Below are 72089 nucleotides of genomic sequence, written 5' to 3'. Positions count from 1 at the left end.
CTGGACAGGTTGAAGCCACCACCACCGCCGGATCCATAGCCGCCACCGCCGGATCCATAGCCGCCACCGCCGGATCCATAGCCACCACCGAAGCCGGCCCCGCCGCCGTACCCAGAGGAGACTGAGCGGACGGAGGAAGAGGAGATGCGAGTGCCACCGCCAGAACCACCTCCGTACACGCTGAAGGCCTTGGGGGCGCTGGACACGTAGCCCACCCGGCTTGACATGATGTTGGAGCCCCCGGAGAAGTTCATGGGGCCGCCGCCGCCGCTGGAGCTCTTGAATGAGTAGTAAGACATGCTGACTTGCTGGCTGCTGTAGGTCAGTGGAGTGGCGAAGAGAAGAGAGAGGACTGTTGTAGAGCTGGAGCCTCCAGGAGTGTGGAGTTGGACAGAGGAAGGCTGGATCCTGATATAGTCTGAGCCCTGGGGCGGGCCTCGTGGAGGTGGGAGAGGAGAGGAGGAGAGAACAGGGAATGGACAGGGGGAGGAGAGGGCGACTTTACAACACTCTCCAACAGCCTTGGCACCACCACAATCTGTTTGAATTTAAGGACCAGGGTTCAGTTTCCACCCCTGTGAGGAAACTGTAATGGAATGCCTGTGTGTGTGGTGTGTGTGGTGTGTGTGTGTGTGTGGGGGGGGGGGCGGGGTGAGTGTGTGTGTGTGTGTGTGAGTTTGTCGTGAAGCTTGCCAGAGAAGGAAACACAGACTGTTTAATTACTAGGACTTTGTGCCAGTCTATCAAACTATATCATGCTCTGTTATTTGCCTGTAGTTAGGTGTACATTGTTGAAACACTGATGTATCCCTTTTTTCCAAGCTAACTTAAAGTGTTACCTGCCACACCTAAAGTAAACATCTTACTACAGGATAAGTGCTAAGCATACTGTATCTATCATTAAAACTGTGGGTGTCTTTCGTTAAAGAAATGAAACATAGTGAAACAATTAAATGCTTATTCCAAGGTACCTATTGGTACATAGGTAATCAGTGACCATTTTGTTTATTCCTCGAGTAATGAAATGCATCTCAGACACGTGAACACACTGTATATCAAAAATATGGATTTTATAAAGAAGCAATGAATCTACCCAGAAAGTGTTGGCATGCAGTCAATTACTATTGAGCACTTTATTGATTGAAACATCATTTATATGGTAGAAAACATGACTGTATGAAGACACCCAGACCTCTGTTGTTTTCCACACTCTCAGCCTGGTCCTTTTAGGGGCCCATTGTTCTCCTTCTACTCCAAACATTCCCTTCAGCCCCATGGACCGTGTCCTGTGTCTCTGTGTTAGTGTATACTGTGCTAGTGTGTATATGTGTGTGTGTGTGTTAGTGTGTAGTTTGCTAGTGTGTATGTGTGTGTCTTCTGTGTTAGTGAACTGAGACTCCCAGTGCGGATAAAGTATGTTGTTTTTGGTCGGGGTTGAGGTACAGTGTATAAGGGATGAAGGAGGATGAGGGAGAGAGAGCCTCAGAGGGGGTTGTGACTGTGTGTGAGATCAGTCTTGGACACTGGCCCGCTCCCACCCCACATCTGGTATCAGCTGCTGAGAAACAGGGAGAGCAAGGAGGAGAATGGGGCCTCATACCTCATACAATCTCTAATAGGGTTGTAGGGGGAGGGGAATGGGGCCTCATACCTCATACAATCTCTAATAGGGTTGTGCCTGAGTTGGAGGGGGAGGGGAATGCATTCACTTTTTCTTCATACATGTGAGAGATGTTAGTCAATTCGAGGGGAAACCACTCACTGAATGCAAACGAAGAAGAATTGCATGCAAAACTTTGTTACAGAATAATCCAACAATCCATACAGCAGCATACCCAACACAAAGTCGCTGACTTTGGACATTGTGCTGTGAAGTGTAAGATTAGTTTTAATCTATAGTAGAAATTGAAACATCTCCAACGTAATTTTGCATTAATTAATTCATTGAATTGTAGAAAATGTCCTGTATTCATTGAATTGTAGTAAATGTCCTGTATTCATTGAATTGTAGTAAATGTCCTGTAGTCATTGAATTGTAGTAAATAGACTGTATTCATTGAATTGTAGTAAATGTCCTGTATTCATTGGATTAAAAACAAATACAGAATATAGAATCTTCCTGGTTCTAGAAGTCTCTCTCGTTCATGAAAGTTTTCTACTCTTGCTCAACCCGGCGGCTGCCAGTACCTGGCCTTGGCACAGGTGGTGAGAAGTGGGCATAGCGGGCAGATACCGGGCCGGTGAATCGTCTGGAGGATGCGGTCACTGACTCACACAGACACTTAAACAACCAACCCATTGTACCATGTCACGTCGGAGCTTGCAACCTGTAAGAATCAACAAAGTGACTTAGGCTCACGTCTGGGTGCCTGTTTTCACTTGCACTGAATGAATCATTCACATTTACAGAGGTGACCGGAAATGTTTGTCTGTGTAGAATGTCTGTTTCCTGCCATAAAGATACTGTAGAGATTGTTATGAATATATATCGAGTCTCAATCCCAAATTGATAAGACAATAAGGTGATATTTGCTGATGAAAAGCAGGTGATATAGCAGTCACAAAAGGTGTGGCTGAGCTATCTGAACTACAATACTACTCTCTGTTTGAAGAATATGGCAGCAGCTGTAGCTATGGTGCTACTACGAATGGAATAACAACCCCAAAGAAATCCTTAGGTGTCGCGCATAAAACTGAATGAGGGTCCATTTATTTCACAATGCATTGAAACCCTGTGCCGTTTCTGTGTGTTTCAGTGCAGCTAAAAACTGGAAATATCCTATCCTTACACGTATTGATACGAAGCTGTAGGGTGAGCAATAATTTCACTGTAGTTTTCAAAGAATGCCCCCAACTCTCATATCTTCACGTCCACAAGAAGTAACACGGTCTGTAACTGTGTATAACTCAGCTATCACTACACTCTTGAAAAAAAAAATCTGGGTCTGAGCCTTTTGAGTTCCATGTAGAACCCTTTACACACTGGGTTCTACCTGGAACCAAAAAAGGTTTTACCTGGAACCAAAAAAGGTTTTACCAGGAACCAAAAAGAGTTATCCTAAGGGGAAAGCCGAAGAAACATTTTAGAATTTTTTTTTCTATGAGTGTATGTGTAATGATGTACGCTGAGTCGGGAAGCAAGTTCAGGAAGTGAATACAAGTTCAGGAAATGAATACATTGAACAATGAATACAAGTTCAGGAAGTGAATACATTGAACAGTGAATACAAGTTCAGGAAGTGAATACATTGAACAGTGAATACAAGTTCAGGAAGTGAATACATAAACAAAACAAGAAACACAAACAGCACACTGACAAGAAACAGAAACAATGACGACTGGGGAAGAATCAAAAGGGAGTGACATTAAGGGCGGGTAATCAAGGAGGTGATGGAGTCCAGGTGAGTGTCATTATGCGCGTAGCGCTGGTGACAGGTGTGCGCCATAAACGAGCAGCCTGGTGACCTAGAGACCGGAGAGGAGCACAGAGTGCTGATGCTTTATGCAAAAGACTCAGGGCTCTATTCAATCTGTGTTGCTGAAGCTTTACAGATTCTGCAATAGAAATGTGAAGGTAATATCAGATTGAGCCGACATATGCAGCGTTTACCGTGAATGCAGTCTCTGCTAAAGAGGGAACATTGACTTTAAATTTGAATCATGCTGTAAAGCTGAACTTCTGTGATGCAGATTGAATTGAGCCCTCAATCTAGACTGAATTGACTCAACTTGCCTAGGCTAGAACTAAGCTCTCGACGTTTGTCTAAGGTGCGCTCAAGTCTGGCTGTCTGAAAGGGGTTTAAATCAAATTAGTTTAAGCCGTAGCTAAGAATGAGTCATAGTAGAAACCCTACTCCACCCATGCACTCTCTTTCATTCCCCCATCCCCCTCTCTCTTCCCAGCCCTACAGCTTAGTTAAACACAGGGGGATACAAAGGGAAGATAAGAACCCTTGAGAAATGGACAGCCTTTGGAATGGGTGTTTTTGCCTGGGACTGAGGGAGTGCTTTAGGACCGTGTATGAGCCTTACTGACTGTCACTGTTATGAACTATGAAGAGAGTGGATTTGGGGAAAGAAACTTACTGTTGGCATGACAACAAATACAAGACAGATTGTCTTGTGCTTTTTTCATGGTTTACACTCGTTAGTAGTGTTACGGTCTAAAGATCAAGGTTTTACTACTTGGTAAAAAATACATATAACAACTGATTCAAATTACCTCCGTTTAGTGGGTCCACGGAATCTCAGTTGTGCATTTATAGTAAATGTAAATGTTGGTATGAGACATGTTCCTTGTACTTCAATATCCATTATCAAGGATACCTCACTGTTTTATAAATATCCTAAATCAGATTATAGAAGAGGCAATGGTTGAAAATGATGGAGAGATGGAAGGGGAATGGGCGTTGGTCCATACAGAAACTGAACAAGATCAGGTGGTTGCATGTCCTCCACCAGCTCTCATCCCTTTTTTGTAAGTAGGGATGTGGTTACTGTTGAATACCTCATCTATGATGTGACATTTTGCCTTCGCTAGCGTAAACAGAAAATGGTGGTCAGAGTTAGTTCCACTCCGAAACTGCCCATAATTACCTTTACACAAAAAACAGGCTTCTGGCTAACAGTTGTGGCAAATATTTTGGCCAATTTGCCGCAAATCTTCCATATTCTGTCATATTTTGTCATCTGTCATATTTTCACATGCAAATTAGTTTTTGGGCAAACTGTTGCAGCATATTTGTGGTGACTTGGGAACTTCTGGCAAATAATTCTGGGAAATTCCACTGTTTGCCGCAAACTCATTATGAATATGCAAAGAATAACAACATCGAAATGTCGTAATATGGTCCACGCACCCACACAGTCATGAAGAGGGCACAGCAGCGCCTCTTCACCCTCACTTGGCTGAAAAGTTTTGGCATGGGCCCTCGGATTCTCAAAGATTTCTACAGCTGCACCATCGAGAGCATCTTCACTGGCTGCATCACCTCTTGGTATAGCAAATGCACCACCCTTGACCGCAAAGCGCAGCGCTCCCTGCCAACCAGGACCTCTACATCAAGCGGTGTCAGAGGAAGGCCCAAAGAATTGCCAAAAACTCCAGCCACCCAAAACAATAGACTGTTCACTCTGCTACCGTCCAGCAAATGGTACCTGAGCATTGGCTCTCTGACCATCAGGCTCCGAGACAGCTTCTACCCCCAGGCCATTAGACTGCTAAATAGCCAGACTGTTAAATAGTCCAGTAATGGTACCCAAACTATCTTGCACTGACCCTACGCACACTCACTAGATTATATATGCAAACCATATACACTAACACACTACAAACCCCACACACATTTGCAAACACCCACACACACTAACACTTTTACACTCATCATTTTCTGCTCCTTCTCTGTTCTTTATTTCACTCTTATTATTATCTATCCTGATGCCTAGTCACTTTACCCTGCCTTTATGTACATATCTACGGCAGGTAGCCTAGTGGTTAGAGCGTTGGGCCAGTAACCGAAAGATTTAGAGGGGTTGGGTTAGATGTGGAAGACAAATTTCAGTTGAATGCATTCAGTTGTACAACTGACTAGGTATCCCTACCTCAAATACTTTGTACCTCTGCACATTAATCTTGTACTCCCTGTGCATTTTATTTTATTCCTCGTGTTACTATTTTATTTTTAAACTCTGCATTGTTGGGAATGGCTTGTAAGCAAGTATTTCACGATAAAGTCTATACTAGTTGTACAATTTTATTTGTCACCTACGCCGAATACAACAGGTGAAATGCTTACTTACAAGCCCTTAACCAACAACAAAAAAGTGTAAAGAAAGTATTTACTAAAATACCCGAGGTCCGGCGCGCTATCGACTGCATGCTCGTGCGGCAGAGTCGATTTCCTCGCTTATAAACCCAGGGTCGTTACACTAATAAGGAATTCCCCTAGACCACGCCCACAAATTGGGGGATACAAAGATTATTTCCCAATGATCCCCAGTGTAAAAGAGCCAACTTCGCCGTTGATTTTTTGTTATGCAGGAATAACAAAACATTCCCGAAAAAGTAACCAGGTCAAAAATGTAACCATGTCAAAAATCCCAACCTATGGTTCGCAATGCTCCCTCGTATGGAAATAGAGCCTGCGAGAAGAGCCCTGTGGCTTCGTGCTATTTGACGTCGGAGAGTCGGAAATGTGGGGACCTGGTGTCCAAGTATGCTACACATAGCTATGTGTGTAGAAAACTTTGAATCACAGGTAAGACATTTCACTTGTTTAGTATAGTTTGTTTGTAACTCCACTCACCACTTCCCAGCTAGCAATGAGGAATCGGCCCAGAAGCGACCTGATTGAATAGGGCCGGAATCGGGTGTCGGACTCGGCCCGGAATCAAAATTAATGACTGCAAGTAATACATTTGGGCCAGATAACTCACACTGGAATTGGCCCGCGCCCCTAGTAATACATTTGGGACAGATAACTCTCATCAGAATCAGTCCGAGGCCCAAGTAATACATTTGGGCTAGATGATTCCCACCGGAATTGGCCCGAGCTCAATCCCCGCATCCTAGCCATAAGTAATACTGCCTAAGGCGGCACGACTTGGGCCACATGACGTTGACCGAGTCTGACTCTCAGCCGAGTGCCCCGACTCTCAGCCGGAATCGGCCCAGATCCACTGTGCTAGCTGAGTTGTAGCTATATAGTCTGTGTTTTTGGTCTAGCTTGATGTTCTGGTCGGTAGCTAGCTAGCACTCACTCACGTGGCTTCTAGCAACATCATGAAAAGGGCCATGATGGAAGCCCTACAAAAGTACTGTAACGACCCTGGGTTTATAAGCGCGGAAATTGACTCTGCCGTTCGAGCATGCTTTTGCGGCACAGTCGATAGCGCGCCAGACCTCGGGCTAGAAGGTTGAGGGTTCGAGACCTGCTCCCTGCTGTTTCATTACAGTACGTTTTTCTAAGTAGTGAGAATGCCCGGGAGAAGGCAATGTAGAAAAGTAATCTTAAGACATGCTGTACTTTTCTTAAATGTTGTTTTGTAATTGACTAAAACAAACAGACAAGAAAATTGTGTTTGAAAAAGGTGAAGTTTTTTCTGTGATCAGAGACAACAATCAGAGACAACGATAAACAGCTACCTCTGATTGGGAACCATATCAGGCCACCATAGAAATACAAAACACCTAGATGACCCACCCAAGTCACTATCACGCCCCAACCAACACAGAGAAATAACAGCTTACTATGGTCAGGGCGTGACACTCTGGTTACTATTTATTTACAACATGGCTGCCATGGCGATTGCACCTGATCACATAGTACCAGATGGTGAATATCTCATCATAGGGTGTGAGTGTTTTCCTTACTCATTCTTGAACATCTCTTTGTCTATTGTTGAAATCTGGGTCGTCTGGATTCCTATCATGAGTACAGACGGATACAGTGTCACAGTGTTGTTGTCATCAACAACAATAACCAATGACACAGTGAGAGCTGATGGCCGGTACACCGTTCCCATGCCTGTCACAAGCCTATAATTGCCTGTTCCACATCTCTGAGTGACAGGTGAAGTTGTGAAATATGTTTGTGCTGCAGCATTGAAACCCAATGGTGCATCTGCTGTCACATACATAAACGTTCACGTAGCTTGTGATTGGACTGTAACATAAAACATAAAAACAACTGAGAAGCATAAAGATAACAAAGTAGTTGTTTATGTCTTTAATGCAGCTGTTTATCACCTGTGAATATGGTAAATAACAAAGGTTGAAGAGTACAATGGTGTTGATATGGCAATCATATGTGTTGGGAACTAGCAGAAATACAGTATACAGTATACTTTATGTGAGACTTAGTGCACTGTATGAGTGTATAATTGAAATATTTGAATTGCTCCTCTTTGAGGTTCTTGTCATTAATAGTTATGAATGCTAAGCATGAATTCAATGTGCATTCATTAATAATATTGTGTCTTTTATGAACTTAATTTTAAGTCACATACCATAATCTTTAGATACCCAACATCCGCCATTGTATTGTGCCTCCTGTGAGTAAAACCCTGCAATGTAAACAAGGTTATTGTAAGCCGATTTCACTGGTATATAGGCCTACACTACATCATTGTAGTTTTGGATGTACAGTGCCTCGCAAAAGTATTCACCCCCCTTGCCGTTTTTCCTATTTTATTGCATTACAACCTGTAATTTCAATGGATTTTTATTTGGATTTCATGTAACGGACATACACAAAATAGTCCAAATTGGTGAAGAGAAATAAAAAATAACAGGTTTAAAAAAAATAAAAAAAATAATAAATTAAAACAGAAAAGAAGTGCGTGCATATGTATTCACCCCCTTTGCTATGAAGCACCTAAATAATTGGTGTAACCAATTACCTTCAGAAATCATATAATTAGTTAAATAAAATTAATCTGTTTGCAATCTAAGTGTCACATGATCTGTCACATGATCTCAGTATATATACACCTGTTCTGAAAGGCCCCAGAGTCTGCAACATCGCTAAACAAGAGGCACCACCAAGCAAGCAGTTATATGAAGACCAAGGAGCTCTCCAAACAGGTCAGGGACAAGGTTGTGGAGAAGTACATATCAGGGTTGGGTTATAAAAAAAATTGCAAAAACTTTGAACATCCCATGGCGCACCATTAAATCCATTATTCAAAAATGGAAAGAATATGGCACCACAACAAATCTGCCAAGAGAGGGCTGCCCACCAAAACTCACGGACCAGGCAAGGAGGGAACTAATCAGAGAGACAACAAAGAGACCAAACATAACCCTGAAGGAGATGCAAAGCTCCACAGCGGAGATTGGAGTATCTGTCCATAGGACCACTTTAAGCCGTACACTCCACAGAGCTGTGCTTTACTGAAGAGTGGCTAGAATAAAGCCATTGCTTAAAGAAAAAATAAGCAAAAAAAGTTTGGTATACTCTGGTCAGATGAGACTAAAATTGAGCTTTTTGGCCATCAAGGAAAATGCCATGTCTGGTGCAAACCCAACACCTCTCATCACCCGGAGAACACCATCTTTTCATCGGCAGGGACTGGGAAACTGGTCAGAATTGAAGGAATGATGGATGGTGGTAAATACAGGGAAATTCTTGAGGGAAACCTATTTTCAGTCTTCCAGAGATTTGAGACTGGGACGGAGGTTCACCTTACAGCAGGTCAATGACACTAAGCATACTGCTAAAGCAACACTCGAGTGGTTTAAGGGGAAACACTTAAATGTCTTGGAATGGCCTAGTCAAGCCCAGACCTCAATCCAATTGAGAATCTGTGGTATGACTTAAGAGTTGTTGTACACCAGCGAACCCATCCAATGTGAAGGAGCTGGAGCAGTTCTTCTTGAAGAATGGGCAAAAATCCCAGTGGCTAGATGTGATAAGCTTATAGAGACATACCCCAAGAGACTTGCAGCTGTAATTGCTGCAAAAGATGGCTCTACAAAGTATTGACTTTGGGGGGGTGAATAGTTATGCATGCTCAAGTTTTTAGTTTTTTTGTCTTCTTGTTTGTTTCACACAAAAAATGTTTTTTATCTTCAAAGTGATAGGCATGTTGTGTAAATCAAATGATATAAACCCCCCAGAAAATCACATTTAATTCCAGGTTGTAAGGCAACAAAATAGGAAAAATGCCAAGGAGGGGTGAATACTTTCGCAAGCCACTGTAAAAAGGCATCCAACATGATGTTGAAAAGTCTGGTCCTCATTTTTTATCAAACTTAAGTTTGGAAATATTTTAATGTCAGTTAGACATTATGATAAAATATTTTTGTATGATTATGAGCAAGCTTACAAAATATAGCGCTGGGTGAAACAGCCAATGTTTTTCACTGCAGAACATATGCTACTCTGTGAAATTGGTATAATAATATCGGTATACATACAATTGAAGTCGGAAGTTTACGTACATTTAGGTTGGAGTCATTAAAACTTGTTTTTAACAATTTTCTTGTTAGCAAATTATAGTTTTGGTAAGTTGGTTAGGACATCTACTTTGTGGATGACACAAGTAATTTTCCAACAATTGTTTACAGATAGATTATTTCACTTATAATTCACTGCATCACAATTCCAGAAGGTCAGAAGTTTACATACACTAAGTTGACTGTGCCTTCAAACAGCTTGGAAAATTCCAGAAAATTCTGTGGCTTTAGAAGCTTCTGATAGGCTAATTGACATCATTTGAGTCAACTGTAGGTGTACATCTGGATGTATTTCAAGGCCTACCATCAAACTCAGTGCCTCTTTGCTTGACATCATGGGAAAATCAAAGGAAGTCAGCCAAGACCTCAGAAAAACAATTGTAGACATCCACAAGTCTGGTTCATCCTTGGAAGCAATTTCCAAATGTCTGAAGGTACCACGTTCATCTGTACAAACAATAGTAAGCAAGTATAAACACCATGGGACCACGTAGTCGTAACACCACTCAGGAAGGAGACGAGTTCTGTCTCCTAGAGATGAACGTACTTAGGTGCGATAAGTGCAAATCAATCCCAGAACAACAGCAAAGGACCTTGTGAAGATTTTGGAGGAAACAGGTACACAAGGATCTATATCCACAGTAAAATGAGGACTATATCGACATAACCTGAAAGGCCGCTCAGCAAGGATGAAGCCACTACTCCAAAACCGCCATAAAAAAGCCAGAATACGGTTTGCAACCTCACGTGGGGACAAAGATCGTACTTTTTGGAGAAATGTCTCTGGTCTGATGAAACAAAAATAGAACTGTTTGGCCATAATGACCATTGTTATGTTTGGAGGGAAAAGGGGGATGCTTGCAAGCCGAAGAACACCATCCCAACCGTGAAGCACGTGGGTGGCAGCATCATGTTGTGGGGGTGCTTTGCTACAGGAGGGACTGGTGCAGTTCACAAAATAGATGGCTTCATTAGGAAGGAAAATTATGTGGATATATTGAAGCAACATCTCAAGACATCAGTCAGCAAGTTAAAGCTGGGTCGCAAATGGGTCTTCCAAATGAACAATGACCCCAAGCATACTTCCAAAGTTGTGGCAAAATGGCTTAAGGACAACAAAGTCAAGGTATTGGAGTGGCCATCACAAAGCCCTGACCTCAATCATATAAAACATTTGTGGGCAGAACTGAAAAATCGTGTGCGAGCAAGGAGGCCTACAAACCTGACTCAGTTACACCAGCTCTGTCAGGAGGAATGGGCCAAAATTCACCAAACTTATTGTGGGAAGCTTGTGTAAGGTTACCCGAAAAGTTTGACATAAGTTAAATCATTTAAAGGCAATGCTACCAAATACTAATTGAGTGTATGTAAACTTCTGATCCACTGGAAATGTGATGAAAGAAATAAAAGCTGAAGTAAATCATTCTCTCCCCATTAAATGTCAGGAATTGTGAAAAACTGAGTTTAAATGTATTTGGCTAAGGTGTATGTAAACTTCCGACTTCAACTGTATGTCTAAAATGTTATCCCAGGGCTATAGACAGTACAGACAGTACATTGGCATAAAGCATAAAGAATTGTTTAATAAAAATTGAACCTGTTCTTTTCATTGCACTGTGTCAACAGAGACAGAGTGCCTGTGTTGTCTGGCCCTCCATCCTTCATCACCTATCCACACCCAAACAATACATCTCTATGGACACACCCTACTGCAAGTCAACCTGATTGGTGGACATAATACCTGTGGTAATAGTGCACACTCTAGTGGTAGCAGAGAGAGACATCAAAGCCACTGAACCTTCCAGATCATATCACAACTGTTGCATGATCAGTGACGGAAGTAAAGTCTATAATCCAAAGCACATCCTTTTTTTATTTTGCCAAGTGGGACATGATCTTTGACAATACAATACCAACAGGGTATAAACCAGGTAGTTTGGCTCCTGGATGCTAAATGTCTGAAAGCTGTGGTATATGAGACAATATATTATGGGTATGAGGCAAAACTACTTGTTTCCTGGTCTAATTACGTTGGGAACATGTTTATAATAGCAATATGTCACCTCAGGGGTTTGTGGCATACAGTGGTGACCTGTCATTCAGAGTCCCACTTGTTTTGAGACCCATTTGTTTTGAGCCCCACCTGTTTAGCAAAAAAATATATACATTACCAGTCAAAAGTTTTGACACACCTACTCATTCAAGGGTTTTTCTTTATTTTTACTATTTTCTACGTTGTGGAATAATAGTGAAGACATCAAAACTATGGAATAACACATATGGAATCATGTAGTAAACAAAAAAGTGTGAAACAAATCAAAATATATTTGATATTTGATATTCTTCAAAGTAGCCACCTTTTGCCTTGATTACAGTTTTGCACACTCTTGGCATTCTCTCAACCAACTTCAGTAGGTAGTCACCTGGAAGGCATTTCAATTAACAGGTGTGCCTTGTTAAAAGTTAATTTGTGGAATCTCTTTCCTTCTAAATGCATTTGAGCCAATCAGTTGTGTTGTGACAAGGTAGGGTTGGTATACAGAAGATAGCCCTATTTGGTAAAATACCAAGTCCATATTTTAGCAAGAACAGGTCAAATAAGCAAAGAGAAATGACAGTCCAACATTACTTTAAGACATAAAAGTCAGTCAATGCGGAACATTTCAAGAACTTTGAAAGTTTCTTCAAGTGCAGTCGCAAAAACCATCAAGCGCTATGATGAAACTGGCTCCTATGAGGACCGCCACGGGAAAGGAAGACCCAGGGTTACCTCTGCTGCAGAGGATAAGTTCATTAGAGTTACCAGCCTCAGAAATTGCAGCCCAAATAAATGCTTCACAGAGTTCAAGTAACAGACACATCTCAACATCAACTGTTCAGAGGAGACTGTGTGAATCAGGCCTTCATGGTCAAATTAATGCAAAGAAACCACTACTAAAGGACACCAATAATAAGAACAGACTTGCTTGGGCCAAGAAACACAAGCAATGGACATTAGACCGGTGGAAATCTGTCCTTTGGTCTGATGTTTGAGATTTATGGTTCCAGACGCTGTGTCTTTGTGAGACACAGAGTGGGTGAACGGATGATCTCCGCATGTGTGGTTTCTACCGTGAAGCATGGAGGAGGAGGTGCGAAGTCTGAAAAAAATGAGCACCGACTTTTAAAATACGTTTTGAATGGTCATCCAACTCGGAATTTCAAGTCGGGAACTTGGGCCTCTTTCGAGAGCTCCGACCTGAAGATCACTGACGTCATGATTCAACCTTTTTTTTCAGAGTTCCCAGTTGTCTTGAAAGCACCATATATTCAGAGAATGCCAGACTTTGATGACATAGTTTGATGGCAAAATATGCCCACAAGAAGAACCGATGCACTTCCTTCTTGTTCAAGTGAGCACAACACAACAAGGTGAGTCAACAAATGTATTGTACGCTGCTGCATAAATGATGTATTAGGATATTATGCCAGGGAGATATGTATACTGTAGTTAAGAAAGTAATACTAATGTATTTTTTATTTTACCTTTATCCGTCAGTTAAGAACAGCCCATGGTCTGAATTCTGTCGCTGTACATTTCAAAACTGCTGAACAAATAGTTCTATTGACTATGTCCGTCTTAGCTCGCTCATTAATGTCCTAATGAAAATTACGGATTGCCTCTTATCCGCTCGTTGTCACCTTACGCCATAGTTTGTACATATCAATTGTCAGTAGAAACCACATTTGTATGAGCAAGTCAGCCATATCAGCTATGTTTTTTAAAAAGGCAGTAAATGAGGCTGAATGAACTGTTTCGCTGCTCAACTGATAGTAGGGGTGTAGCGGTGGTAAGGATTCACTCTATGGTGCTGAAAAGAAAGCTCGGCTGTTGGGACAGCTTTATGTAGGTTTGTGGGCATCATTATAGTGCAATCCATGTATTGTTTAGTGTTGTGTCTGTTGTGTAGTGGCTTTGCCTGTCATGCATCTAAAACATTTGTTTTGAGTTTGCCCCACCAAGATTGACATACTGAAATCGGCACTGGTGGTATATGACCAGCATACTGTACCACGGCTAAGGGCTGTATCCAGGCATTCCAGTTTGCGTCACGCATAAGAACAGCCCTTAGCCGAGGCATATTGGCCATATACCAAATCCCCTCTGGCCTTATTGCTTAAGTATAGTTCAACCTGTTTAGAAATAGGATATTGTAATAGTACTTAAGGCAATACGTTTTACATCTAAATTAAAGTGGTGGTTGAATAAAAGACTAATTAGGCTTCCTGATAATTACATGACGCAATTACATCATTACATCATTATATCATTACAAACAGGTTGTTTTGTGATTCATTAAAAAAAAGCACCACCTGCAAGACAGTTTTTTTTCTGGTTAAAAACCTCTACAGGATCGGTTGAGTTGACGTAGGCTAATGCGATTAGCATGAGGCTGTAAGTAACAAGAACACTTCCCAGGACATAGACATATCTGATATTGGCAGAAAGCTTCAATTCTTGTTAATTAATCTAACTGCACTGTCCAATTTACAGTAGCTATTACAGTGAAATACCATGCTATTGTTTGAGGAGAGTGCACAGTTTTGAATTTGAAAAGTTATTAATAAACCAATTAGGCACATTTGGGCAGTCTTGACACAAAAGTTTGAACAGAAATGCAACGGTTCATTCGACCAGTCTAAAACTTTTCACATACACTGCTGCCATCTAGTGGCTAAAATCTAAATTGCGCCTGGGCTGGAATAATACATTATGGACTTTTTCTTGCATTTTAAAAATGATGGTCCAAAGAAACGCATGTTTTTTTCTTTGTATGATCTTTTACCAGATCTGTAACGGCAGTCTAGCTCTTCCTCCTCCTCGGACGAGGAGAGGCGAGAAGGATCGGAGGACCAATGTGCAGCGTGGTAAGTTTCCATGATTTAATATACACGAAACTATACACAATACAAAATAACAAACAAACCTAACCGTCACAGTCCCGTGTGGCACAAACACTGACACAGGAAACCACCACCCACAAAATCCCAACACAAAACAAGCCACCTATATATGATTCTCAATCAGGGACAACGATTGACAGCTGCCTCTGATTGAGAACCATATTAGGCTGAACACAGAAACAGACAAACTGGACACACAACATAGAATGCCCACCTAGCTCACGTCCTGACCAACACTGAAACAAGCAAAACACATAAGCACTATGGTCACTATGGTCAGGACGAGAGCCTCTTAAAGAAGAAGTTACAGGTCTGTGAGAGCCAGAAATCTTGCTTGTTTGTAGGTGACCAAATACTTATTTTCCACCATAATTTGCAAATAAATTCATTAAAAATCCTACAATGTGATTTTCTGGATTTTTTTTCTTCTCATTTTGTCTGTCATAGTTGAAGTGTACCTATGATGAAAATTACAGGCCTCTCTCATCTTTTTATGTGGGAGAACTTGCACAATTGGTGGCTGACTAAATACTTTTTTGCCCCACTGTATGTCACAAAATATACTGTATACATGTATGTCACAGAACATACTGTATACATGTATGTCACAGAACATACTGTATACATGTAAGAATTTGGGTTTGGACAATAACACAAATCACAATATAATTTAACTTACATAAAAATGTTTGATACGTTTCAAGTCTACAGCCCTTATTAATGTCTCAGCCCAAACTACATTCCCTTATCTTGGCAAGCTGGAAACAGGTGCACATAGATTTCCTGTGTGATGGATTGAACAGATCAGAGCTGCTGGCAATAGATCAAAAGGACTAGTAACACAATGATGCTTTGATGTAGAACACATTAATCAAATCATATCAACTTTTTGTCTGCAAGCTGCCTTTCTTTGGCAGGTAAATGCACCAAACGGCTTTGGAATCACTAAGCTACCCCTTAGCTCTAACTTTCACATCACATTTGGTAACATTTATCAACTTCATAATCACAGCCTTTTGTTATCCACTCACTACTCTGTGTTAGATATTGGGGGGTATTAAATCTGGTGGGGGGTCTGGGGGCCCTCCCCCGATTTTATAGAAATGTTTAAATGCATTTCACTTACTTATACCTTTCTGCTAACCATCCATGACATGCATCTAGAACGCAATTATTAACATACCGGTAGTCCATTGACAAATCAAAATGTTCTGTATTTTTAATGTTTTTAATGCATGAATGCCAGTAGAAGCAGTAGAAGAATCCAGGGCAAGACGTGCATTCTCACAAATCCTTTTCATCTGCACTAATAGCTTCTTCCAATCACTTAGTGGAACACGTCTTGTTGAGTAAAGAGAAAAGAGAGCTTGCAGAACTACATTCTCTTGTAGTCCAACCATCAACGGCCTATCAATGTGTATTGTTTCTGTCTCCATCCTTCTTCTTATCTGCAATGTTGACGACAGAGTAGAGTAGATCTAAAGTGATTGGATGGGGGACCTTATTCTGCAACCTGCAGTTCCTTTATACAAGGAGATGGTTATCTATACATGTGCTCTATTTCTACTGTTTTGAGGTTGACATGATGAGATGCACCTGGAGTAGGTGGTTCAAAATGTGGCATGTGTCACTAATTACTTTATTGGTTTAAAAAAACATTTTGAACAACATTTTGAATCACCCACATAGTGACAGAGCTTGACATTTTTTTTAAAGAATAATGGGCAAATGTTGCAGTCTGGTGACAGTCTGGTGACAGTTTCAATATCAATAACAGAGTAAAACACTAGCAAACCCTGCGTCAGAAACTGGATTAACTCCAAATGAATGCATGTTACTAACTGCATTTTAAGGAACATGAACCGTACAGTATGTACAATAACTGAATGTTTGTTCTCTATATTGTAATAACCCTGGCCTCCATGCTTCTCCCTCTCGTTTCATTACAATATTGACTCAAACCTATGTTGATCACAAGCTGTATCCTACAATCAACCCTTTTGGGTCGTTTTAAAGAACAGAATGTCTCAGAAAGAAAACCCATCCAACTGGATGTATAAACATCCCCTTTAAATCTTATCTTTCTGAGAGGTTGGCAGCCATGCTGGTGAACTCCCTCCACCCACATTGTCTACTGAAACGTAAATCCTCCAGATAGTCTTACAAATAATGATATGCTTTGTTTCAAAAAAAATTTTTTTTTAAAGGAACATGAAATAGATGCAAAATAGGGACCTGTGAAGTGGTTGGTTGACTGAGTATCAGGTTAGTTGGACAGACAAATGTGCACCAAAATGTCAACAGTTGAATTCATTGTCAATGCAAAAAAAAACATTCATGTGTCTTGTGTCTTATTTCAATGTGTATCATTTACAGTAGACTTAAAGATTAAAATTCATCTAGTGTACAATTTGAGTGTTCCCTACATTTACATCATTTCACACAGACATCATTTGTTACCATGAACAGAGAACATATCCAATTGTTAATATACTATACATCCAATTGCATTGTTTTTCACCTACTAAAATCATTTTGGAATTGTAAATCTGTGATTGCAACTTCAATCACAGGAGGCTAGTGTCACCTTAATTGGGGAGGACAGATTTGTGGTATTGGCTGGAGTAGACTCAGTGAAATAGTATCAAATACATTCCTTTTACACATGGTTTCCATGTGTTTGATACCATTCCATTCAATCCATACCAGCCCTTATTATGAGCCGTCCTCCCCTCATCAACCTCCACTGACTTCAATACGTCCCCTTGACCATTGCAATGTACACACGCAATATGTTATCAGTATAAAAGTGTATTTTTTCTATGAAATAATTGATGATAATATACTTTGAAACACCTCTGTTTCTCCTGCTACACATACACATTAATACCACAGCATGAACTTTTCTCACTGATTTAGATTTTCTGGTAAGAATGTCAAACAACACCACGCACAATATCAAGCTTTAGCTTTTACCATTAGCCTAAGTCATTTTACTGGCCAACTTTAATTATTGATAAGTGTGTTAGTGGGCATGAGTAAAAGTGTCACCTGTTAGACTGTACTCAGTACTTCCCCCCCAACCCCTCCCTTAACTCCATTGTGAAACGCAGAGGGACTCCAGGTAACTGAGCCTAACAAGAGCTTTTCCAGGAATGCTCGTTAAGGAACAAGAAAAAGTTGAAGTGCGAGTTCCACCAGAAAATGGGGCTGACCCACACCACCCTGAAGAAAGTGTAATGGAAGGAGGTGGGAGAGAATGAGCAGGTTCTTCACATTCTTGGGATGTCCACTGTCATCAACAAACTCCTGGCCAAGCCCCTTTTCCTCAGGTATATAACCATGCCACCAGAGTGATGCTTGTCACTGCAGATCCTTTGTCCAAGTCTGATCCAGCCAGCATCTGCTAATGTACCTGTGCCAGCCAGAATCCTCCATCCACCATCCACCATCCACCACTATGTCGTTCACCTCCAGATCCTACACCTCTTCCAGGGCCCTCAGCGTGTATGGGGGTGCCAGTGGCCACGGTTCCCGCATCTCCACCTGCCAAGCTGGGGGATTCTGTGGCACATCTTCCTCCAGGGCTGGCTTAGACCTGGCTGACGGCCTGGACCTCCACGTGTCAGCCAACAAGAAGTCCACCATGCAGAACCTGAACGACCGCCTGGCCTCCTACCTGGAGAAGGTGAGATGTCTGGAGAAGGAGAACGTCGAGCTGGAGAAGAAAATTAAGGAATGGTATGCGTCACGCACGGTTATCTGCCATGACCACAGCGCCTACTTTGCCACCATCGCTGGCCTGAAGGACAAGGTGAGAGGGATTGGGGGAAGGGTGTGTGTTAGAATTAGGGGTGTTTGACACCTGACAATGTTAACTTATTCCCAAAAGCACTAACTCCATCATCACTGTTGATTTATTTGCTGGCTACTCTGTGTACAGGCAGTTAGTTGTTGCAGCTGTTCCTATCTATGGGGGTGAGGAGGGAAATGTGTGTGAGATGGGATGGGGGTGTTTCAGCCAAAAGGAATTCTGTCAGAGAACATTTTTTGTTCTGTTCCTTGAAGGCCAATGCAGGTTACGTACTAAAAGAATGTCATTAACTACAACTTCAAGCGTCCATATTCATATTTCATCTTATCTTTCTATAGCTACATACCAAATGGAGTCCCAAATGGCATGCTATTACCTAAAATGTGCACTACTTTTGACCAGAGCCCTATGGGTCCTGGTCAAAAGTAGTGCATTATATAGGGAATAGGGTGCCAATTGGGACACAGACCAAGTCTAATTTATGGCATTCCTGCTGCAGGTCAGTCACTTGAGAATGTGTGTATAATGATGTGAGTGACAATTAACACAGCGCCAATGTGATTTCTGTTACACAGATCCATTTGGCATCCAGGTCCAATGCGAAGACTTTGCTGGACATTGACAATGCCAAGCTTGCTGCTGAGGACTTCAAGATGAAGTAAGGGGCTACTAACTACGATGAATCATGACACACTATTCATATAAAACATTTGTCTGTCACTCAAGGCTCTACACAACACACTCTGAGTAGAATCCGCCTACCCAAGCTAAATCCTATCCATAACTATTAGTGAGGAAAAGGCAAAACTGATCAATGGCCGTGTCCGAATACCCATACTAGCGTATTACATACTTAAACTGCATACTAATTTTGGTGTTTGATCTAGTAGAATTCGTGTGTCTTTTCCGACTCATGTGTTTGACAACAGATTAATTGACACGCTGTACCAAAATGAACGAGTGGTGGGAGTCGATGCATTCGCACATTAGATGATGCATTTCGATTACTATTTTCACATTTCACACACTGTAAAACGTTCTTTTTCGCACACTATTTAGTACGCTAGTGTGGGTATTCAGACACGGCCAGTGTCTAGCTATCCCTACTCCATAGACAAAGCAAAAGACTACAATCTGAAAACATATTGGTAGCCTGTGTGACCTTCGCATGACCTTTGACCTTTGCCCTGCTCAGGTATGAGAACGAGCAGGCCATGAGGATGGCAGTGGAGGCAGACATCAGTGGTCTGAGGAGGGTCCTGGGTGACATGAACCTGGGCCGCTCTGACCTGGAGATGCATTACGAGGGTCTGAAGGACGAGCTCATCATGCTCAAGAGGAACCACCAGGAGGTAACAGATTGTTCCGGGCAACAGTTATTTACAGTACAACCACACTGTATAGCACAGGGGAGCTGTTCTTCACTGTACACCCATTCAAAACCACAAAGCGTTAGCAACACAAATCTAACAAAATGCCATACCTTCATATCTTTGATGTCCACCAACGCCTACACGTTTTCACCTCCCTCCTCACAGCCACACCTACAGTACAACAGATATGTTTGTGCTACTGAATCTGAATAGGAATGACATGCATATGTTTACTTGTTAGTACTGACCTAATAGTGCAAACAGTACTAGAAAAATATATTGATTATTTGCTTAGTGTTCAGTGACGATATACATTGGACCCTACATGTAATTCATTCCACTTGCAGCAGCAGAAAACTCACTTCAGTAGGCATCCACGACAGTTGCTAGGCGGAAGGATATCATTGGCCACTAAGGAGTACTTAGCCCGGTTTTGTATGGGGTGTTATTGGAGCGGTTAATGTTAAGTACACAAATATGACATCTACCTAACCTCTGCTGATATCACACCAGGATTTCCCATACACAGATGGATGGGTGTTTTTTTTACAGCACAGTTCCTCTCCCCCTCCTCACACTTCCTAGTATTCTTTATTTCTTCCATTAACTCACTATTACCCTTTGTGGGACTCTTACATCCATAAACACACACATTACAGTTCATGTATGGTGCATAATGGGTAGTATATTGACCAGTAGGAGACATTAGATTAGTTGACAATAACTTAGTCCCTCAGGTTTAAAATCCTCTGGTTGAAAAACATGTAATCACAAGTGTGGTGCTGCACTGTAATATCAAATACTCAGATATATCCAAAGCGTTGAGACCTGTTTAATCGCAGTCGAGCTACTGTTGGTTGTTATGGTTACTAACTGAGGTTACGCCCTCTGACCTTTGACCTATAGGAGATTGCCCTGGTGAAGTCCCACGTGGGCAGCCAGGTGAATGTATCGGTGGATGCTGCCCCATCCCAGGACCTGAACGCAGCGATGACCGAGATTAGGAAGCACTACGAGTCTGTGGCCGTCAAGAACCGCAAAGAGCTGGAAGCCTGGTACCAGGGCAAGGTGAGCTGAATGACCAAGATACTTACTGTATGTAGTCATTTATCCAAAAGAGTTACTCTCCAAAGTTTCTTTTCCCCTCATAAGAATTATGCAATTCAGCTTAAGACAATGTAAAAAAAATAAAAAATAAATCATTAAAATTAAGTGTTACATTTGAAGTGTTAATTAAAAAACATGTTTAAAGCATGAAGAGTATATATTATCGTGTATAGGATGAAGTCAATGATCTATTGAAGCACGGAAATCAATTTAGAGACTGAATGAGTAGGCTCTGAGGTAAACTGTGTTGACTACTGTTTTTTTTACCTGTATAGCTGGCCACAGTGGAGATTGAAGTCGTGACAAACAATGAGCAACTGGTGAGCTGCCTCACAGAGTCGAAGGAGTCCAAGAAAACTCTCCAGAGGCTTCAGATTGAACTGCAGTCCCATCTGAGCATGGTACAAGACCACACACACACACACACACACACACACACACACACACACACACACACACACACACACACACACACACACACACACACACACACACACACACACACACACACACACACACACACACACACACACACACACACACACACACACACACACACACACACACACACACACACACAAGACACAAGACATAATGGAATTGGAAGTGAAAACTCAGGCATGGATTATAGCCAGGTCTCTGCATGTCATTGTTCTGACACCCATAAATACCTTACTGACATTTTGAACTTGGCAACATGCCCACCTCATGTCTGGACTTGACCAAACATTTTTATGAGTGTGTAGTTTATTGGAGCACCAGATTCACAACCTCTCACACACTTTTGTGCAACAGAGTTATACAATAATATAATATTATCCATATGTGTAGTGCAATAGAGAGGGCACCCACTCTATCCCCCTTGAACAGAAGAAAAACTTGTGCAACAGTGTCACATACAGTGGCAGTATATCATTGGACAAGGCACCAGTATACCCACTAGTTCGCTCCAGGGGGAAGTTTTGCCTAGGTAAAGATCTAGGATCAGCTTCCCTTCCCCCAATCCTAAACTTAACCATTAGTGGGGAGAAATGCAAAACTAACCCAAGATCAGCGTCTAGGTGCTACTTCACCCTTCACCCTTCACCCACTCCCTCCTCCTCTGATAGAAATCCTCCCTAGAGGGCACCCTGACAGACACCCAGAAGCGCTACTCTGCTCAGCTGGCAGGGCTCCAGAGCAAGGTGACTAGCCTGGAGCTCCAGCTCTCCCAGCTCCACGCCAATATCGCCCACAACAAGCAGGAGTACGACATGTTGCTGGACCTCAAGGCCCGGCTGGAGCTGGAGATTGCAGAGTACAGGAGGCTGCTGGATGGAGAGGACGACAGCTCCACCCATTGTGAGCCATTGTATACAGCTGGCAATAGGCCTTTGTAAACTTCTTGCCAAACGCATCATCATGAGACTGATGATACTTGGTCTTGCTTGATTTTAAGCTGAAAGCAATAATATACTGTATCTTCAACAGTTGAAAGTTGACAATTATTTTGAACTGTATCAAACGTGGACTAATGAAGAAGATATGAAGAAACAAAAATGATTCTAAAATGATGCTTTAAAGTGCTCAGTATGAGTATTGCAAAGAGATTTACTCCTTGTCCATTTTTGACTCCCCAGTGGTTACTAAGACGATCACCGTGACCCAGACCACTGTGGATGGAAAGGTGATGGAAACCACTGAGTCTTTTAAATAAGTTATTAACAGAACCATCAATAAAGATTATGTGGTTGAATGAGAATGGACTGTGTGGTTTAACTTGTTTCAGAGATATTCATGCTTTATCATAGACTGACTATATGAATCTGTGAGTATGGATGTCATAGCAGATACATTTTGTGTTCTCATTTCAAATGAATTGTTTTCAATTTTACATCTTTCAACCAAAACATGGTGTACAGCTCTACAGTTGATCTCAGAAACAGTCTCCATACAGTATATAACTCCGAATCTAATACTTGAAAAACTGAGAGTTTGATTAATGAATTAGAATTGTGTAATTCTGCTGACAACTAGTGTGACGACCCTCCCACTCTCTCTGCCAAATTCTTTCTCTTTGCTTTTGTTTTCCTTGGTGGGATGTCGGGGGGCGGAGCCGGGAGGGTTGTCAGCGATGTGGGACGCACCTGGGATCGGGTGTGTCCCGTAGATATATGCACCTTTTCCACATTCATTGAGGGAACTCTCTCCACGTAGACACACTATTATTTTTGGTTCTGGAATTTTGTGGTTTCTTTGTTTTGGCACCTCTCAACACCCCTCATTATCACCAACTATGCATGCAACCGCTCACTTACACTACTGACGACAAACACCATTGATAATTGTATATAGTTTACTTTAGGGAATAACAAAAGTATATATATTACCTATCTCCACGTTGTCACCCTCTTTGTTATGGGCTACAAGCCGGTGTGTGACACTAGCAATCAGACTTCTTCTATCCGCAATTCAATATTGCAAAGAATTAAACACATTTTTTTTTTCCAGGGGCATACATTTACAAACGAAGCATGTGTGTTTAGTGAGTCCGCCAGATCAGAGGCAGTAGGGAATTACCAGGAATGTTCTCTTGATAAGTGAATGAATTGGACCAATTTCCTGTCCTGCTAACCATTCAAAATGTAACAAGTACTTTTGGGTGTCAGATAAAGTGTATGGAGTACATTATTTTATTTAGGAATGTAGTAAAAGTTGTCAAAAATATAAACAGTAAAGCACAGATACCCCCAAACTACTTAAGTAGTACTTTAAAGTACTTTTACTTAAGAACATTACACCACTATAAGTCACCGATCCTCACAGGAACAAACCAACTCATGATAGAATGTGACAACGTTACCAACTAGAAGTAAAGGAACATCTACACCATGAACATAGTTTAGAGGTTCTAGAGGTTCTACCTTGGTCTGGAACCAGGCCTCCAGGTAGCGCTGGTTCTTGGCACTAACGGACTCGTACTGCTCACGGATCTCAGCCATGACTCTGGACAGGTCCTCCTGTGGTGCTGCGTCCACCTCCACGTTGATCTGTCCAGTCATCTGCGCCCTCATGGCCAGCAGCTCCTAGGGAGAAACACATAGTGGTGAGTGACTAACCTCTGCTGATGGTAACAATTGACCTGCCCTCTGTCCTCATTATACATTTGAACACAATTGCTTGATACAGATGTGCTTGAAAGCCAGCAGTGGTGTTCTAGTGAAGACCCATAGCAGGTTGACATGGTCAATAGATGTAATACTTTCAGGGACTGTATGAATTTGTTCCAGCCCACACCCACCTCCTCATGGTTCTTCTTGAGATAGATGAGCTCCTCCTTCAGCCCCTAGATCTGCATCTCCAGGTCAGATCTGGCCATGGTCATCTCGTCCAGCATCCTCTTCATCCCAGCGATGTCCGCCTCCACCGACTGACGCATGGCCAGCTCGTTCTCATACCTGAGAGATAGAGATTGCTTCGGTCAAAGAACTGCCTGAATGTGTTCCTCTGTGAGAATAGGAAGGGTAGATTCTAGCATACCATTAAGTTCTGGGAAAATAACAGAAAGTACATTTACATTTACATTTAAGTCATTTAGCAGACGCTCTTATCCAGAGCGACTTACAAATTGGTGCATTCACCTTATGACATCCAGTGGAACAGCCACTTTACAATAGTGCATCTAAATCTTTTAAGGGGGGGGGGGGCAGAAGGATTGCTTTATCCTAGGTATTCCTTGAAGAGGTGGGGTTTCAGGTGTCTCCGGAAGGTGGTGATTGACTCCGCTGTCCTGGCGTCGTGAGGGAGTTTGTTCCACCATTGGGGTGCCAGAGCAGCGAACAGTTTTGACTGGGCTGAGCGGGAACTGTACTTCCTCAGTGGTAGGGAGGCGAGCAGGCCAGAGGTGGATGAACGCAGTGCCCTTGTTTGGGTGTAGGGCCTGATCAGAGCCTGAAGGTACTGAGGTGCCGTTCCCCTCACAGCTCCGTAGGCAAGCACCATGGTCTTGTAGCGGATGCGAGCTTCAACTGGAAGCCAGTGGAGAGAGCGGTGGAGCGGGGTGACGTGAGAGAACTTGGGAAGGTTGAACACCAGACGGGCTGCGGCGTTCTGGATGAGTTGTAGGGGTTTGATGGCACAGGCAGGGAGCCCAGCCAACAGCGAGTTGCAGTAATCCAGACGGGAGATGACAAGTGCCTGGATTAGGACCTGCGCCGCTTCCTGTGTGAGGCAGGGTCGTACTCTGCGGATGTTGTAGAGCATGAACCTACAGGAACGGGCCACCGCCTTGATGTTAGTTGAGAACGACAGGGTGTTGTCCAGGATCACGCCAAGGTTCTTAGCGCTCTGGGAGGAGGACACAATGGAGTTGTCAACCGTGATGGCGAGATCATGGAACGGGCAGTCCTTCCCCGGGAGGAAGAGCAGCTCCGTCTTGCCGAGGTTCAGCTTGAGGTGGTGATCCGTCATCCACACTGATATGTCTGTTGGGAGGGTGTGGTTAGGGTGTCGTTTGATTTCCTTTTTAATAGATTCTATGCAAAATGAAATAAAAACATTATGAGGGTTTTTACAGATTTGGGTTATTCCATTTGGTTAATGGAATGCACCAGCAGTGTTCTGTATCTGTGGATGGTGTTGGATATACTTACTTGGTTCTGAAGTCGTCTGCAGCGAGTTTTGCGTTGACGATGTTCAGATAGATACCTCTGTTTACGCGAGTAGCAGCCTGGATCTGAGAGGTGGAGGATGGAAAAAGAATTCAGGATGGGGCATGCATGGAATTTCACACAAATGCAGTACGCACAAACTGTGATACCACATTGTAATCATTGAGATCTGAGTTTCAGCAGCACTGTATATGATAGCTCATAGAAGCATTACAGGGAACCTGTTGTCTTTGTGAACATTGTAAAGCATGACACAAAGAAACAAATTGCACCTTTCGCAATCGCCTAGGGGCTCTTACGAGACAGGAAGGATTGGCTTCAATTATCTGCTATATTTTCGATGCTTCAGCTGCAAATATGCAAAAATGTCTTTGCATCTATCTTTGGTGAAATATCTTGGTTGAATCAATTATAACAAATGCATATAATTTTGCATTTTCCAATAGTCATGTATAACTCTCAGTAACTGACATGTGTACACCATGTACATGTACTCTCTAAAGAAGCATAACATTGTCACTCTGCAGACATTACCATGTTTTGACATGATGTCATTATTGAGAGCTCTTGCTATCAAGGACACATGTCACGTACCTTGTCCTGCAGGTCGGCAATAGTAGCGTAGAAGGCAGAGTAGTCGCGAGCGCTAGGAGACGTCTTGCTCTCCATGAACTGACGGATCTTCAGCTCCAGCTCGCTGTTGGCCGCCTCTAGCTTGCGGACCTTCTCCAAGTAGTTGGACAGGCGGTCGTTCAGGTTCTGCATTGTGGCCTTCTCGTTGGCCGACACATGGAGGTCAGCTCCACCGCCGCCACCACCACCCCCTCCCATTCCGAAACCATAACCGCCACCTCCGCCACCACCCCCTCCCATTCCGAAACCATAACCTCCACCACCACCCCTCCCATTCCGAAACCATAACCTCCACCACCACCTCCGCCGCCGGAACCAAACGAGGAGCTAGAGACCCCAGAACCTCCTGCACCTCCATACACACTGCCGGCCCTCATGGCAGTGACACGGCCTCCTCCACCACCACCACCACCCATCGAGGAGAAGCGGGAGGAGCCCATACCCATTCCACCTCCACCTCCAGACCTCATGGACATGGTGCCACCTCCACCACCGCTGCTGCTGTAGGACATGCTAGATCTGGAGAAGGACATGGCTGCTGAGAGGGAGTCTGCCTGCCTGGGATGAAGAGGAGAGAGAATGTGGTGCATGGCCCAGCCACTGTTCCCTTTTATGCTGCACAGGGCTTAAGGTGGGAGGGAGGTTGGGAGGAGGACATGGGTGGGAGATGAAGAAGGGAGGAATAGGGAAGGGAGGAATAGAGGGAGGTATTACGTCATGTAGCGCAAGGCTCCTCCCCCACTTTGACACGTTAGGATGCAGAAGACGGAAGAGGAAAGAAAGATATGTACTGTATGTGTGGTTATGCAAATTTTGAAAATATACTATTGTTGTGCAACTCCACTCTCCCCATCTCACTCTATAGGTGGTGTCAGCCGACAGGGTGCTTGCAGGCACTCACACAAACATATAGAAGTGCACACTCCCATAAAGAGATGGAATTCTTCTCCTTTAAAAGCATCTGGCTTAAAGCATAGACAAGCCTGCTTCTATTAGTCATTTAATCAGTCAACACACACTGTATAACTTTGATATGCTGTGACAGGTGAGCTTTGCCATGTTTTCTGAGCATATTTTTTTAAACACTGAATGGCTATTTACCTGTACCTGTTATGTTACCAAGACAACAAGTTGCAAAGAAATTTCCCGGTACAATATGATCTTTCGCTTGACACCCAAACAACATTCTCCCCGAACAGACCTGTCTTTTTCCTTTAACACAACAGTCGATTGTTCCTTGATATATTTTCAGATTTTATGCATAGACTCAGGTTCCATTTTCCTAAGTTTCACTCAACTTTATGCGTGTTCCATCTACTGTAGGAGTCTGCAGGATCGACAAAAGTAGTTTTTCATTACTTTTACCACTTTATTTACCACTTTTTTCATTACTCGGGTCATCGTACCCAAGAAGAACTCACCCCAGATGGGATTAAAGTACTGTTCTTTTCCCTTAACACCTTGGCAGGGAACTTGGCATCTGCATATTCCCATATAACCACAGCATTTCTTGCTGACTTTTTATGTCACGCTCCAGAGTTTACCATTTTCCTCTAACATTTTACCATTGTCTATTTTGATTCTGAAAACACAACACAACACAGGGGAAACTATTTTCAAGCATTAGGATGTCAGCATCATGTTATGGGTATGCTTGTCACCGGCAGGAACTGGGGAATTTGTCAGGATCAAAATAAATATGAAAGGAGCGAGAATTACACATATTTTAATGCCAAAGACATGACAGAATGACTTTCCAAGTGGCTTTGAGTATTTCTGAGTGCTCCAGCCTCAGTCCAAAAACAATAGATAAATGTTGCCCTAAGACTTGTCTAAAGTTTGTAAAAACTAAAATATACCTCCTCACCTTAGCCTCATCCTTTAATTATTCCTAACATATTTCCTGGTTGTTTGTGGCTGAATAAAACCCAGTCACAGAGAGCCGAGCCAAGCACAACAGCACATAGAGCCACTGACAGTCACTAGATTCACCCAGAACTCAACCCCTGTCCATTGGCATTCTATAACTGGTTCTTCTAGACACAAAATGCCCCCAACGTAGGAACAAACAGACCCCCTTCGCATGAACAAATATGTCTAAAAGAAGACATCCTAAGCAGTAATTTCTAGACCACATACTAGTTGAAATGGATTCAAATCCCAAGTGCTATCACGTGTCTTATTACATTTGTGAAATTATGGGCTTTTCTGAGAAATGCTAAATCAGAAGGGTGCAGTCAGTCAGTGAGTTTGCATTGGCGTGTTCACACAAACAAGGTGCCAGGCCAATGCAATCAAATTAGATATAATAAGTTCATCTGAATGCATGAATCACTATATCATCTATCATACACTACATGGCCAAAAGTATGTGGACACTCCTTCAAATTAGTGGATTTGGCTATTTCAGCCACACCCGTTGCTGACACATGTATAAAATCAAGCACACAGCTGTGCAATCTCCATAAACAAACATTGCAGTAGATTGGCCTTACTGAAGAGCTCAGTGACTTTCAACGGGGCACCGCCATAGGATGCCACCTTTCCAGCAAATCAGTTCGTCAAATGTATGCACTGCTGGTGCTGCTCCAGACAACTGTAAGTGCTGTTATTATGAAGTGGAAACATCTAGGAGCAACAACGGCTCAGCCACAAAGTGGTAGGCCACACAAGCTCACCGCCAAGTGCTGAAGCGCATAAAAATTGTCTCTCCTCGGTTGCAACACTCACTACCGAGTTCCAAACTGCCTCTGGAAGCAAGGTCAGCACATAAACTGTTAGCCGGGAGCTTTATGAAATATGTTTCCATGGCTGAGCAGCCGGACAAAAGCCTACGACCACCATGAGCAATGCCAAGTTTCTGATAGAGTGGTGTAAAGTTCGATCCATTGGACTCTGAAGCAGTGGAAACGTGTTCTCTGGAGTGAAGAATCGCGCTTCACCAACACTGGGATGAATCTGGGTTTGGCAGATGCCAGAAAAATGCTACTGGCCCGAATGCATAGTGCCAACTGTAAAGCTTGGTGGAGGAGGAATAATGGTCTGAGGCTGGTTTTCATGGTTCCGGATAGGCCCGTTAGTTCCAGTGAGGAGAAATCTTAACGCTACAGCATACTATGACATTCTATCAACAACTTTGGGATGAAATGGAACACCAACTGCGAGCCAGGCCTAATCACCAAATATCAGTGCCCGACCTCACTAATGCTCTTGAGGCTGAATAGAACCAAGTACCCGCAGCAATGTTCCTACATCTAGTGGAAAGCCTTCCCAGAAGATTGTAGGCTGTTATAGTAGCAAAGGGGGGACCAACTCCATATTAATGCGCATGATTTTGGAATTAGGTGTTTGACGAGCAAGTGTCCACATACTTTTGGCAATGTAGTGTATATGTGGTCTGCATCTTGATTTATGGATGTGCACCACTGTGAGTAGAGCACTCTACTTTTCGGGCCTTGTATGAGTTTCCCAATTCTTCTAAGTCTCCCACAGTCATATCTGTCAACGCGAACTGACCATCCTCTAACTCCAATGCCTACTGATGTTGTGTAACAGTGGAGGCTCCTCAGAGAAGATACTCATTGATTTTCAGAAAAATAATAAATAATTCTAAATTTAAAAAATATGCTTTTTAAATACAACTATACTACATATACTCACATCACCAAATACCTGATGACCTAAAACACACTTTCGCAATGAAGATCTACAGTAGTCTCAACAGGACACTCTAGTGTAGCACCCTGGTGTAGCTGGAGGACAGCTATTTTCCGTCCTCCTCTGGCTACATTGACTTCAGTATAAAAAATAGGAGGCTCATGCACCTCAGCTACCTCCATAGACCTACTGTCACGACTTCCGCCGAAGTCGGTCCCTCTCCTTGTTCGGGCGGCGTTCGGCGGTCGACGTCACCGGCCTTCTAGCCATCGCCAATCCACTTTTCATTTTTCATTTGTTTTGTCCTTGTCTTACACACCTGGTTTCATTCCCCCAAGTACTCGTTCATTATTTAACCCTCTGTTCCCCCATGGTTGTTTGGGAGTGATTGTTTGTTTTGTAATAGGGTCCGTTATTGTGGGCTCGCATATTTGCGTTGTATTTGTGAATATTTGAGTAAATTACGTTTATTACTCACATCTGCTGTCCTGCGCCTGCCTCCTCTACACCAGTTACACACAGACACTATTACACCTACATGGTTGGTATGATGGAGAACACCCAGACCCACGATGTGGATGTGGATGAGATCAAGTAATAATTTGTCAACAGAACCATCAATAAAGATTATGTGGTTGAATGAGAATGGACAGTATGGTTTCACTTGTTTCAGAGATATTCATGCTTTATCATAGACAGACTATATGAATACGTGAGTACGGATGTCATAGCAGATACATTTTGGCATCTAATTTAATGTGTATTGTTTTCAAATCTAAATATTTCCACGTAACATGGTGTACAGCCCTACAGTTGACTCCACAAACACACACAGTATAAAACTCTGAATAGAGATAGAAATATATAATTTTGCTGACATTTTTCTACTATCAATATTTCAATTTGTTTTGCCTAGTATTAAACTCAGTACAAGTGAATGTCATAAATTACACTATTCAAGATCATAATGACACATATACTTTCTCAAGACCATAGAATTGGCCTCATGTGCAAAAGACAACAACCTATATGATAGTCAGATGTATGGGAGCACGCCAGATCAGATAAATCAAGTTGAAAGACACAGAAGACAGAATGATGGTGTCAGCAAGTCAGAGCATCTTTATTACATTCACAATGGTGTCTGTTGTTGGTGTTCCACCCAGATGTAGTAGAATGTGTTGTTCTGGAGGTGTTAACCATAGAAATAGAATTACCAGAAAATAAATCCCCATTCAAGTCACCGATCCATGATGAATGTCTGAGGGGATTTAGCCATTCTAGAAAGAACAGGAGGATGGTATGCACATCTTAAACTAGAGTTAACCAGAGCTTGTCTAAACAAATTACACAGATAACGAAGACAGGAATTTTTCAACTGATGAGAACTTTGTATAAGTTGAAACGTTGATTTTAGGTTGCATGAATAAAGCACTGGGGAGCAGTAATATTCCATGTGCTGGCCTCTCCTTTCCTATACCCATTCTAGTCATTTCTATGGGGTTAACCTGTCGCTTGCTGCAGTGCTCGCTGTGTGTGGGGGACCTTATGTGGTGTGTTTGGTTCCACTTGAGGAAACAACCTTGCCGTCCACTATTTCCTCTGTGATGATCACCACCTTGCCTTTGGTGGAGGAGCTGATGTGGGAGCTGGAGGAGCTGTGGACAGATTTCGAGGAGCTGAGGCCGAGGCTGTTAGGAAGGGAAACCCATGGTTAGCATAGTTAGCATCTATGATCTATGATCATAATAAGTATCTATTAAAGGTCAAATACCAGTAGATTCATGTCAAAAGTAACAATGTCTCATATTAAGGTCAACTTCAAAAGAACATTTTTTAATAAAGTCAAATGTTGAAGGAAACATGAATTCATTTTCACTTGTTTCAAGGACCCTTGTCACCCCACTTCCCATCCTGCCTTACCCGCTAGCCTCTCCGTCCAGCAGCCTCCTGTACTCAGCGATCTCCATCTCCAGGCGTGTCTTGATGTCCAGCAGCATCTTGTACTCCTGGCCCTGGCGTTCCATGTCGCTGCGGAGAGACACTAGCTGCTCCTCCAGACTGGTCACTTGGTTCTGGAGGCGTCCCAGCTGCATGGAGTAACGGCCCTCCGTCTCCGCCAGCGTGTTTTCTAGGGAGCCTTTCTATTTGCCGGGAGAGATAGAGATGGTTTGTCAAAAACTGTGGGAGTAGGTTTGGAATTTGGAATGTTTACAGTCATACTGAAAAAGTTAGCTCTAGTAATTGAATGTGCAGGCAGGTAGAGGTTAGCTATAGTAATGGAGTGGTGCCTGGCTATAAAAACTTGAGGGATAGTGTTAGAGTCCAGGTGAAAGTGAGATACTTGAGGGATGGTAGAGAATGATGAGAGTCAATTGTTGATTATTGAAGAAAGTTGTAGAAAATTGTGTAAGTAATGTCCCCTAAACTTTGGTCATTGGTCAGATGTTTGAAATCATGGCTCACCATGCTGAGCTGTGACTGGAGTTCGATTTCCAGGCCCTGCAGTGTGCGACGGATCTCTGAGATCTCTGACTTTGATGTCTGGAGAACCTCTGTGCTGGATGCCACCTCCTTGTTCAACGTCTCCGTCTGTAAAACAATGGTCAATCATCACATGAACAAACCAACATACAGCTCATGATAGAATGTGACAACGTTACCAACTAGAAGTAAAGCAACATCTACACCATGAACATAGTTTAGAGGTTCTAGGGGTCCTACCTTGGTCTGGAACCAGGACTCCAGGTCGCGCTGGTTCTTGGCACTAACGGACTCGTACTGCTCACGGATCTCAGCCATGACTCTGGACAGGTCCTCCTGTGGTGCTGCGTCCACCTCCACGTTGATCTGTCCAGTCATCTGCGCCCTCATGGCCAGCAGCTCCTAGGGAGAAACACATAGAGGTGAGTGACTAACCTCTGCTGATGGTAACAACTTGACCTGCCCTCTGTCTTCATTATACATTTGAAAACCATTGCTTGATACAGATGTGCTTGAAAGCCAGCAGTGGTGTTCTAGTGAAGACCCATAGCAGGTTGACATGGTCAATAGATGTAATACTTTAAGGGACTGTATGGATATGTTCCAGCCCACACCCACCTCCTCATGGTTCTTCTTGAGATAGATGAGCTCCTCCTTCAGCCCCTCGATCTGCATCTCCAGGTCAGATCTGGCCATGGTCATCTCGTCCAGCATCCTCTTCAGCCCGGCAATGTCCGCCTCCACCGACTGACGCATGGCCAGCTCGTTCTCATACCTGAGAGATAGAGATTGCTTAGGTCAAAGAACTGCCGGAATGTGTTCCTCTGTGGGAATAACAGGGGGTTATAGATTCTAGTATTCCATTAGGTTTTGGGAAATAACAGAAAGTAACACCAGGTTTCTGATATGTCTGTTGGGAGGGTGTGGTTATGGTGTCGTTTGATTTTCTTTTTTGTAGTTTCAACACAGAATTCTGTAATAAGCAGTATGAGGGTTTTTACAGATTTGGGTTACTCCATTTGGTATATGGAATGCACCAACAGTGTTCTGTATCTGTGGATGGTGTTCGATATGCTTACTTGGTTCTGAAGTCATCTGCAGCGAGCTTTGCGTTGTCGATGTTCAGATAGATGCCTCCATTCAAGCAAGTGGCAGCCTGGATCTGAGAGGTGGAGGATGGCAAAACATTTCAGGGTGGGGCATGCATGGAATTTCATACTAACGCAGTAGGCACAAACTGTGATACCACACAGTAATAATTGAGATCTGAGTTTCAGCTGCACTGTAAATGATAGCTCATAGAAGCATTAAAGGAAATTTATTGTCATTATGATCATTGTAAAGCATGACACAAAGAAACAAATTGCACCTTTAGCAATCGCCTGGGGGCTCTTAACAGACAGGAAGAATTGATTTCAATGATCTGCTTTATTTTCAAAACTTCAGCTGCAAATATGCGTACTGTCTTTGCATCAATCTTTGGTGAAATATCTTGGTTGAATCAATTATAACAAATGTGTATCATTTAGCATTTAGCAAATCATATTCATATCACTCTTAGTAACTTGTTGGAAAACAAGCTGATGACATGTGTACCGTGTATCTGTACTCTCTAACAAAGCATAACATTGTCACTCTGCAGACATTACCATGTTTTGACATGCTGAGGTGTCATTATTTAGTGCTTTTGCCATCTAGGACACATGTCACGTACCTTGTCCTGCAGGTCGGCGATAGTAGCGTGGAAGCGAGAGTAGTCGCGAGCGCTGGGAGACGACTTACTCTCCATGAACTGACGGATCTTCAGCTCCAGCTCAGCGTTGGCCGCCTCCAGAGAGCGCACCTTCTCCAAGTAGTTGGACAGGCGGTCGTTCAGGTTCTGCATTGTGGCCTTCTCGTTGGCTGACACATGGAGGTCGGCTCCACCGCCGCCACCACCACCCCCTCCCATTCCGAAACCATAACCACCACCTCCGCCGCCACCCCCTCCCATTCCGAAACCATAACCGCCACCACCACCTCCGCCGCCGGAACCAAACGAGGAGCTAGAGATGCGTACCCCAGAGCCTCCTGCACCTCCATACACACTACCAGCCCTCATGGCAGTGACGCGGCCTCCTCCACCACCACCACCACCCATCGAGGAGAAGCGTGAGGAGCCCATACCCATTCCACCTCCACCTCCAGACCTCATGGACATGGTGCCACCTCCACCACCGCTGCTGCTGTAGGACATGCTAGATCTGGAGAAGGACATGGCTGCTGAGAGGGAGTCTGCCTGCCTGGGATGAAGAGGAGAGAGAATGTGGTGCACGGCCCAGCCACTGTTCCCTTTTATGCTGCACAGGGCTTAAGGTGGGAGGGAGGTTGGGAGGAGGACAACGGTTGGGAGGCAGAAGGGAGTAATAGAGAAGGGTGTTATACAGGGAGGTATTACGTCATGTAGGGCAGGGCTGCTCCACCCACTTTGACACCCTGCGGGCAGATGCTATCATGCAGAAGGAGATGGAAGAGGATATGTACTTTGTGTGAATATTGAAAATATACCATTGTCGTGCAACTCCACCCTCCCCCATCTCACTCTATATATGGTGTCTGCCTGCACAAACATATAAAACTGCACACATCCATAAACAGATGGATTTCCTCTCTGGTAATAGCGTCTGGTTGAAAGCATAGACAAACCTGCTTCTATTCTCCCCAGGTAGGTCAGTCAGTCAGTCAACACACACAGTTTAACTTTGACAGGTGAGCTTTGCCATGACACACAGAATGGCTATTTACCTGAACCTGTTATGTCACTAAGACAACAAGTTGCAACGAAACTTCACGGTACAATATGATCTTTCACTTGACACCCAGACAACCTTCTCCCCGAACAGACCTGTCTTTGTCTCACACACTGATATTTTGCAAGACCATTTCCTGTCCAAGTCCATTGTTCCATCATAGTATTTATGATTTTATGCACAGACTCAGGTACCATTGTGTTAACTTTCACTCAACTTTATGCATGTTCAATCTATTGTAGGAATCTGTAGACAAAAGTACCACTTTCTTGCCCCCATGGGATGAGTCATTACTCCGGGCATCGTACCCCAGGAAAAGTAACCTCAGATGGGATTAAAGTACTGTTCTTTTCCCTTAACACCTTGGCAGGGAACTTGGCATCTGCAGCGTGCTAGAACAAGCTGTCGCTTGTTTGTATATTTCCATATAACCAGAGCTTTTCCTGCAGATTTTACCTGCTTTTCCTGCAGGTAAAGTGGATTATAGTGGCATTGGTGGAATATGTAACAGAAAAGTAACATTTAACCTTTGTAGGTAAATTGTCACCATAGCTGACATATTATTAACATGTATGTTGCAGTGACATCACACTGGGCACACGACGTCATTTCAACATGGACAATTGGGGGATATTTGGTTGAGATGTTGATCAATGAGAATTGAACCTACATTCACCCATTCAAAAAGACAGCCAAAAGTTTGTTGAATTCCCAATGTGTTATCACTATGCTTTCAACCATCCAAAAACACAACCAAATTCCAATGGAATTCCAATGGAATTTGGTTGTCACATAAATGCGTTATAACTGCACTTTCAACCATTTAGTACAAAGTTCAAATGAGAAAACAATGACAGATATTTTGTTGATCTGTACAACGGAATGTGTTATCATTGTGCTTCATCTAATGAATAGTACAACCAAATGAGCTGAATTGCAGTTGAGATTTCATTAAAAGTACATTGTGCAAGCAGGGAAGGACTAGGACCAGAAATTTGGCCCTGACATTTGCAAAAAGTGATACTGAATTATGCTTGGTCAGTGCAACCAAATATCAACATTTGAAGGAGAGCTGTTCCAATTGGCTTAGTCTTAATATTTTGGTTGAGACGGAGATGTGAATCCAACATATTCATTATTAAGTTGTCCACAAACAGAAATTAAAAGCTTGAAACCCTACGCCTATATGTATTATCAATTTTTATCCTGGGTTAAATTTAAATAATAGCTGAAATGAAATATGATTACATTAACTTTTTTGGGATCGGTCTCCCTTCCGCAGGTTGACTTGCAGTAGGGTGTGCACTATTACCACAGGTATTATGTCCACCAATCAGGTTGACTTGCAGTAGGGTGTGCACTATTACCACAGGTATTATATCCACCAATCAGGTTGACTTAGAGATGTATTGTTTTGGTGTGGATAGGTGATGAAGGATGGAGGGCCAGACAACACAGGCACTCTGTCTCTGTTGATACAGTGCAATGAAAAGAACAGGTTCAATTTTTATTAAACAACACTTTATGCTTTATGCCAATGTACTGTCTGTACTGTCTATAGTCCTGGGATAACATTTTAGGCATAGATATGTACACCCACATGATCATATTATTCTACTATTATCACAGAGTAGCATTTGTTCTGCATTCTAAAACATTGGCTGCTTCACTTAGCACTATATTATGTAAGCTTGGTCATGATCATACAAAAACATTTTAGTGTAATGTCTAATTAGTGTTAAACTTCTTCGGGATCGGTTGAGCTAACATAGGCTAATGCGATTAGCATGACGTTGTAAGTAACAAGAACATTTCCCAGGACATAGACATATCTTATATTGGCAGAAAGCTTAAATTCTTGTTCATCTAACTGCACTGTTCAATTTCCAGTAGCTATTAAATTGAAAGAATACCATGCTATTGTTTGAGGACAGTGCACAGTTATGAACTTGAAAAGTTATTAATAAACCAATTAGGCACATTTGGGCAGTCTTGATAACACACTTTGAACAGAAATGTATTGGTTCATTTGATCAATATGTGTAGGGTGCCGTCTTTCGGATGGGACGTTAAACGGGTGTCCTGACTCTCTGAGGTCATTAAAGATCCCACGGCACTTATCGTAAGAGTAGGGGTGTTAACCCCGGTGTCCTGGCTAAATTCCCAATCTGGCCCTCTTACCATCATGGTCACCTAATAACCCCCAGTTTACAATTGGCTCATTCATCCCCCTCCTCTCCCCTGTAACTATTCCCCAGGTCGTTGCTGCAAATGAGAATGTGTTCTCAGTCAACTTACCTGGTAAAATAACGGTAAAATAAAATAAAATAAATAAAAATATAAAACTTTGCACATACACTGCTTCAATCTAGTGGCCAAAAGCAAAATTGTGCCTGGGCTGGAATAATACTTTATGGACTTTCTATTACATTTTAAAGATAATGGTACATATAAAATACAAAAAAATGCATGTTTTTTCTTTGTGTTATCTTTTACCAGATCTATTGTGTTATATTCTCCTACATTCCATTCACATTTCCACAAATTTCAAAGTGTTTCCTTTCAAATATCAATATTTTCAAGAATCAAGAATATGCATATCCTTGCTTCAGGTCCTGAGCTACAGGCAGTTAGATTTGGGTATGTCATTTTCGGCGAAAATTGAAAAAAAGGGTTGGATCCTTATTAAGAAGTTAAGAAAAATAAGTGTAAAGTAAAAAAATTTAAATAAAAACTAAAATGAACAAATAATTAAACAGCAGCAGTAAAATCGCAATAGCAATATGTACAAGTAGGTAGTTATTAAAGTGACAATGCAAAGATTATAAACAGAGAGTAGCTGCAGCATAAAAGAGAGGTCTGGGTATCCCTTTCATTAGCTGTTCAGGAGTGTTATGGCTTGCAGGTAGAAGCTGTTAAGATGCCTTTTGGACCTAGAATTGGCACTCTGGTACCGCTTGCCGTGCTATAGCAGAGAGAACAGTCTATGACTAGGGTGGCTGGAGTCTGACAATTTTTAGGGCCTTCCTCTGACACCACCTGACATAGAGGTCCTGGATGACAGGAAGCTTGGCCCCAGTGATGTACTGGGCCGTATGCATTACCCTCTGTAGTGCCTTGAGGTTGGAGGCCAAGCAGTTGCCATACCAGGCAGTAATGCAACCAGTTAGGATGCGCTCGATGGTGCAGCTGTAGAACCTTTTGAGGATCTGAGGACCCATGCCGAATCTTTTCAGTCTCCTGAGGAGGAATAGGTTTTGTCTTGCCCTCTTCACGACTGTCTTAGTGTGTTTGGACCATGATAGTTTGTTGGTGATGTGGACACCAAGGAACTTGAAGCTCTCAACCTGCTCCACTACAGCTCCATCGATGAGAATGGGGGTGTGCTCGGTCTTCCTTTTCCAGGAGTCCACAATCATCTCCTTTGTCTTGATCACGTTGAGGGAGAGGTTGTTGTCCTGGCACCACCCGGCCAGGTCTCTGACCTCCCTATAGGCTGTCTCATCATTGTCAGGGATCAGGCTTACCACTGTTGTGTCATTGGCAAACTTGATGATAGTGTTGGAGTTGTGCCTGGCCATGCAGTCATGAGTGAAAGGGAATACAGGAGGGGACTGTGCACGCACCCCTGAGGGGCCCCTGTGTTGAGGATCAGTGTGGCGGATGTGTTGTTACCTACCCTTATGACCTGGGGCAGCCCGTCAGGAAGTCCAGGATCCAGTTGCAGAGGGAGGTGTTTAGTCTCAGGGTCCTTAGCTTAGTGATGAGCTTTGAGGGTACTATGGTGTTGAACGCTGAGCTGTAGTCAATTAATAGAGTTCTCACATAGGTGTTTCTTTTGTCCAGGTGGGAAAGGGCAGTATGGAGTGCAATTAAGATTGCATCATATGTGTATCTGTTGGGGCGGTATGCAATTTGGAATGGGTCTAGGGTTTCTGGGATAATGGTGCTGATGTGAGCCACGACCAGCCTTTCAAATCACTTCATGGCTACAGACATGAGTGCTACGGGTCGGTAGTCATTTAGGCAGGTTACCTTAGTGTTCTTAGGCACAGGGACTATGGTGGTCTGCTTGAAACATGTTGGTATTACAGACTCAGACAGGGAGAGGTTAAAAATGTCAGTGAAGAGACTTGCCAGTTGGTCAGCGCATGCTCGGAGAACACGTCCTGGTAATAGTTCCCAGCTTGGGAACCTGGGACTGAACACCTCCCTCTGTAACTGGATCCTGGATTTCTTGATAAGCCGACCAAAGTTGGTGAGGGTAGGCAGCATAGCCTCCACCACACTGATCCTCAACACGGGGGCCCCACAGGGGTGTGTGCTTAGTCTCCTCTAGTCCTCCCTGTTCACCCACGACTGCGAGGCCACGTAAGACTTGCGTTCCTAGGCAACTATGCAGTATTTTGTTTTTTTATGTGTTACTTCTTACATTGTTACCTCAGGAAATCTTACGTTTTATTACATACAGCCGGGAGGTACTATTGGATATAAGAGCAACGTCAACTCACCAACATTACGACCAGGAATACGACTTTCCCGAAGCGGATGCTCTGTTTGGTCCACCACCCAGGACAATGGATCGGATCCCAGCCTGCGACCCAAAACAACGGCGCCGCAAAAGGGGCAGACGAAGCGGTCTTCTGGTCAGGCTCCGTAGACGGGCACATCGCACACCGCTCCCGAGCATACTATTCGCCAATGTCCAGTCTCTTGACTGGACAAAATCCGAGCAAGGGTTGCCTCCCAGAGAGACATCAGAGATTGTAATATTCTTTGTTTCACGGAAACATGGCTCACTCGGGTACGTCATCAGAGTCAGTACATCCACCTGGTTTCTTCACGCATCGCGTCGACAGAAACAAACATCTCTCTGGTAAGAAGAGGGGCGGGGGTGTATGCCTTATGATTAACGAGATGTGGTGTGATCATAACAACATACAGGGACTCAGGTCCTTTTGTTCACCTGACCTAGAATTCCTTACTATTCCTTACATCTACCAAGAGAATTCTCTTCGATCATAATCACAGTCGTGTATATCCCCCCCAAGCAGACACATTGACGGCCCTGAAAGAACTTCATTGGACTCTATGTAAACTGGAAACCACATATCCTGAGGCTGCATTTATTGTAGATGGGGATTTTAACAAGGCTAATCTGAAAACAAGGCTCCCTAAATTTTATCAGCATATCGAATGTGAGATCCGGGCTGGCAAACCCTGGATCATTGTTATTCTAACGCATACAAAGCCCTCCCCCGCACTCCTTTTGGAAAAGCTGACCACGACTCCATTTCGTTGCTCCCAGCTTATAGACAGAAACTAAAACAGGAAACGCCTGTGCTCAGGTCTGTTCAACGCTGGTCCGACCAATCGGATTCCACACTTCAAGATTGCTTCGATCACGTGGACTGGGATATGTTCCGCATAGCGTCGGACAATAACATTGATGAATACGCTGATTCGGTGAGCGAGTTTATGAGCAAGTGCATCGGTGATGTTGTACCCACAGCGTCTATTAAAACCTTCCCCAACCAGAAACCGTGGATTGATGGCAGCATTCGCGCAAAACTGAAAGCACAAACCACTGCTTTTAATCAGGGGAAGGTGACCGGAAACATGACCGAATACAAACAGTGTAACTATTCCCTCCACAAGGCAATCAAACAAGCTAAGCATCAGTATAGAAACAAAGTAGAGTCGCAATTCAACGGCTCAGACACGAGAGGTATGTGGCAGGGTCTACAGTCAGGCACGGACTACAAAAAGAAAACCAACACCATCGCAGACCACGATGTCTTGATCCCAGACAAACTAAACAACTTCTTTGCTTGCTTTGAGGACAATACAGTGCCACCGACACGGCCCGTTACCAAAACCTGCGGGCTCTCCTTCACAGCAGCCAACGTGAGTAAAACATTTAAACGTGTTAACCCTCGCAAGGCTGTCGGCCCAGACGGCATCCCTAGCCGCGTCCTCAGAGCATGCGCAGACCAGCTGGCTGGTGTGTTTATGGACATATTCAATCAATCCCCTGGGTCTCGACCCCGCCCTGTGCAACTGGGTCCTGGACTTCCTGAAGGGCCGCCCCCAGGTGGTGAGGGTAGGAAACAACATCTCCACCCTGCTGATCCTCAAAACTGGGGCCCCACAAGGGTGCTTTCTCAGCCCTCTCATGTACTCCCTGTTCACCCATGACTGCGTGGCCATGCACGCCTCCAACTCAATATTCAAGTTTGCAGACGACACTACAGGGGTAGGCTTGATTACCAACAACGACGAGACAGCCTACAGGGAGGAGGTGAGGGCCCTCGGAGTGTCGTGTCAGGAAAACAACCTCACACTCAATGTCAACAAAACAAAGGAGAGGATCGTGGACTTCAGGAAACAGCAGAGGGAGCAGCCCCCCATCCATATCGAGTAGTGGAGAAGGTGGAAAGTAGTGGAGAAGTTGGAAAGTTTGAAGTTACTCGGCGTACACATCACAGACAAACTGAAATGGTCCACCCACACAGACAGCATGGTGAAGAAGGCGCAGCAACGCCTCTTCAACCTCAAGAGGCTGAAGAAATTTGGCTTGTCACCACAAACACTCACAAACTTTTACAGATGCACAATCGAGAGCATCCTGTCGGACTGTATCACCGCCTGGTACGGCAACTGCTCCGCCCACAACCGCAAGGCTCTCCAGAGGGTAGTGAGGTCTGCACAACGCATCACCGGGGGAAAAGTACCTGCCCTCCAGGACACCTACACCACCCGATGTCACAGGAAGACCAAAAAGATCATCAAGGACAACAACCACCCGAGCCACTGCCTGTTCACCCCGCTATCATCCAGAAGGCGAGGTCAGTACAGGTGCATCAAAACGGGGTCCGAGAGACTGAAAAACAGCTTCTATCTCAAGGTCATCAGACTGTTAAACAGCCATCACTAACATTGAGTGGCTGCTGCCAACATACTGACTCATCTCTAGCCACTTTAATAATAAAAAATTGGATGTAATAAAGGCATCACTAGCCACTTAAACAATGCTACTTTATATTATGTTTACATACTACATTACTACATTACCCTAGATACTCATCTCATATGTATATACTGTACTCTATCCCATCTACTGCATCCTATGCAGTTCGGCCATTGCTCATCCATACATTTTTATGTACATATTCTTATTCATTCCTTTACACTTGTGTGTAAAAGGTAGTTGTTGTGAAATTGTTAGATTACTTGTTAGATATTACTGCATGGTCGTAACTAGAAACACAAGCATTTCGCTACACTCCCATTAACATCTGCTAACCATGTGTATGTGACAAATACGTTTTTATTTTATCTTCTTGTCAATATAGGGGGTGCTGTTTCGCATTAGCATAATTTGCTCTACAGATTAAACTGCCTAGTACTCAATTCTTGCTCGTACAATATGCATATTATTATTATTATTGGATAGAAAACACTCTCTAGTTTCTATAGCCGTTGGAATTTTGTCTCTGAGTGAAACAGAACTCCTTCTACAGCACTTTTCATGACAGGGAGTCAGATTTCAGACATCTTGGCCCCTGATCTGGGGTCGGTTTAAAGGTCCCTGTAAATGCTATGGAGAAACAGACACTGCCCACGTCTTCCTTTGGATGTCAGTACGTGGTGACGCTTTGAATGGAGTCGATTGCGCAATCAGGGCCTGTATAAAAGACCAAATACCGGAAGTAGCTTCCTTTTGCTGCCTGCGCCTGACGCACGAAGGACGTCGGACTCGCCTCCTTCCAACCTGTTGTTTAGCCAGTAATATTTCTCCGGTCATGTTTTTACTCGTTATAGGTGTTAAAAACATCATAAGGTAGTTAATTTAAACCGTTTTATAGCAATTTATATCCGTTTAGTGCGATTTTGAGGCATTTCTTTCTGAGACACTTTGAACCGCTGGGCACGTTTCCAATTCATGCCGAACGTTAGTGGTCATTTCCACATGGCAAGAGGACAGCTTTCGACCAAAAGACGATTAGACCCAAGAAAGGATTCATTGCCCAAGATTCTGATGGAAGAACAGCTCATAGTAAGAACAATTTATGATGATAAATCGTGTTTCTGTCTAAAAATGTTAAACGCTTATGCCGCCATTTTGTTTGGTATAGCTTCGCTTGGCGCAACCTGTATTGAAAAGTAAGGATAATTAAAAAAATGTAATTCAGCGATTGCATTAAGAATTAAATTGTCTATCAATCGCTGTCCACCCTGTATTTTTTAGTCAAGTTTATGAGTATTTATGTATAAGACTAGATCACTGTCTAATATGGCGCACGACATTTTCTGACCAGCTGGGCTACTTTTCTCATTGTCTAACCATGATTTTGGTGGCTAAATATGCACATTTTCGAACAAACTCTATATGTATGTTGTAATATGATGTTACAGGAGTGTCATCTGAAGAATTCTGAGAAGGTTAGTGAAAAAATTAATACATTTTGGTGGTGATAATGCTGTCGCTCTTTTTGCCGTGAATCAATGCTGGGGTAATGTTTGCACATGTGCTATGGTAATATAACAATTTATTGTGTTTTCGCTGTAAGACACTTAGAAAATCTGAAATATTGTCTGGATTCACAGGATCTGTGTCTTTCAATTAGTGTATGCTGTGTATTTTTATGAAATGTTTTATGATTAGTAATTAGGTAATACACGTTGCTCCCTGTATTTTTTCTAGTCGAGTTGTGATGGTGGGTGCAATTGTAAACTATGATTTATACCTGAAATATGCACATTTTTCTAACAAAACCTATCCTATGCCATAAATATGTTATCAGACTGTCATCTGATGAGGTTTTTTCTTGGTTAGTGGCTATCAATATCTTAATATAATATAATGTCTTTTGCTAACGTGGTTAGCTAATAGATTTACATATTTTGTCTTCCTTGTAAAACATTTTAAAAATCTGAAATGGTGGCTTTATTCACAAGATCTGTATCTTTCTTTAGGTGTCTTGGACTTGTGATTTAATGATATTTAGATGCTACTATTTAATTGTGACGCTATGCTAGCGATGCTAATCAGTGTGTGGGGGGGGGGGGGGGGGGGGGTGCTCCCGGATCCGGGGTTGAGAGGCGTGAAAAGTTATTTTATTTGAATGTGTTCTCTTCTCAGTCAAATCACCTGGTAGAATAAGAGTTCAATAAACCAATGGTGTACACCCACCTCTCAGTTTGGATTGCAGGATGGTGTGGGTGGCAGGTAGCGTAGTGGTTAGAGATGCGAGCCAGCATACGGGTTGCACGTTTGAATCCCGGGTCCGACGAGAAGTGAACTGGCAACCGGAGGGTTACTGGTATCAAATCTTAGATGCCACCTGACAGATGTGCCCAATGTAAACTGCCTGTTACTCAGGCCCAGAAGCCAGGATATGCATATAATTGGTAGCATTGGATAGAAAATACTCATGGTTCTTTTTGAGATAGATGAGCTCCTTCTTCATCCCCTCGATCTGCATCTCCAGGTCAGATCTGGCCATGGTCATCTCGTCCAGCATCCTTTTCAGCCCGGGGATGTCCGCCTCCACCGACTGACGCATGGCCAGCTCGTTCCCATTCCTGAGAGATGGAGAGAGCTTAGGTTAAAGAACTGCCTGGATGTCTTCCTCTGTGAGAATAGCAGGGGGTTTATAGATTATATTATAAACTGGGTGGTATGAGCCCTGAATGCTGATTGGCTGACAGCCATGGTATATCAGACCGTATACAACGGGTATTTGTTTATTTATGTTATTTAACCTTGATTTAACTAGGTAAGTCAGTTAAGAACACATTTTTATTTACAGTGACGGCCTACAAAGCAATGACAAACGCATTTCTTTTGGTTGGTAACCAATTTATTAAAGAAATAACGGCAATATACAACGGCCAAGGTCTGTATGCAGCCCTCTTTCATCACACTTGTTCCAAGACGGCGTAGCAGTGTAGACGTCTTTGTCCTGTCGTGTCCCGTGTCCCTTGTATATATCTTTTTACATCTTTTTCTTCGCATATCTTTTAAAAATACTTTCTTAAACCTCAACTTCTAAATACTCTCCTGCAACCCGCCTCACCCAATGTGGCGTGGATCTGCTTTTTTCTAAAGTATTTCTATTTACTTCTGATCTGGAATCCATCTACTGAAGATAGCCAGCTAACTGCCTACCAGCTATCAGTTAGCAAACCATTGCTAGCGGTCATCAGCTAACCTTTAGCTCAGAAAGCTCTCGCTAGTTCGAACAACGTGACTAAAACCAGAGCATAACGGACCTATTTCTCTCCATATCCCCGGATTCCTACCGCAAACTCTGAACATTTTCATCTGGATCTTCGCAACTAGCTAACCACAATCCCGGGTGACCACTCCTGGCTAGCGTTTCCATCCCGGAGCAGGCACCGAAGCAGGCACCAATTAGCCTGAAGCTAATTGGCTAGGGCTCCTGTGCTACCACTGAAGCCCACTCCTGGGCTACAAGACCCGGACCCATTTACTGCCGGTACGGAGCACGGAACCCCGCCTATCCTCTACGACTGGAATACCGACATAATCTGCCCGGGGACTCCAACAGGCCCCTCAGGCGTGACGCCCGCTGAAGGCCCATTCTGCTAACCTACTAGGCCTGTTAGCTACCTAGAGCTACCTGGAACCCTACTAATTCCACGACTGGTCTATCGACGTCACCGCACGAAGAGGCAAAAACAGACTTCCCCCCCATCGCGACGTCCCCCAAAGGCTAACTTGCCTGCCCCGGTCTGCTAACTGCTAGCTTATCTTGCAGCTAGCGCAGCCAGGAAGCTAGCACCAGTTAGCAAACACAATTCTACAATTCACAACCTCTCTTTCGCCATCGCTATCCGGCTTGGATTCTCTGTCGACACGACCACGTCTGGTTTGCAGACGTGCCCTCAACGGGTGCCCTCAACCGGCCTCCGTCTGAGCAGACCCCCTCCGTCTGAGCAGACCACCCCCCCGGGCTACTAACTTTAAACGCGTGCTAGCTTAGTGGAGGCCTCACTACTCCATCTACGGCTGCCCCCTGGACACTATGATCACTTGGCTACATAGCTGATGCCTGCTTGACTGTCCATTAATTCACGGTACTCCATTCTGTTTATTTGTGTTTTATCTGTCGGCTCTGTGCCTTAACTCAGGATCTGTGTGTAGTTAATCCGACCCTCTCTGCCCAGTCGTCGCCATTTTTACCTTCTGTTGCTGTGTTAGCTGACTAGCTGCTGTTATCTCACCTGCTGTTTTAGCTAGCTCTCCCAATCATGACCTGCAATCACTTTATGCCTTATTGTATGTCTCTCTCAAATATCAATATGCCTTGCATACTGTTGTTCAGGCTAGTTATCATTGTTTTGGTTTGCAATGGACCCCGTAGTTCCACTCTCCGTACCTCTGATACCTCCTTTGTCCCACCCCCCACACATGCGGTGACCTCACCCATTGAGACCAGCATGTCCAGAGATACAACCTCTCTTATCATCACCCAGTGCCTGGGCTTGCCTCCGCTGTACCCGTGCCCCACCATACCCTGGTCTGCACATTATGCCCAGAATCTATTCTACCACGCCCATAAATCTGCTCCTTTTATTCCTTGTCCCCAACGCTCTAGGCGACCAGTTTTGATAGCCTTTAGCCGCACCCTCATCCTACTACTCCTCTGTTCCTCGGGTGATGTGGAGGTAAACCCAGGCCCTGCATGTCCCCAGTCACCCTCATTTGTTGACTTCTGTGATCGAAAAAGCCTTGGCCTCATGCATGTCAACATCAGAAGCCTCCTCCCTACGTTTGCCTTACTCACCGCTTTAGCACACTCTGCCAACCCTGATGTCCTTGCCGTGTCTGAATCCTGGCTTAGGAAGGCCACCAAAAACTCTGAGATTTCCATACCCAACTATAACACTTTCCATCAAGATAGAACTGCCAAAGGGGGAGGAGTTGCAATCTACTGCAGAGATAGCCTGCAAAGTTCTGTCATACTTTCCAAGTCTATGCCCAAACAGTTCGAACTTCTAATTTTAAAAATTTATCTCTCCAGAAATAAGTCTCTCACTGTTGCCGCCTGCTACCGACCCCCCTCAGCTCCCAGCTGTGCCCTGGACACCATCTGTGAATTGATCGCTCCCCATCTAGCTTCAGAGTTTGTTCTGTTAGGTGACCTAAACTGGGATATGCTTAACACCCCGGCAGTCCTACAATCTAAGCTTGATGCCCTCAATCTCACACAAATCATCAAGGAACCCACCAGGTACAACCCTAAATCCGTAAACATGGGCACCCTAATAGACATTATCCTGACCAACTTGCCCTCCAAATACACCTCTGCTGTCTTCAATCAAGATCTCAGCGATCACTGCCTCATTGCCTGTATCCGCCACGGGTCCACGGTCAAACGACCACCCCTCATCACTGTCAAACGCTCCCTGAAACACTTCTGCGAGCAGGCCTTTCTAATCGACCTGGCCCGGGTACCCTGGAAGGATATTGACCTCATCCCGTCAGTTGAGGATGCCTGGTCATTCTTTAAAAGTTACTTCCTCACCATATTAGACAAGCATGCTCCGTTCAAAAAATGCAGAACCAAGAACAGATATAGCCCTTGGTTCACTCCAGACCTGACTGCCCTCGACCAGCACAAAAACATCCTGTGGCGAACTGCAATAGCATCGAAGAGCCCCCGTGATATGCAACTGTTCAGGGAAGTCAGGAACCAATACACGCAGTCAGTCAGGAAAGCAAAGGCCACCTTTTTCAAGCAGAAATTTGCATCCTGTAGCTCTAACTCCAAAAAGTTCTGGGATACTGTAAAGTCCATGGAAAACAAGAGCACCTCCTCCCAGCTGCCCACTGCACTGAGGCTAGATAACACGGTCACCACTGATAAGTCCGTGATAATCGAAAACTTCAACAAACATTTCTCAATGGCTGGCCATGCCTTCCACCTGGCGACTCCAACCTTGGCCAACAGCCCCGCCCCCCCCGCTGCTACTCGCCCAAGCCTCCCCAGCTTCTCCTTTACCCATATCCAGATAGCAGATGTTCTGAAAGAGCTGGAAAACCTGGACCCATACAAATCAGCTGGGCTTGACAATCTGGACCCCCTATTTCTGAAACTGTCCGCCGCCATTGTCGCACCCCCTATTACCAGCCTGTTCAACCTCTCCTTCGTATCATCTGAGATCCCCAAGGATTGGAAAGCTGCCGCTGTCATCCCCCTCTTCAAAGGGGGAGACACCCTGGACCCAAACTGTTACAGACCTATATCCATCCTGCCCTGCCTAGCTAAGGTCTTCGAAAGCCAAGTCAACAAACAGATCACTGACCATCTCGAATCCCACCGTACCTTCTCCGCTGTGCAATCCGGTTTCCGAGCCGGTCACGGGTGCACCTCAGCCACGCTCAAGGTACTAAACGATATCATAACCGCAATCGATAAAAGACATTACTGTGCAGCCGTCTTCATCGACCTGGCCAAGGCTTTCGACTCTGTCAATCACCATATTCTTATCGGCAGACTCAATAGCCTCGGTTTTTCTAATGACTGCCTTGCCTGGTTCACCAACTACTTTGCAGACAGAGTTCAGTGTGTCAAATCGGAGGGCATGTTGTCCGGTCCTCTGGCAGTCTCTATGGGGGTACCACAGGGTTCAATTCTCGGGCCGACTCTTTTCTCTGTATACATCAATGATGTTGCTCTTGCTGCGGGCGATTCCCTGATCCACCTCTACGCAGACGACACCATTCTGTATACTTCCGGCCCTTCCCTGGACACTGTGCTATCTAACCTCCAAACGAGCTTCAATGCCATACAACACTCCTTCCGTGGCCTCCAACTGCTCTTAAACGCTAGTAAAACCAAATGCATGCTTTTCAACCGTTCGCTGCCTGCACCCGCACGCCCGACTAGCATCACCACCCTGGACGGTTCCGACCTAGAATATGTGGACATCTATAAGTACCTAGGTGTCTGGCTAGACTGCAAACTCTCCTTCCAGACTCATATCAAACATCTCCAATCCAAAATCAAATCTAGAGTCGGCTTTCTATTCCGGAACAAAGCCTCCTTCACTCACGCCGCCAAACTTACCCTAGTAAAACTGACTATCCTACCGATCCTCGACTTCGGCGATGTCATCTACAAAATAGCTTCCAATACTCTACTCAGCAAACTGGATGCAGTTTATCACAGTGCCATCCGTTTTGTTACTAAAGCACCTTATACGACCCACCACTGCGACCTGTATGCCCTAGTCGGCTGGCCCTCGCTACATGTTCGTCGTCAGACCCACTGGCTCCAGGTCATCTACAAGGCTATGCTAGGTAAAATGCCGCCTTATCTCAGTTCACTGGTCACGATGGCTACACCCACCCGTAGCACGCGCTCCAGCAGGTGTATCTCACTGATCATCCCTAAAGCCAAAACCTCATTTGGACGCCTTTCCTTCCAGTTCTCTGCTGCCTGCGACTGGAACGAATTGCAAAAATCTCTGAAGTTGGAGACTTTTATCTCCCTCAACAACTTTAAAAATCTGCTATCCGAGCAGCTAACCGATCGCTGCAGCTGTACATAGTCCATCTGTAAACTACCCACCCAATTTACCTACCTCACCCCCATATTGCTTTTATTTATTTACTTTTCTGCTCTTTTGCACACCAGTATCTCTTCTTGCACATGATCATCTGATGATTTATCACTCCAGTGTTAATCTGCTAAATTGTAATTATTCGATTTATTGCCTACCTCATGCCTTTTGCACACATTGTATATAGATTCTCTTTTTTCTACCATGTTATTGACTTGTCTATTGTTTACTCCATGTGTAACTCTGTGTTGTTGTCTGTTCACACTGCTATGCTTTATCTTGGCCAGGTCGCAGTTGCAAATGAGAACTTGTTCTCAACTAGCCTACCTGGTTAAATTTGATTTGATTTGATTTGATGAAATAAAAAATAAAAATAAAGAAAAAATTCTCTGGATTCAGGAACTCTGCGGAGCGTCGTGACTAAGAACAGCCCTTAGCCGTGATATATTGGCCATATTCCACACCCCCTCTGGTCTTATTTCTTAGGTATTCCATACATTTTTGGGAAAACAGAAAGTAACACCAGGCTTCTGATATGTCTGTTGGGAGGGTGTGATTATAGTGTAGGTGGAGGGTAATTTCATTTGATTTCCTTTTTTACAGACACAAAATTCAATTTAAAAAAGGAGTATGAGAATGTTTACAGATTTATGCTTATTCCATTTGGTTTATGGAATGCACCAGCAGTGTTCTGTATATGTGGACGGTGTTGGATATACTTACTTGGTTCTGAAGTCATCTGCAGCGAGCTTTGCATTGTCAATGCTGAGATACAGTTGAAGTCGGAAGTTTACATACACCTTAGCCAAATACATTTAAACTAAGTTTTAATGTATTTGTATACAGTAATCCCTCGTTTATCGCGGGGGTTACGTTCCGAAAATGACCCGCGATAAGTGAAATCCGCGAAATAGAAAAAAAAATTTTTTTTACAATTAGCAACTATTACATGTATACAAATACAGTGACTCACGTGTAGGCCGTTTCACTGCTCTTCAGACTGGGCCGCTGCATCCTGACTGCGCTCTAATTTGGCCAACTTAATGTAAATTTGCCAAGCTGTTTTATGTACGTACACATAACTGCACGAGACGACAAAATGATAGCACAATTCGTAGCATGTTTTGATACAAGAAGCGGGAGTGAGTTTTTAGCGAATCAGAATGCAGAGCACAATGCACCAAAAAAATAAAAAAAATGCATTATGAAAATCCGCGAAATAGCGAATCCGCGATAAGTGAACCGCGAAGTGGCGAGGGATCACTGTATAGTTGAAATAGTTGAGAGAATAATTTATTTCAGCTTTTATTTCTTTCACCACATTCCCAGTGGGTCAGAAGTTACCATACACTCAATTAGTATTTGGTAGCATTGCCTTTAAATTGTTTACCTTGGGTCAAACGTTTCAGGTAGCCTTCCACAAGCTTCCCACAATAAGTTGGGTGAATTTTGGCCCATTCCTCCTGGCAGAGCTGGTGAAACTGAGTCAGGTTTGTAGGACTCCTTGCTCGCACACGCTTTTACAGTTCTGCCCACACATTTTTTATAGGATTGATGTCAGGGCTTTGTGATGGCCTCTCCAATACCTTGAATTTGTTGTCCTTAAGCCATTTTGCCACAACTTTGGAAGTATGCTTGGGGTCATTGTTCATTTGGAAGACCCATTTGCGACCAAGCTTCAACTTCCTGACTGATGTCTTGAGATGTTACTTCAATATATCCACATAATTTTCCTGCCTCATGATGCCATCTATTTTGTGAAGTGCACCAGCCCCTCCTGCAGCAAGGCACCCACACAAGATGATGCTGCCACAACTGTGCTTCACGGTTGGGATGGTGTTCTCCGGCTTGTGTCGTGGAAAATCATCTCAGAAATATAACGCTTTATCAGAACTTGTGAAATCAAAACATGCTTTTATTACAATTGTATAGCCAACTGGAAAGTCCCGCAGAACACACCCCTTCCCAGAGCACTGGTTCGCTCTTTATACACAAATAGCATATGGGTTCACCCCATATGCAAATAAGCATACCTCCCCTAATTCTTCCTGCCATCATTATCTTTTTAGTTCAGGCTTCCTGCTTGTTCACGCCTACTAACGCCCATTATCTGCTTTCAGTTAAATTATAATAGTGGCCAGACCCGTGCTTGTCTTAAAAATAATATATGTCCATCTATCCTATAAGCCTATGACTCAACCCTGTATTTAACTCAGTGCCCTAAGCACATATTTCTCTGGCAGGTGTATCTTTAGTAGAATCAGCAGACTATGTGTCTAATGGGTCTAAGTGCCCTAAACACATATTTCTCTGACAGGTGTATCTTTAGTAGAATCAGCAGACTATGTGTTTCTTGTTCATTAGTGTCCAGTTACTTTAGGCATATTTCTCTGGTATGTATGTTTTTTTAGTGGAATGGGTAGACTATAAATCGAGTGTGTCAAAGCTTTTTCCATACATGCACTTTAAAGCACGTATGACTTTGGCCATCTGCTAATCTTTGGTTTCCTGTATTTACCAGAATGGCAAATGCACTCACGTCTGCCTTCTTCTCCTATTTTCTAGTGTACACCTGTCTATTGTTTAATAGTGTGATATCTACCTACATATGTATCAATTACTCCTACACTTGCAATTCTCCCCTTTGTGCAGTTGCAAACCGTAGTCTGGCTTTTTTATGGCGGTTTTGGAGCAGTGGCTTCTTCCTTGCTGAGCGGCCTTTCAGGTTATGTCGATATAGGACTTGTTTTAATGTAGATATAGATACTTTTGTACCTGTTTCCTCCAGCATCTTCACAAGGCACTGTGCACTTGCTGTTGTTCTGGGATTGATTTGCACATTTCACACCAAAGTACGTTTATCTCTAGGAGACAGAACGCGTCTCCTTCCTGAGCGGTATGACGGCTGCATGGTCCCATGGTGTTTATACTTGCTTACTATTGTTTGTACAGATGAACGTGGTACCTTCAGGCATTTAGAAATTGCTCCCAATGATGAACCAGACTTGTGGAGGTCTAGAATTGTTTTTCTGAGGTCTTGGCTGATATCTTTTGATTTTCCCATGATGTCAAGCAAAGAGACACTGAGTTTGAAGGTAGGCCTTGAAATACATCCAATTGTATTTCTCAAATTGACTCAAATGATTTCAATTAGCCTATCAGAAGCTTCTAAAGCCATGACATAATTTTCTGGAATTTTCCAAACTGTTTAGTCAACTTAGTGTACGTAAACGTCTGACCCTCTGGAATTGTGATGCAGTGAATTATAAGTGAAATAATCTGTCTGTAAACAATTGTTGGAAACATTACTTGTGTTATGCACAAAGTAGATGTCCTAACCGACTTGCCAAAACTATAGTTTGTTAACAAGAAATTTGTGGAGTGGTTGAAAAACGAGTTTTAATGACTCCAACCTAAGTGTATGTAAACTTCCAACTTCAACTCTAGATACCTCCGTTTACACGAATGGCATCCTGGCTCTGAGAGGTAGAGGATGGAAAACATTTAAGGATGGGGCATGCATGGAATTTAACACTAATGCAGTACACACAACTGTGATACCACACTGTAATCATTGAGATCTGAGTTTCAGTTGCTCTGTAAATTATAGCTCATTGAAGCATTACAGGGAACCTATTGTCTTTGTGAACATTGTAAAGCATGACACAAAGAAACAAATTGCACCTTTCGCAATCGCCTAGGGGCTCTTACGAGACAGGAAGGATTGGCTTCAATGTTCTGCTATATTTTCGATGCTTCAGCTGCAAATATGCATACTATCTTTGCATCAATCTTTGGTGCAATATCTTGGTTGAATCAATTATAACAAATGCATATAATTTTGCATTTTCCAATAGTCATGTATAACTCTCAGTAACTGACATGTGTACACCATGTACATGTACTCTCTAAAGAAGCATAACATTGTCACTCTGCAGACATTACCATGTTTCAACATGCTGTGATGTCATCATTGAGTGCTCTTGCTATCAAGGACACATGTCTCGTACCTTGTCCTGCAGGTCGGCGATGGTGGCGTAGAAGGCAGAGTAGTCGCGAGCGCTGGGGGACGTCTTGCTCTCCAGGAACTGACTGATCTTCAGCTCCAGCTCGGCGTTGGCCACCTCCAGAGAGCGCACCTTCTCCAAGTAGTTGGACAGGCGGTCGTTCAGGTTCTGCATTGTGGCCTTCTCGTTGGCTGACACATGGAGGTCAGCTCCACCGCCGCCACCACCACCCCTCCCATTCCAAAACCATAACCGCCACCACCACCCCCTCCCATTCCGAAACCATAACCGCCACCACCACCTCCTCCGCCGCTGGAACCGAACGAGGAGCTTGTGATGCCCAGATCCTCCTGCACCTCCATACACACTGCCGGCCCTCATGGCAGTGATATCTTACAAGAAAATCTCATCAAATGAAATCAAATTGTATTTGTCACATGCGCCGAATACAACAGGTGTAGTAGACCTTACAGTGTAATTCTTACTTACAAGCCCTTAACCAACAATGCAGTTCAAGAAATAGAGTTAAAAAAATATATATTGTGTTAAATAAACTAAAGTGAAAAACAAAAAGTAATAATCTAGGTCCTACTACACTCTGTAGCACCTTACCGTCAGATCCCGATCAGTTGCCATACCAGGCGGTGTCACGTTCCTGACCTGTTTTCTCTTGTTTTGTATGTCTTTATTGGTCAGGGCGTGAGTGTTGGGTGGGTAGTCTATGTTTTGTATTTCTAGGTTGGTTTTTGTGTTCGGCCTGGTATGATTCTCAATTAGAGACAGGTGTGTATCGTTTGTCTCTAATTGAGAGTCATACCAAGGCAGCCAGGGTTTCACTGGGGTTTTGTGGGTGTTTGTTCCTGTGTCCTCACAGGACGGTTGAAGGTTAGTCACATTTGTTGTTTTGTAGTTTTGTAGTGTCTTGTTTGCTGTCGTCATTAAAAGATGGCTTATTTCCCTCAATCCGCATCTTGGTCCTATCCATGCTCCTCCTCGTCTAAGGGGGAGAACAACATTGACTGCCTTTACAGGCGGTGATGCAACCGGTCATCATCGCTTGTCCATTTCCTTAAGTTGTCCTTAACAGTCCATTGTTGCTTCATAGTGTTTGTGATTTTATTCATAGACGCAGGTACCATTATATTAGGTTTCACTCAAATTTATGCATTTTCTATCCACTGTAGGAGTCTGCAAGTCTGACAAAAGTTTTTTTTTCTTGGCAAGGAACTTGGCATCCGCATGTTTCCATATCACCACTGCATTTCTTGCAGATTTTGAAAATCATGGTCCAGATGTTGCCATTTGAGTCCCATATTTTGTATGTGGAAAAGTCGATTTGCGTTTGGTTAAAGCCAAATAACATTGCAGCATCTTGTGGTAATGATTTGCAGAAGAATTATTGTGACATTGGTGTGACAGAAATGTTGCACTATATATAGCTATTGCCTTTAAGTCAACATGGTCTAACTAGAATTTGCAACAAAAAGTAACATTTAACCTTTGTAGGTAATTGTCACCATAGCTGACATATTATTAACATGTATGTTGCAGTGACATCACACTGGGCACACGTCGTCATTTCAACACGGACAATTGGGGGATATTTAGTTGAGATGTTGCTCAATGAGATTTTAACCTACATTCACCCATTCAAAAAGACAGCCAAAAGTTTGTTGAATTCCCAATGTGTTATCACTATGCTTTCAACCATCCAAAAACAATGGAAAAACATTGTCTGATTTTTGTTTAATTGTCACCTAAATGTGTTATATCTGCACTTTCAACCATTTAGCACAAAGTTCAAATGGAAAACAATGACAGAAATGTTGTCACTGTGCTTCGTCTAATATCACAACCAAATGAGCTGAATTGCAATTGAGAATGCATTAAAAGTGCAAACAAAAAAAATCTAAGTTCCTGCAATTGTACTTAGTTTAACATGACATCTATTTTTGGGTGTGATAATAATTCTGAAAAAAATCTAGTCTAGAGTAAACGGCACAGCCATATCCCACTCTTATCCATTCCCCACTTTCGTTCGTACCCACGTTACTCTCGGTCCGACTCTTTTGTCTGTACATATCCATGATGTCGCTCTTGCTGCTGGTGATTCTCTGATCCACCTCTACGCAGACGACACCATTCTGTATACATCTGGCCCTTCTTTGGACACTGTGCTAACATACCACCAAACGAGCTTCAACGCCATACAACACTCCTTCCGTGGCCTCCAACTGCGTTTAAATGCTAGTAAAACTAAGTGGATGCTCTTCAACCATTGCTGCCCGCACCCTCCCGCCCGACTAGCATCACTACTCTTGACGGTTCTGACCTAGAATATGTGGACAACTACAAATACCTAGGTGTCTGGTTAGACTGTAAACTCTCCTTCCAGACTCACATTATGCATCTCCAATCCAAAATTAAATCTAGAACCGGCTTCCTATTTCGCAACAAAGCCTCATTCACTCATACTGCCAAACATACCCTCGTAAAACTGACTATCCTACCAATCCTTGACTTTGGCGATGTCATTTACAAAACAGCCTCCAACACTCTACTCAGCAAACTGAATGTAGTCTATCACAGTGCCATCCGTTTTGTCACCAAAGCCCCATATACTACCCACCACTGCAACCTGTATGCGCTAGCCCTCACTACATATTCGTCGCAAAACCCACTGGCTCCAGGTCATCTATAAGTCCTTGCTAGGTAAAGCCCCACGTTATTTCACTGGTCATCCCCAAAGCCAACACTTGCTTTGGCCGCCTTTCCTTCCAGTTCTCTGTTGCCAATGACTGGAACAAATTGCAAAAATCACTGAAGCTGGATTCTTATATCTCCCTCATCAGCATCAGCTGTCAGAGCAGCTTACCGATCACTGTACCTGTACACAGCCAAACTGTAAATAGCACACCCAACTACCTCATCCCCATACTGTTACTTATCCTCTTGCTCTTTTGCACCCCAGTATCTCTACTTGCATCATCTGCACATCTATCACTCCAGTGTTAATGCCAAATTGTAATTATTTCGCCTCTATGGCCTATTTATTGCCTTACCTCCCTACTCTTTGACATTTGCACACACTGTACATATATTTTTCTATTGTGTTATTAACTGTACGTTTCTTTATGTGTATCTCTGTGTTGTTGTTTTTGTCGCACTGCTTTGCTTTATCTTGGCCAGGTCACAGTTGTAAATGAGAACTTGTTCTCAACTGGCCTACCTGCTTAAATAAAGGTGAATTTAAAAGAATTTAATTCTCAAACACAGAGGTGTAAAAATGGAGTGGTTTTTGCCTCTGGTCACAAAGTTGAAGTTCGCATTAGTCAAACATTTCTATCATTGAAACATCTCCAAAACTCTCCTGGTTTGTGTCATGCATACATGTAACTCTCAACTATATAGAATAATAGGTGCTATGACATGGCAGTGTGCAATGTACTCTCATGATAAGACCTGCACTCTGCAGGCTTTTACAAACTCTCATAAACCGACATCTGGGTGCTGGCTGGGGATCTGGGATTGTGGGAGGTGGGAGGGGAAGAGGAAGAGGTTCATGTTGTCCAAAATAACCCTTTTCTTTATACACTTCCTTGTCTTCACCATTAGCCTTTGCAACCTCAAAAATAAAATGTTCTGTCTGTATGTTGTTTTTAATGACTGTTATTGATAACTAATATAATCACAGGAACCTGTATCTGGGTTGGTTCTTTCCATTAACACGTCTCCTCCAGTAGGAGCGATAAAGTCCTTGACCAATGTCACTCTATCCACAAGCAAGTGTGGCCGATGTGAAATGGCTAGCTAGTTAGCGGTGGTGCGCGCTAGCATTGCTTCAATCGGTGACGTCACTCGCTCTGAGACCTAGAAGTAGTTGTTCCCCTTGCTGTGCAAGGGCCGAGCCGTTTGTGGCGCGATGGGTAACGATGCTTCGTTCGGGGCGAGGAGAGGGACGGAAGCTATACTGTTACATTGGTGCCGTGACCCGGATCACTGGTTGCTGCGGAAAAGGAGGAGGTCAAAAGGGGAGTGAGTGTGGCCGATGTGAAATGGCTCGCTAGTTAGCTGTGTTGCGCGCTAGTAGTGTTTCAATTGGTGACGTCACTCGCTCTGAGACCTAGAAGTATTTGTTCCCCTTGCTGTGCAGGGCTGAGGACACAAACAAGTACAAGAAATCTTGCTATGATCTCGAGAGCCATCAAACAAGCAAAAGGACAATATAGGAACAAGCTGGAATCCTATTACACAGACTCCGACGCCCGCCACATGTGGCAGGGGCTATAGTCCATTACGGATTACAAAGGAAGGCCCAGCCATGATCTTCCCAATGATGCCTCTCTACCAGAAGAACTCAATGCATTTAATGCATGCTTCGACAAAAACAACACCGAGCCGTGCATGAGGGCACCCGCCAATTCAGAGGACTGGATGATCTCGTTAATCAAGTAAACACTCTGTATTCCAGGGCACGTTCTCAGAGCTTGGGCAGAACAATCATTTACAACCTCTCCTTCTCTCACTCCCTAATCCCCACATGTTTCAAGCTGACCACCATCCTTCCTGTGCCCAATAACTCTAAGACTACCTGCCACAATAACTACCACCTTGTAGCACTCACATCTGTAATCATAAAGTGTTTTGAAAGGCTGGTTATGGCACACATCAACACCATCATTCCAGACACCCTAGACCAGGGGTCGGGAACCTATGGCTCTCGAGCCAGGTGTGGCTCTTTTGATGATTGCATCTGGCTCGCAGATAAAACAAAATATTCTCACTTTTTTTGAATTTTTTTTTTTTTAAATTTTCTCCCCTTTCTCCCCAATTTCGTGGTATCCAATCGCTAGTAATTACTATCTTGTCTCATCGCTACAACTCCCGTACGGGCTCGGGAGAGACGAAGGTCGAAAGCCATGCGTCCTCCGAAGCACAACCCAACCAAGCCGCACTCCTTCTTAACACAGCGCGCCTCCAACCCGGAAGCCAGCCGCACCAATGTGTCGGAGGAAACACCGTGCACCCGCCCCCCTCGGTTAGCGCGCACTGTGCCCGGCCCGCCACAGGAGTCGCTGGAGCGCGATGAGACAAGGATATCCCTACCGGCCAAACCCTCCCTAACCCGGACGACGCTAAGCCAATTGTGCGTCGCCCCATGGACCTCCCGGTCGCGGCCGGCTGCGACAGAGCCTGGGCGCGAACCCAGAGACTCTGGTGGCGCAGCTAGCACTGCGATGCAGTGCTCTAGACCACTGCGTCATCCGGGAGGCCTATTCTCACTTGTTTTAATCCATCCATCGATTTTTCACTGCTCATGTCCTGTTCAGGGCTGCAGGAGCAATTGTCCAGTATTTTAATTAAATGATACTGGCCTACGTTGGCCGTTGCTAGGTAAAACAGGTAAACGCCTCCTTTTGAATCAGTCTGATTGGTCATTAGCTCAAAGCTAACCCTTCGACGAAGAAGATGGCGAAAATAAAAAAAGATGACGAGTATCGTACATTTCAGGACGAATGGACCGAAGAATTCGCCTTTGTGGAGAGAGCAGGTTCTGCGGTGTGTCTAATTTGCAATGACAAAATTACATCGATGAAACGGTCGAATGTAAACCGGCACTTCGACAAATTCAGAGGCTTATTATACTGACATTTAGTTGAATTCACTTTTAAAATATATTATATGGCTCTCACTGAAATAAATGTCCAAATTTTTTGCTTTCATGGCTCTCTTAGTCAAAAAGGTTCCCGACCCCTGCGCTAGAGCCGTCCGCCAGACAGGAGCAGCCAGATCCTTCCGCCAGACAGGAGCAGCCAGAGCCTTCCGCCAGACAGGAGCAGCCAGAGCCTTCCGCCAGACAGGAGCAGCCAGAGCCTTCCGCCAGACAGGAGCAGCCAGAGCCTTCCGCCAGACAGGAGCAGCCAGAGCCTTCCGCCAGACAGGAGCAGCCAGAGCATTCCGCCAGACATGAGCAGCCAGAGCCGCCAGCCAGCCATGAGCAGCCAGAGCCGCCAGCCAGCCATGAGCAGCCAGAGCCGCCAGCCAGCCATGAGCAGCCACAGCCGCCAGCCAGCCATGAGCAGCCAGAGCCGCCAGCCAGCCATGAGCAGCCAGAGCCGCCAGCCAGCCATGAGCAGCCGGATCCGCCAGAGCCAGCCAGCCATAAGCAGCCAGAGCCAGCCAGCCAGGATCCGCCAGAGCCAGCCAGTCAGGATCCGCCAGAGCCAGCCAGCCAGGATCCGCCAAAGCCAGCCAGCCAGGATCCGCCAGAGCCAGCCAGCCAGGATCCGCCAGAGCCAGCCAGCCAGGATCCGCCAGAGCCAGCCAGCCAGGATCCGCCAGAGCCAGCCAGTCAGGATCCGCCAGAGCCAGCCAGCCAGGATCCGCCAAAGCCAGCCAGCCAGGATCCGCCAGAGCCAGCCAGCCAGCAAGGATCCGCCAGAGCCAGCTAGCCAGGATCCGCCAGAGCCAGCCAGTCAGGATCCGCCAGAGCCAGCCAGCCAGGATCCGCCAAAGCCAGCCAGCCAGGATCCGCCAGAGCCAGCCAGCCAGGATCCGCCAGAGCCAGCCAGCCAGGATCCGCCAGAGCCAGCCAGCCAGGATCCGCCCAGAGCCAGCCAGCCAGGATCCGCCAGAGCCAGCCAGCCAGGATCCGCCCCTCAGTCCGGTGTTGCCCCTCATTCCGGTGTTGCTCCTTAGTCCGGTGCTGCCCCTAAATCCAGTGGGGTTAATTTGGAGGGTGGCCATTTGGAGGAGGCTACGGAAGCGGGGTTTGACTATGGTGGGGTGGGGACCACGTCCGGAGCCGCCACCATGGACAGATGCCCACCCAGACCCTCCCCTAGACTTTAGGTGGTGAGCCCGGAGTTTGCACCTTGAGGGGGGGGTTCTGTCACGTTCCTGACCTGTTTTCCTTGTTTTTGTATGTGTTTAGTTGGTCAGGGCGTGAGTTGGGGTGTGCATTCTATGTTATGTGTTTCTATGTTTAGGTTATTTGTCTATTGGCCTGATATGGTTCTCAATCAGGGATAGGTGTTTTACGTTTCCTCTGATTGAGAACCATATTAAGGTAGGCTGTTCTCACTGTTTGTTTGTGGGTGATTGTTGCTGTGTCTGTGTTTGTTACACCACACGGTACTGTCTCGTCTCGTTCGTTCGTTCTTTCCTTCCTGTTCGTGCGTTCATTGTTTTTTATGTTCACAAGTTCAGGTCTGTTTAACGTTGTTTGTTGTTTTGTAGTTTATTCAAGTGTTCTTTGTGTTTCTTCTTCATTTAATAAATCATTATGTCTACATACCTCGCTGCATGTTGGTCCGATCCATGCTCCTCCTCATCCGAGGAGGAGGAATATGACGATAGCCGTTACAGAGAGTCCAAACAAGGTATCCACCATGCACATTCCTCCCGAATATGCCGATTTGGCACTCGCCTTCTGTAAAAAGAAGGCGACTCAATTACCACCCCATCGACCGGGGGATTGTGCGATAAATCTTCTGGTAGATGATGCACTTCCCAGGAGTCACGTGTATCCTCTGTCACAGGAGGAGACGGTGGCTATGGAAACATATATCACCGAATCTCTGGGACAGGGATACATTCGGCCTTCCATTTCACCTCTCTCCTCGAGGTTCTTTTTTGTGAAGAAGAAGGATGGAGGTTTGCGCCCGTGTATTGACTATCGAGGTTTGAATCAGATCACCATAAAATACAGTTACCTACTACCTCTCATAGCCAGTATGACAGAGTCATTGCACGGGGCACGCTTCTTCACAAAATTGGACCTCAGGAGCACTTACAACCTGGTGCGTTATTCTGTGAGGACGTTGGTAAAATGAAAAAAATGCAGAGTCAGGCGCAGGACACTTACACTTATTACTGAGTAATAATCCCAAATTTACTCCAAAATAGGTAAGATTCCAACAAGGAACAAATACAATAATCCAAAGCACGAACAACGAGAACCCACATGACAAACAATAACGCACAAAACAGAGAGGGAAATCAGAGGGTTGAATAAGGAACACAATTAATGGAATGGAAACCAGGTGTGTATGATCAAGACAAAACAAAACGAAAATGAAACATGGATATGTGGTGGCTAGAAAGCCGGTGACGTCGACCGCCGAACGCCGCCCGAAGAAGGAGAGGGACCAACTTCGTCGTGACAGTCTAGTAATAATTTGTCAAGAAAACCATCAATAAAGACTATGTGGTTGAATGAGAACGGACTGTGTGGTTTTACTTGTTTCAGAATATTCATGCTTTATCATAGACAGACTATAAGAATGTCTGAGTATGGATGTCATAGCAGATACATTTTGTGTTCTCATTTCAAATTACTTGTTTTCAATTTTACATCTTTCAACCAAAACATGCTCTACAGTGGACTCCACAAACACCCTCCATACAGTACATGACTCTGAATCTAATGCTTCATTTTTTTTTAGTTTGATTAATAGAGATTGAATTATAGAATTTTGTTGAAAAATTGAATTCAAATATCGACTATCAGCGTTCATACATTTATTGCCAAGTACTAAACTCAGTACAAGTGAATGTCATAAATTACACTATTCAAGATCATAATGACACATATGCTTTCTCAAGACCATAGAATTGGCCTCATGTGCAAATGATAACAACCTATATGATAGTCAGATGTATGGGAGCACGCCAGATCAGATAAATCAAGTTGAAAGACACAGAAGACAGAATGATGGTGTCAGCAAGTCAGAGCATCTTTATTACATTCACAATGGGGTCTGTTGTTGGTGTTCCACCCAGATGTAGTAGAATGTGTTGTTCTGGAGGTGTTAACCATAGAAATAGAATTACCAGAAAATAAATCCCCATTCAAGTCAATGATCCATGATGGGTGTCTGAGGGGATTTAGCCATTCTAGAAAGAACAGGAGGATGGTATGCACATCTTAAACTAGAGTTAACCAGAGCTTGTCTAAACAAATTACACAGATAACGAAGACAGGAATTTTTCATCTGATGAGAACTTTGTATACGTTGAAACGTTGATTTTAGGTTGCATGAATAAAGCACTGGGGAGCAGTAATATTCCATGTGCTGGCCTCTCCTTTCCTATACCCATTCTAGTCATTTCTATGGGGTTAACCTGTCGCTTGCTGCAGTGCTCACTGTGTGTGGGGGACCTTATGTGGTGTGTTTGGTTCCACTTGAGGAAACAACCTTGCCATCCACTATTTCCTCTGTGATGATCACCACCTTGCCTTTGGTGGAGGAGCCGGGGCCAGCGCTGGAGGAGCTGATGTGGGAGCTGGAGGAGCTGTGGACAGATTTCGAGGAGCTGAGGCCGAGGCTGTTAGGAAGGGAAACCCATGGTTAGCATAGTTAGCATCTATGATCTATGATCATAATAAGTATCTATTAAAGGTCAAATACCAGTAGATTCATGTCAAAAGTAACAATGTCTCATATTAAGGTCAACTTCAAAAGAACATTTTTTAATAAAGTCAAATGTTGAAGGAAACATGAATTCATTTTCACTTGTTTCAAGGACCCTTGTCACCCCACTTCCCATCCTGCCTTACCCGCTAGCCTCTCCGTCCAGCAGCCTCCTGTACTCAGCGATCTCCATCTCCAGGCGTGTCTTGATGTCCAGCAGCATCTTGTACTCCTGGCCCTGGCGTTCCATGTCGCTGCGGAGAGACACTAGCTGCTCTTCCAGACTGGTCACTTGGTTCTGGAGGCGTCCCAGCTGCATGGAGTAACGGCCCTCCGTCTCCGCCAGCGTGTTCTCCAGGGAGCCTTTCTATTGGCCGGGAGGGATAGAGATGATGGGTCAAAAACTGTGGGAGTAGGTTTGGAATTTGGAATGTTTACAGTCATACTGAAAAAGTTAGCTCTAGTGATTGAATGTGAAGGCAGGTAGAGGTTAGCTATAGTAATGGAGTGGTGCCTGGCTATAAAAACTTGAGGGATAGTGTTAGAGTCCAGGTGAAAGTGAGATACTTGAGGGATGGTAGAGAATGATGAGAGTCAATTGTTGATTATTGAAAAAAGTTGTAGAAAGTTGTGTAAGTAAGGTCCCCTAAACTTTGGTCATTGGTCAGATGTTTGTAATTACGGCTCACCATGCTGAGCTGTGACTGCAGTTCGATTTCCAGGCCCTGCAGTGTGCGACGGATCTCTGAGATCTCTGACTTGGAGGTCTGGAGAACCTCTGTGCTGGATGCCACCTCCTTGTTCAACGTCTCTGTCTGTAAAACAATGGTCAATCATCACAGGAACAAACCAGCTCAAGATAGAATGTGACAATGTTACCAACGTTACCAACTAGAAGTAAAGGAACATCTACACCATGAACATAGTTTAGAGGTTCTAGAGGTTCTACCTTGGTCTGGAACCAGGCCTCCAGGTCGCGCTGGTTCTTGGCACTAACGGACTCGTACTGCTCACGGATCTCAGCCATGACTCTGGACAGGTCCTCCTGTGGTGCTGCGTCCACCTCCACGTTGATCTGTCCAGTCATCTGCGCCCTCATGGCCAGCAGCTCCTGTGGAGAAACATATAGTGGTGAGTGACTAACCTCTGCTGATGGTAACAACTTGAGCTGCCCCCTGTCTTCATTATACATTTGAACACCATTACTTGATACAGATGTGCTTGAAAGCCAGCAGGGGTGTTCTAGTGAAGACCCATAGCAGCTTGACATGGTCAATAGATGTAATACTTTAAGGGACTGTATGGATATGTTCCATCAGCCCACACCCACCTCCTCATGGTTCTTCTTGAGATAGATGAGCTCCTCCTTCAGCCCCTCGATCTGCATCTCCAGGTCAGATTTGGCCATGGTCATCTCGTCCAGCATCCTCTTCAACCCGGCAATGTCCGCCTCCACCGACTGACGCATGGCCAGCTCGTTCTCATACCTGAGAGATAGAGATTGCTTAGGTCATAGAACTGCCGGAATGTGTTCCTCTGTGGGAATAGCAGGGGGTTATAGATTCTCGTATTCCATTAGGTTTTGGGAAAATAACAGAAAGTAACGCCAGGCTTCTGGTATGTCTGTTGGGAGGGTGTGTTTATGGTGTCGTTTGATTTCCTTTTTTGTAGTTTCAACACAAAATTCTGTAATAAGCAGTATGAGGGTTTTTACAGATTTGGGTTACTCCATTTGGTATATGGAATGCACCAACAGTGTTCTGTATCTGTGGATGGTGTTGGATATGCTTACTTGGTTCTGAAGTCGTCTGCAGCGAGCTTTGCGTTGTCGATGTTCAGATAGATGCCTCCATTCAAGCAAGTGGCAGCCTGGATCTGAGAGGTGGAGGATGGCAAAACATTTCAGGGTGGGGCATGCATGGAATTTCATACTAACGCAGTTGGCACAAACTGTGATACCACACAGTAATCATTGAGATCTGAGTTTCAGCTGCACTGTAAATTATAGCCCATAGAAGCATTACAGGGAACCTATTGTCATTATGATCATTGTAAAGCATGACACAAAGAAACAAATTCCACCGTTTGCAATCGCCTGGGGGCTCTTAACAGAGAGGAAGGATTGATTTCAATGATCTGCTTAATTCTCAATGCTTCAGCTGCAAATATGCGTACTGTCTTTGCATCTATCTTTGGTGCCACATCTTGGTTGAATCAATTATAACAAATGTATATAATTTAGCCTCTTCTAACAGTCATATATCACTCTCAGTAAATTGTTTTAAAAACAAGCTGATGGCATGTGTACACCATGTACATGTACTCTCTAATGAAGCATAACATTGTCACTCTGCAGACATTACCATGTTTTGACATGCTGAGATGTCATTATTTAGTGCTTTTGCCATCTAGGACACATGTCACGTACCTTGTCCTGCAGGTCGGCAATAGTAGCGTAGAAGGCAGAGTAGTCACGAGAGCTAGGAGACGTCTTGCTCTCCATGAACTGACGGATCTTCAGCTCCAGCTCGGCGTTGGCTGCCTCTAGCTTGCGGACCTTCTCCAAGTAGTTGGACAGGCGGTCGTTCAGGTTCTGCATTGTGGCCTTCTCGTTGGCTGACACATGGAGGTCGGCTCCACCGCCGCCACCACCACCCCCTCCCATTCCGAAACCATAACCGCCACCACCGCCACCACCACCTCCCATTCCGAAACCATAACCGCCACCACTACCTCCGCCGCCGGAACCAAACGAGGAGCTAGAGATGCGCACCCCAGAGCCTCCTGCACCTCCATACACACTACCAGCCCTCATGGCAGTGACGCGGCCTCCTCCACCACCACCACCACCCATCGAGGAGAAGCGGGAGGAGCCCATACCCATTCCACCTCCACCTCCAGACCTCATGGACATGGTGCCACCTCCACCACCGCTGCTGCTGTAGGACATGCTAGATCTGGAGAAGGACATGGCTGCTGAGAGGGAGTCTGCCTGCCTGGGATGAAGAGGAGAGAGAATGTGGTGCATGGCCCAGCCACTGTTCCCTTTTATGCTGCACAGGGCTTAAGGTGGGAGGGAGGTTGGGAGGAGGACAACGGTGGTGAGGCAGAAGGGAGGAATAGAGAAGGGAGGAATACATGGAGGTATTACGTAATGTAGGGCAGGGCAGGGCTCCTCCACCCACTTTGACACCCTGCGGGCAGATGCTAGCATGCAGAAGGAGATGGAAGAGGATAGATAGATATGTACTTTGTGTGAATATTGAAAATATACCATTGTCGTGCAACTCCACCCTCCCCCATCTCACTCTATATATGGTGTCTGCCTGCACAAACATATAAAATTGCACACATCCATAAACAGATGGATTTCCTCTCTCGTAATAGCGTCTGGTTGAAAGCATAGACAAACCTGCTTCTATTCTCCCCAGGTAGGTCAGTCAGTCAGTCAACACACACAGTTTAACTTTGACAGGTGAGCTTTGCCATGACACACAGAATGGCTATTTACCTGAATCTGTTATGTTACTAAGACAACAAGTTGCAACGAAACTTCACGGTACAATATGATCTTTCACTTGACACCCAGACAACCTTCTCCCCGAACAGACCTGTCTTTGTCTCACACACTGATATTTTGCAAGACCATTTCCTGTCCTTTTCATTAAACGCAAAAGTCCATTGTTCCATCATAGTTTTTCTGATTTCATGCACAGACTCAGGTACCATTGTTAAGTTTCACTCAACTTTATGCATGTTCAATCTATTGTAGGAATCTGTAGACAAAAGTACCACTTTCTTGCCCCCATGGGATGAGTCATTTCTCCGGGCATCGTACCCAGGAAAAGTAACCTTAGATGGGATTAAAGTACTGTTCTTTTCCCTTAACACCTTGGCAGGGAACTTGGCATCTGCTTGTTTGTATATTTCCATATAACCAGAGCATTTCCTGCAGATTTTTCTTTATTATGCTCCAGAAGTTACCATTTGAGTCTCACATTTAGTATGTGAAAAAGTTTATTTGCATTTGGTTAAAGCCAAAGTGCATTGCATCATTTATGTCCACATGTTAATGATTTGTGGTAAAGTGGATTATAGTGGCATTGGTGGAATATGTAACAAAAAAGTAACATTTAACCTTTGTAGGTAAATTGTCACCATAGCTGACATATTATTAACATGTATGTTGCAGTGACATCACACTGGGCACACCACGTCTTTTCAACACGGACAATTGGGGGATATTTGGTTGAGATGTTGCTCAATGAGATTTTAACCTACATTCACCCATTCAAAAGACAGCCAAAAGTTTGTTGAATTCCCAATGTGTTATCACTATGCTTTCAACCATCCAAAAACAAAAACAAATTCCAATGGAATTCCAATGGAATTTGGTTTTCACATAAATGCGTTATAACTGCACTTTCAACCATTTAGCACAAAGTTCAAATGGAAAACAATGACAGATATTTTGTTTATCTGTACAACGGAATGTGTTATCATTGTGCTTCATCTAATGAATAGTACAACCAAATGAGCTGAATTTCAGTTGAGATTTCATTAAAAGTACATTGTGCAAGCAGGGGCGGACTAGGACCAGAAATCTGGCCCTGACATTTCTGTTTTAAAGCTTAGTTTCTACAATTCTACTTAGTTTAAAATGACATCAAATATTGGGTATGCAATTTCAGGATGATAATTATTTTAAGAATCTAGTCCAACCCATATTTGATGTTATTCTTCCTACCAAATATGTTGTAATATTGTAAAATGAGCAATTATAATCTTATTCAGAACACCTGGGACTATCAAAATAGCCAAATGCATTATGGTTTTTGTGCAGTTTTCAGTAAGTGAATAGCTCAATTGACGGCGACAGATTTCCCATTTAAAGTAAAGTTCCAGAAATATTTCTGACTTGCAAAATCTCAGCCTCTGAATATCATCACAGAGATAGTTGTTATGCATTGGTTGAATGAAATTGTTAAATGCCTATATTCAATCAGATCAAGCGTTAACCGGCAAAAACAGACACCCGCATAGCAGATGTTTTGGCATTGTTGGAGGTGGAACTGCTTTGGCGCTGTCAAATCGGTGAGCAGCTGCTCTTTCGGTCATTTTCACAAAGCCAAGACTCACTCTTGTTACTAGTTCAGAACGAGTAAGTGTAGACTATATAGAAAGAATTATGCTCAAATTGAAAAATCATTCAACGAAATGAAGATTTTTATCATCCTAATCGAGGTGTAGATTACATCTCACATTCAGAGTTGGCTCTAAGCGAGATTTGGTTGGGGGGCCCCCCATCAAGCGGGCAAAACGTTTAGTGGCCCCCTTCTTGACAGCGGAGAGAAACATTTTCTGCAGTTCTACACATTTTGCCATGCGGAATAGAGAAAAATTTGCAATTTTATAAAACATTTCATGCAGTTCTACACATTTAGCCATGAGGTGCACAGAAAAATACACATTTTCCCAATTGGGTCAGTGGGCCCCAAATGACGGCTTAAGTCGCTTATGCCTGGAGCTGGCCCTGCTCATATTCCAGCTAGTGAACTTGTAAACAAGATTGCATGTGATTTCTATTAATGGGACTCCCTGTAGCCAAAGTCAATGTCTGCTTTAGGTATAATGCCAAGAGCCGCTTTGGCTTTGACAGTGCAAACGCAGTTTCACCTCTGGCAGCGCCAAAACAACTGCTATGGATGTTTTACTCATTTTAAGGTTGAACTGTTACAAACGTTTGCAAGAGCCTTCACTTTAGGCTATTGTCTTTCAAAAACAATATTGAATTGTGTTTGGTTGTCTACACAACAAAACAGCAAAAGTTTAAGGTAATGTATCTACTGCTTATGTCACGAACCAGCTCATAGCCAGTAACAAAAAGGGAGCCAACGCAGAGATCAAGGAATAACAAAAACATTTATTAACTAAAGTAACAATGGTGTGTGTAGTCAGTAATCAGTAGTGTAAGTGAGTGGTTGCAGGCATAGATGATGATAGTGAGGGGTGTTGAGAGGTGCCAACACAAACAAGACAAAATGCCACAAACAAAAACCAATAGTGTCTGTGTGGAGAGAGTCTCCACGATGTACAGGGAAAGGTGCATTTATCCCTGGGACAAACCCAAGCTCAGGTGTGTCCCATTTCGCTTCCCGGCTCCGCCCACCGACATCCTATTAAAGAATACAAGAGCAAAGAAAGAATTTGGTAGACAGAGTGGGAGGGCCCACCTCCCCCACATAAAACCAGGGACCACCAAGTACCCTGGAACACCACACAAACACAAACAAAATACTGCCCTGGTTAACACTGTCCCACTGCTCCAGCCGACCTCGTCCTCCCCAGACCTCGGCGATCTTTGAGCACAGGAAGCATCCTTTAAGAGGAAAGAAGAAAACGAGGACAGCAGGGAACAGAAAACAGGACAACACAAAATAAATAGTGGTCAGTCACGTGGACGACACGCTATGGGGCAACACGTTTGAGAAAATGTGTGTCCACCCATCAATAGGACCAGAAGCGTTCAGGAACATGGTGCACGAGAGAGAGCGTCAGCAACGACATTATCAGTGCCCCTGATGTGCCGCACATCGAGATTAAATGCCTGTAAAAACAAACACCATCTTATCTCACTGGTTAGGACACATCATAGACCTCAAGAAGGTGAGAGGGTTATGGTCGGTGTAGACCACAATAGGTATGGTACTACACCTGACCAGACATTCACCTCGAAGTGTTGGAGCTTGATTTTAGCACGCTCCAAATCCTGTTTAAATTCCAATTCATTTTCATGCTCAACACGATCATGCTCGAGCTGTAACAGAAGCAATTCTTTCTGCTGTTCAAAAGAAAGACTACTAGGGCTAACAAACTATAGTAATGAAATGGGGAGACGGCTGGGGAGGTGGCGAGTCCTCGGCAGAGGCTGCCACAGCGCTAACTTCAAGTATACCACTCTCAATCATTTATCACTAATTTCAACCTGGGACTGTTCAGCAATCTTCAGCAGCTGTTCTTTAGTACATCATTTGAACAGTTCCTCTGATGGAACGCAAATGAACTTGCCTACATTAGACCCCATAGTCACAAGTAACTAAAAATAATCTTGCTCTTCCCCTGAGCACACCAGACCACAATAAGAGAAACACCAATCTCACTGGGAACCACATGAGATGAGAAATACAAGGAGCTTCCCCAAATCCTACAATAACTCAAGCCTAGTATTTGTGCAGATTTGCAGTGGGTAATTACGCACTGTAGCCCTCTGGCATGGAAAAACCCTCCAGCACGCTTGCAGACTCCCCACAAGCCACAGATGTGCCCCTGAGACAACTGCTCCGTCCACGGACACCACACAAAGATAACAAAATAACAATTCCCAAAGTATTCTAAAGTGGAACACGTCGCTAAGCCTAACAGGGGAAAAGAAAGGAGATACAGTTGAAGTCGGAAGTTTACATACACCTTAGCCAAATACATTTAAACTCAGTTTCACAATTCCTGAAATTTAATCCTAGTAAAAATTCCCTGTCTTAGGTCAGTTAGGATCACCACTTTATTTTAAGGAAGTGAAATGTCAGAATAATAGTAGAGAGAATGATTTATTTCATCTTTTATTTCATTCATCACATTCCCAGTGGGTCAGAAGTTTACATACACTTAATTAGTATTTGGTAGCATAGCCTTTAAATTGTTACCTTGGGTCAAACGTTTCCTGTAGCCTTCCACAAGCTTCCCACAATAAGTTGGGTGAATTTTGGCCCATTCCTCCTGACAGAGCTTGTGTAACTGAGTCAGGTTTGCAGGCCTCCTTGCTCGAACACGCTTTTTCAGTTCTGCCCACACATTTTCTATAGGATTGAGGTCAGGGCTTCATGATGGTCACTCCAGTACCTTGACTTTGTTGTCCTTAAGCCATTTTGACATTTTGACAACTTTGGAAGTATGCTTGGGGTCATTGTCCATTTGGAAGACTCATTTGCGACCCAGCTTTAACTTCCTGACTGATGTCTTGAGATGTTGCTTCAATATAGCTAAATTATTTTCCTGCATCATGATGCCATCTTTTTTGTGAAGTGCACAAACTGGAGCTCCCCACTCCGGAGCCTGCAGCGACAGTCCCCAGTCCGGAGCCTCCAGCGACGTTCCCCAGTCCGGAGCCTCCAGCGACGGTCTCCAGTCCGGAGCCTCCAGCGACGGTCTTCAGTACGGAGCCTCCAGCGACGGTCTTCAGTCTGGAGCCTCCAGCGACAACGACGAGACAGCCTACAGTGAGGAGGTGAGGGCACTCGGAGTGTGGTGTCAACCTCTCACTCAACGTCAACAAAACAAAGGAGATGATCGTGGACTTCAGGAAACAGCATTGGCCGCACCCCCACATCCACATCGAAGGGACAGCATTGGAGAAGGTGGAATGTTTTAAGTTCCTCGGGATACACATCACAGAAATACTGAAATGATCCACCCACACAGACAGAGTGGTGAAGAAGGCGCAACAATGTCTCTTCAACCTCAGAAGGCTGAAGAAATTTGGCTTGTCACCCAAAACCCTGACAAACTTTTACATATGCACAATCGAGAGCATCCTGTCGGGCTGTATCACAGCCTGGTACGGCAACTGCACCGCCCTCAACCGCAAGGCTCTACAGAGGGTTGTG

At 44.0% G+C, this 72089-nt stretch overlaps 4 protein-coding genes and 2 pseudogenes across 4 annotated transcripts in view; 1 reads left to right on the top strand and 5 right to left on the bottom strand.

Annotated features, from left to right (window-relative positions):
- Window positions 1-429, bottom strand: part of LOC129839151 (keratin, type I cytoskeletal 13-like) — a 4028-nt gene extending 3599 nt beyond the window's left edge. The window contains exon 1 of the mRNA XM_055906433.1: window positions 1-429. This exon is cut by the window's left edge and continues 214 nt beyond it. Within this exon, the coding sequence (XP_055762408.1) occupies window positions 1-299 (299 nt within the window). The 5' untranslated portion in view covers window positions 300-429.
- A 17629-nt stretch (window positions 430-18058) lies between these two features.
- krt98 (keratin 98) lies at window positions 18059-22937 on the top strand. The gene is made up of 7 exons (XM_055906434.1): window positions 18059-18716; window positions 19292-19374; window positions 19912-20068; window positions 20996-21157; window positions 21472-21597; window positions 22306-22537; window positions 22816-22937. Exons 1-7 carry the CDS (start codon window positions 18312-18314, stop codon window positions 22890-22892), a joined length of 1242 nt encoding a protein of 413 aa, XP_055762409.1. The 5' UTR covers window positions 18059-18311; the 3' UTR covers window positions 22893-22937.
- Window positions 22938-23985: 1048 nt separating this feature from the next.
- LOC129839601 (keratin, type I cytoskeletal 13-like) lies at window positions 23986-27080 on the bottom strand (annotated as a pseudogene).
- Window positions 27081-31231: 4151 nt separating this feature from the next.
- LOC129839149 (keratin, type I cytoskeletal 13-like) lies at window positions 31232-34990 on the bottom strand. The gene is made up of 7 exons (XM_055906431.1): window positions 34334-34990; window positions 33699-33781; window positions 33238-33394; window positions 32860-33021; window positions 32602-32727; window positions 32059-32279; window positions 31232-31826 (listed from the first exon to the last, which is right to left on the bottom strand). The coding sequence occupies exons 1-7, from the start codon at window positions 34874-34876 to the stop codon at window positions 31682-31684; spliced, it is 1437 nt and encodes a 478-aa protein (XP_055762406.1). The 5' UTR covers window positions 34877-34990; the 3' UTR covers window positions 31232-31681.
- A 9568-nt stretch (window positions 34991-44558) lies between these two features.
- Window positions 44559-54394, bottom strand: LOC129839600 (keratin, type I cytoskeletal 13-like; annotated as a pseudogene).
- An 8333-nt stretch (window positions 54395-62727) lies between these two features.
- On the bottom strand, window positions 62728-66469 carry LOC129839148 (keratin, type I cytoskeletal 13-like). Its single transcript, XM_055906430.1, has 7 exons — window positions 65858-66469; window positions 65222-65304; window positions 64760-64916; window positions 64379-64540; window positions 64119-64244; window positions 63576-63796; window positions 62728-63343 (listed from the first exon to the last, which is right to left on the bottom strand). Exons 1-7 carry the CDS (start codon window positions 66455-66457, stop codon window positions 63178-63180), a joined length of 1515 nt encoding a protein of 504 aa, XP_055762405.1. The 5' UTR covers window positions 66458-66469; the 3' UTR covers window positions 62728-63177.
- Between the last annotated feature and the right edge of the window lie 5620 nt (window positions 66470-72089).

This window comes from Salvelinus fontinalis, chromosome 40, assembly GCF_029448725.1.
Source record: "Salvelinus fontinalis isolate EN_2023a chromosome 40, ASM2944872v1, whole genome shotgun sequence".
In the NCBI taxonomy this organism is placed as follows: domain Eukaryota; kingdom Metazoa; phylum Chordata; class Actinopteri; order Salmoniformes; family Salmonidae; genus Salvelinus; species Salvelinus fontinalis.
Note: the sequence above shows the minus strand (reverse complement) of the source record. Positions and strands in the feature narration are given on the sequence as shown.

Coding starts and splice junctions, on each gene's coding strand:
- krt98 (XM_055906434.1), top strand. CDS start 18,312: ATGTACCTGTGCCAGCCAGAATCCTCCATCCACCATCCACCATCCACC. Junction 21,598..22,305: donor TGCAGTCCCATCTGAGCATG/GTACAAGACCAC, acceptor CTCCTCTGATAG/AAATCCTCCCTAGAGGGCAC. Junction 22,538..22,815: donor GGACGACAGCTCCACCCATT/GTGAGCCATTGT, acceptor TTGACTCCCCAG/TGGTTACTAAGACGATCACC.
- LOC129839149 (XM_055906431.1), bottom strand. CDS start 34,876: ATGTCCTTCTCCAGATCTAGCATGTCCTACAGCAGCAGCGGTGGTGGA. Junction 33,022..33,237: donor TCAAGAAGAACCATGAGGAG/GTGGGTGTGGGC, acceptor GTTTCTCCCTAG/GAGCTGCTGGCCATGAGGGC. Junction 32,280..32,601: donor TCCAGTCACAGCTCAGCATG/GTGAGCCATGAT, acceptor CCCGGCAAATAG/AAAGGCTCCCTAGAAAACAC.
- LOC129839148 (XM_055906430.1), bottom strand. CDS start 66,457: ATGCACCACATTCTCTCTCCTCTTCATCCCAGGCAGGCAGACTCCCTC. Junction 64,541..64,759: donor TCAAGAAGAACCATGAGGAG/GTGGGTGTGGGC, acceptor GTTTCTCCACAG/GAGCTGCTGGCCATGAGGGC. Junction 64,245..64,378: donor AGGCCTGGTTCCAGACCAAG/GTAGAACCTCTA, acceptor ATTGTTTTACAG/ACAGAGACGTTGAACAAGGA.